This window comes from Mesoplodon densirostris, chromosome 12, assembly GCF_025265405.1.
Source record: "Mesoplodon densirostris isolate mMesDen1 chromosome 12, mMesDen1 primary haplotype, whole genome shotgun sequence".
NCBI classification, from domain to species: domain Eukaryota; kingdom Metazoa; phylum Chordata; class Mammalia; order Artiodactyla; family Ziphiidae; genus Mesoplodon; species Mesoplodon densirostris.
Genome location: NC_082672.1, coordinates 88,504,581 through 88,576,669, shown reverse-complemented (window position 1 = coordinate 88,576,669; position 72,089 = coordinate 88,504,581). Strand labels below are relative to the sequence as shown.

Below are 72,089 nucleotides of genomic sequence, written 5' to 3'. Positions count from 1 at the left end.
TTTCTTCATCTTGGTCTAGATACCTATGTCTGTGGTATGTCAGATCACAGGTCACCACATGAAGACATAAAGAAGCATTTAGTTGATGACTTGCCCAAACTTTGTGAAAAGTTTGAATTATGAGTTCAACTTTAGCTTCTTTGGATTCTAAGGTTGGTCAAGTTCAAAAAGTGTGTGAACAAGTTACCACCTCACACTGGTCAGAATGGCCATCATTAAAAAGTCTACAACTAACAAATGCTGGAGAGGGTGTGGAGAAAAGGGAACCCTCCTACACTGTTGATGCGAATGTAAGTTGGTGCAGTCACTATGGAACACAGTATGGAGGTTCCTCAGAAAGCTAAAAATAGAACTACCATATGGTCCAGCAATCCCACTCCTGGGCATATATCCAGAGAAAACCTTAATTTGAAAAGATACATGCACCCCAATGTTCATAGCAGCACTATTCATCAATACAATAGTTGAGACTTGGAAGCAACGTAAATGTCCATCGACAGAGGAGTGGATAAAGAAGATGTGGTAAATATATACAATGGAACACTACTCAGCCATAAATAAGAACAAAATAATGCCATTTGAAGCACCATGGGTGGACCTAGAGATTGTCATACTAAGTGAAATCAGAAAGAGACAGATAAATACCATATGATACCACTTATATGTGGAATTTAAAATATAACACAAATGAACCTATCTATGAAACAGAAACATAACCACAGACATAGAAAACAGGGGAGGTTGGGGGAGGGATGGAGTGGGAGGCTGGGGTTAGCAGATGTAAGCTTTTATATACAGAATGGATAAACAACAAGGTCCTACTCTATAATGCAGAGAACTCTATTCAATATCCTATGATAAGCCATAATGGAAAAGAACATAAAAAAGAATGTATATATGTGTATAACTGAGTCACTTTGCTGTACAGCAGAAAGTAGCACAACATTATAAATCAACTATGCATCAATTAAATAAAAACAAAACACTGTGTGATGTAGAACCATCCAAAGCTGTCCTTTACTACAGACATAGAGGCAGAAGGACATGATCAATTCCTGCTGTCCACGTTCCCCAGGATCTTCCTTCACCTCCTGTACTGCTGGATAGACATTTCCCTTCCTGTCCTCTGCCATCTTTGGGGTCACAGTTCCTTAAATATTTGCTATTGGAAACCTTTGAGAGGAAACAAGCATGTGATGTTGTATGGGGAAAGCATTACAGAAACATTTGCTTATTTAATGAGGCCAAAGTCCCTTAGCACCTTCAAGCTGAGGCATTATCTAGTGATTTAGTTTAATCCACCAAAATGTATAGACAGTGCATATGATGAAGTAGGAGAAAAGTGGGTTCCTTGAGAAGTGAGACTCTATTTGATTTTTCTTTGTATCTTCAACCAATAGTCTTGTGCCTGGCCTATAGCTGCCACTCAATAAATGCTTGTTGAATGAAAGAGTAATTTACCCTCATGGAGCAGATAATACATTACCGAACACACTGGACTTGGTATATGCAGTAATGTAGGTGGAGATGGGAGTGTGATGGGAGCAAAGAGGAGGAGGAGATTAATGGTTGGCAGGTTGTTCTTTAACCTCCCATATTATATGCCCAAGTTCAACAGCAGCACTCATAAAAGGAAAAGCCCTGTAATATATTTATCTGCCAAAATTTTGATTGCAGGTTGCTGTTCACCGAGGGAAACTAAAATTAGAAAAAAGAAACTGCATGGGTTTTGATATGAAGGAAGAATATAGTTTTTACAACACACATGGGAAAAACCAAACCCAAAATACAGAAGCGACCTCCGTTCCCCGAAGGCACTGGGTGGAGGATGTTGAACTAAGTGAGGTTCTCATGCAGATTATAATGGAGTAGAGAAAAAAAGAACACAGCAGGGTCAAGTGAGATGACATACGAAAGGAAGAAAAATGATCAAAACGGACAACTCTTTTGTCCAGACGAAATGCCTTTATGTTTCACTTGAAGGCCTGCAAATTACCTTCTCAGAAGGCATTTAACCCATATTTTATGCAGTGAAACAGACAAGAGATTCTACTGTCTCAGACTCTTTTTTGGTTTAAAACCCATTCTTTGAACCATTCCTTCCTTCCTTCCTTCATTTAGGTCCTTTGGTGGGTGAAACCTTATCTTGGTGAGTTCACATAGGGGAGAAGCTTGGACCTTAGAACAGGTCTCTGAAAGATGTATGAATCATCCTGATCCATTTCTGAATTGAAGCAGGTTTTTCCCTAGGTCTTACTATCCAATTGCTTTTGGTATTGGAAACACTGTTTCACACTTTTATGGCCTCGACATAACCCATGATGAATCATATTGACCGAGTATTATGATTTTCACATCTCTTCACCATAGTCAACTCTTTATAGTCAGAGTGGCAACAGCAGGTGAGATTTATTTGGCTACTTATAAGAGACCTGTACAATTAACCATACAAGATAAAGCATTAACCTTAGGTTTGAGACAACATTTTTCTACATTAGTGAGAACAAAGTATAATGAGATTTTTAATGACTTGAAAGCGCCTTAAGGCGGAGAATTAAAACTTCTCCCAGGCTTAAATTAGGCTAGATGTTTTGGTTCTGGGAATGTACTGGTATCAGTTCTTCTTCCTCTAGCTTTTAGATATTGAAACCTGGATTCAGACTTGATGTGAAAAGGTTGCATCTCTGTAACATGATTCTCTAGTTCTTGGACAAAATTCTCACCTTCAAGTTCACTGTTGAATTGAATAAGCTGTCTGGAATCTAGCGGGAAGGGGAAAGTGGGTCTTCTGACTTATTACATAGTCTGGTGAATAACCAAACACAACATACGCAGGCTGTCAAGTTTCAAGTAAATAGAATGTAACTAAAATGTCTTTGATTCAGAGCTGTTGGGATTTTTCGGTGGTTACAGCTCAGGCTTATACCAGCTTTCACCAAACTGTCATCCCAGGAACAAACCCTGCACTCTCATACTTTCCTTTGTATATGCTCTTCCATTTGTCCAGAAATATCTTTTCCCTTGTTTCTGTTTAGAAGTGACCTCTTCTGTGAAGTCCTTGTTTCCCTCACCAGACTCCCTCCCAACCCAGCTAGTTGCTCTTTTATAGTACCATAACATTTTTTAAACTATTTTTATTGTGATAAAATATAGTTATAAATTTTATCATTTTAACCATTTTTCGATGCACAGTTGAGTGGCATTAAGCACACTCCAACGTGTGCCACCATCACCACCATCCATCTCCAGAATTTTTTCATCCTCCTAAATGGAAACTCTATACCCATTAATCAATAACTCCCCATCTGTCCTTCTCCCAGCCCTTAGCAGTCACCACTCTACTTTCTGTCACTATGAATTTGACCACTCTAGGGACCACAGACATGGCAGTCATACAATATTTGTGCTTTTGTGATGGGCTTATTTCACGTGGCATAATGTCCTCAAGATTCATCCATGTTGTAGCATGAGTCAACATTTTCTTCCTTTTCAAGGATGAATAACATTTCATTGTATGTTGATACATACATTCTGTTTATTCATTCATCTATTGTTAGACCCTTGCATTGCTTTTACCTTTTGGCTATTATGAATAATACTGCTATTAAGGTTGATGTGCAAATGTCTGTTCAAGTCTTTGCTTTTGATTCTTTTGGATATACACCCAGAAATGAAATTTCTGGATCATGCAATAATTCGATTTTTAATTGTTTGTGGAACTGCCATACTGTTTTCCATAGAGGCTGCATCATTTTACATTCCCACCAACAGTGCACAAGAGTTCCAATTTCTCCATATCTTTGCCAACACTGGTTATGTTTTTTTTTTTAAATAATAGAATAGCCATTCTAATTTGTGTCAAGTTGTATCTCATTGTGAGTTTGATTTACATTTCCCTAATAATTAGTAGTGTTGAGTATCTTTTCATGTACTTATTGGCTATTTGTATATTTTCTTTGGAGAAATGTCTGTTCAAGTCCTTTGCCTATATTTTAAGTGTTTTTTTTCTTCCTTTTTCTTTCTTTCTTTTAGGTGTAGGAGTTTTTATATATTCTGGATATTAATCTCTTATCAGATATATGATTTGTAAATATTCTCTCCCATTCTGTGGATTGGCTTTTCACCCGTTGATAGTATATTGTGATGCATGAAAGTTTTACATTTTGATGTAGTCAAATTTATCTATTTTTACTTTTGTTGCTTGTGCTTTTGGTGTCATATCCAAGAAGTCATTAACAAATCCGATGGCATGAAGCCTTTCCCCAATGTTTTCTTCTAAGAATTTTATCATTTTAGTTCTTATATTTAGATTTTTGATCCGTATTACATTTTTTGCTTATGGTGTAAGGTATGGGTCCAACTTCACTCTTTTGGCATGGATATTCAGTGTTCCCAGCACTGTTTGTTGAAAATGTCCATAACATTTTGCACAGATTATGTGCAAAATATGTATAATTATGAATTTTCCTATCTGGAGTAATGTACTCATAAACTGACTCTCATGCAGGAGTAGGAGTTGGGAAAGAGAGAAGCCCTGATTTGGGACAGAGGCCTAGAATTATTTTCTTTGTATTTCTAGTACCTGACATATACTCAATACTCAGTTTCACTTGTTATATTTCATTTGTGTGTCTTCTATGTGTCAGGCAGTTGTACTAGGTACTGAGTACATAATGATGGAAAAAGCATACATGGTCCCTAGCTTCATGCATCTTACAATCTAGGGAAAAGAGAAATAATATAGCAATAAACCAGAAAATAACTAATAATTACTCATCATGATAAGTAAGATGAAGGCAATATACAGGGTGCAGAGATGGAATTGCTTAAACAGTCCCTGTAAAGAAAAGGAATTAGGGGGAAAAAAGCAAGATGCTTCTATATGTGAAGAGAAGGAACTGATTATGCAAAGTGTCAGGGAAGAATGCTTTGGGCAGGGGAATAACACGCACAAAGGCCTTGAGGCACGTGACCACAGTCTCTCAGAGGAACTTTGTTGGGCTGCATCCCACAGGCCTACAAACCCTGTACTTGCCCAGCCTCAAGACTGAAGAAAAAGCCCAGAATCAGCAACAGAGACATCAACAGTTTAATGGATAGGGGAGCTTACATGTTTTAAGCAAGGTCCTGGAGTGACACCCCACTGTGTGCAGCAGATGGCAGCAGGATGTGGTGGCAGCCTTTGCTCCCGGGGGAGGGAGAAGTTTCCAATTATAGGGAGAATTGACATCAGGTTGGCTCATCAGTTACCAGGGAAACCAGCAGAGGAGCACGCCCTTCACCACCGCTTTGATAAACTATCCTTGTGGAGATGTTCTGATCTAAAGTTAGAACAATCACTGGCTGGGGCAGGGGCAAGTATGTAGGAAGGTCAGTCATGTGCGTCGGGTGAAGCAGGCGCTGGTCCGGCAGGGCATGTACGGCAAGCAAGAGAACCGTCATCTTGAGTGGCCTGACCATGAACTCCACCCCTACACACCCTGCACGACCCACTGTTACAGTCTTGGTCCCCCCTTCTTCTGCATATCCCTGGGGCCAGGTATGTAGGGGGTACTGCAACCAGATACCACAAATACAATACAGACACCAGCAGCCAAAGAGTATCATGGATAAGATGCCTAGTATGCCAAGAACTGTCATTTGCCAGGATGTGGGCAAATTTTGGAGCCAAGCACTTACCGGGTCAATGGAGAGAAGAGCGGGTGGCAGCAGTGCCCCATCCAGTTATAAGGAAGGTAAGGCCACCCCTGGCTTTCACAAACCCAGAGCCACTCCCCTGGGGAGGGGAAGGCCTGACTCTAAAAGAAACAGCCTTGTGGCCTAGCATTCAAGTTGACCTTCGCCTCTGCTGTTAGCTCAGCCTCTGTGGTCTTTCTTAATATAAAAGGCAACAGTCAGCCCACAGTTGTGACCACCAGCTTATTACTGATCTTTTTTTCCCACGGTAGTGGCGGCCAATATCTCAACAGCCTTGGGGTGTCTATATGAGTTCTCTGGACTCTCTTGGTGGCCCCCATTCATCATCCACCCTGGGGCCCCATACACACTAGTGGACGGCCACCCCCGGATCACCCCTGGAACTTCGGGGATTACCTCCCACAACTTTCAGGTCCCCCATCAGTGGATGGCCACCCCAGGATCACACCCACAACTTTCAGGCCCCATGTGCTTTCGTGGTTGGGTCCCTGCAACTTTCCATCCCCCGGCCTGGTTTCCCCGACAGCTTGGCACTCACGGGAATTTCCTGGGTCTCTTGGCTGCTCCACCAAGCGTTGGGCCATACCACAGCAGACCAGCAAGGCCTGTGCTTGCCCATCCTCAAGACCAAAGAAAGAGCCTGGAGTCAGTGACAGAGACATCAATGGTTTCATGGATGTGGGGAGCTTACCTGTCTGAAGCAAGGTCCTGGAGTGACACTCCACCGTGTGCAGCAGACAGCAAACAGGACATGGCGGCAGGCTTCGCTCCTTGGGGGAGGAGGAGGTAGCCAATTATAGGGGGAATTGACATCAGGTTGGCTTATTGGTTACCAGGGAGACCAGCAGAGGAGCCCCTTATCATCCCTTTGATAAGCTAATGGGTGGAGGTATTCTGATTTAAAGTTAGAACAATCACCAGCTGGGGCAGGGGCAAGTATGTAGGAAGGTCAGTCATGTGAGCAGGTGTAGGTGAAGCAGGTGCTGGTCAGGCAGAAAATGTACAGAGAGCAGGAGAACAGCCATCTCGGGTGATTTGACCATACACGGAGGCCACGTCGCTGAGGAGGGGAAGCAGGGAGAGTGGTCCATGATGTGAGGATGGAGACGTTGGTGGGGGCTACATCATACATGGCCTCGGAGGCCACTGTTGGGCACTGGGAATTTATTCAAAGTGTAATGAAAAGTCACTTAAGGATTCTAAGTAGAAAGCAGGCATAAATGGATTTTTAAAAGTGAATTTTTCTGGGGACTTCCCGGGTGGTGCAGTGGTTAAGAATCCACCTGCTAATGCAAGGGACATGGGTTCGATCCCTGGTCTGGGAAGATCCCACATGCCGCAAAGCAACTAAGCCCGTGTGCCACAACTACTGAAGCCCGTGCACCTAGAGCCTGTGCTCCACAACAAGAGAAGCCACCACAATGAGAAGCCCACGCACCACAATGGAGAGTAGCCCCCGCTTGCTGCAACTAGAGAAAGCCCGCACGCAGCAACGAAGACCCAATGCAGCCAAAAATAAATAAATAAATAAATAAATAAAATTTATTTTTTTTAAAAAGTGATTTTTTTCTGGCTGTGTGGATTAGATGTGGATTAGTGGGAGCAAAGAGGCTTTTGAAGGGCTGTAGGTGAGATTTGGCTGTGAGAGGAGAGGAGAGAGAGAGAGAGAGAGAGAGAGAGAGAGAAGTGGGCAGATTTGAGACTTTATTTTCAAGGTAAAACAGAGGAACTTTATGATGGATTAGATTTCAGAAAATTAGGGGGTCAAAGTGCCCTTTAGTCAGTAACTTTGGGAAAATAAAGTTGGAAAAACAAGTAGTTCATCCTTCATAGAAGCTGTGTGCCCAGCCCTGAGGTAGGCGCTATAACTTATATTGTAGAATCTAAAAACAATGATACAAATGAACTTATTTACAAAATAGACTCACAGAAATAGAAAACAAGTTTATGGTTACCAAAAGGGAAGGGGGGGAGGGATAAATTAGGAGTTTGGGATTAAAATATACATAGGACTATAAATAAAACAGATAATCAACAAGGACCTACTGTATAGCACAGGGAACTATATTCAATATCTTGTAGTAACCTATAATGGAAGAGGATATTAAAAAAAGAATTTATAGTTTTATATATATATATATAAAACTGAATCACTTTGCTGTACATATGAAACTAACACAACATTGTAAATCAACCACATTTCAATAAAAATTAAAAAGAAATAAGAAATAATGATGTAATATTTATACATAGAAGTTCACACTCTAGTGGCTCTAAGACTTGCAAATTGTAATAATCAGAGTACACCAAGTCATAAACTAATGCTCCTTTTGAGGTTGAGGGCATAAGTGTGAATTCTTATACCCTCAGAATTCTGAAAACAAAGATTTGGGTGGGTTGATTAGGGATGAAAGTTTCTTGGGGGAATAAAGTCTCTGAAAGAAGCACAAGGCTCAGATGGGCAGACAGGAGAAGCCACAGGCCCTCACAAGTATGAGCAACCAGAAAACCACAGACTCTGGAGGGTTGCATGTGAAGTGGACAGGAAGGCAACTGTAGGGTCGCTGGCTGGAGATTACTGGAGAGTCAATGGGAATTGGCATTAGTATCATCAGAGTTTTGGGTGCTTAACAATTTACAAAATCCTTTCCCTTGATTTAATTCATTCAGTCCTCATCATGAAATAGGCAAGGCAACAGTGTTATTCCCTTATTTTACAGACTGAAGATGGAGGATTTAAATGGGGAGGTGTTTCACCCAAGTTTACATGGCCAGAGGTTGAATTAGAACTAGAACCCAAATCTTTTTACTCTCTTAGCTCTTCTCTTTTCACTACAAAACTTGTTTTGCTGAGGCAAAAGCAAGATTAGTGGTTTGGGTATCTATTTTGTTTTTGGGGGGAGAGGGTCATTGATATTTTTGAAAAAGGACTATAATGATTTCATTTAATATTGAAAGCCATGTCAGGTTGGGTTACAGGGTATTGATCACATTTACTTTCAGAGCTATGAGCAATAAGTCATTTTCCCCCCAGCACTATTTGGACACCAAGAAGCCAGAGGCCAGATTTTCTAAATTAAGAAGGCTTTAACATCCTGACCCAGTTCTTTAAGTTATTTACAAATAACATCCTGACTGAGTGCTTTAAGTTATTTACAAAACCACTACTAAGGAAATAAAACAAACCTTGCAGTAGAGATTTCCTTCTGAATTAATTGCATGATTTGATAAAGCTAAAAAAAAAAAGCCCCTGGTTATGTTCAGCTTCAGTAGAATTCACCAGAATGACTGAATGGCCAAACTATGATTTTTTTATGACTTCCTAATTAGCTCAATTCTCTTCTCTCATTTTGACTACACGGTGGTTTACATACAGATTCTGAAAGCATTTTTCAGATGGGAGTCTTTTCTAGAAGGTGGTGGTTAAAACCAAATTTTGAAGACTGAAAATACACTTTACATGGTAACCATGTTCCCATTAGGTTTGAATCTCTGTACTTTCCCTATAGAGAAAGAGTCTTAGTGTATGGGTATAGAGTGTATAGAGTCTATATAGTGTATATAGTATATGGGTATAGAGTGTATATAGTGTATAGAGTCTTAGTGTATGGTTATCACCTATTTTTTAAGAATTCTGAATTTCTTAATCTATTATAAAATAGTGTTGTTTATGTGTAGCTCAAATGTGTGCATGTATGTGTGTATATGTGTGTCTATATATACAAGAATCATGCTTTGCTTGTTTTAAATTCAACAAACATATATTAAAAGATTACTAGGAACAAGCCCTATAAGCATGGACACAAAACTCTTAACCCAGCACAGGATGTGATGAATATAGTAAGCATGAGAGATAGAGAGGAATGGAAAATTGAAGACGTGAGGAAGCCCTGGTGGTTGAAAGGAAATACTTTACACATTCAAGTGGCATCTAGAAGAATGGGTAGGATTTTGTCAGGTAGAGATGGAAGTAGGGCATGCCCAGCAGGAAACAGCAAAGACTAAGGCCCAGGAGTGAGAAAGGGATAAATGTATTAAAAAACCCAGGAATAATCAAAGTTTACAGATTCTCTGGGACAGGTTGGATGGTGAAAGGAAATACTGGAAACATGTTTAAGTCACTTTTTTTAAAGTGAATTTAATTCACAGTAGGTGATATGGAACTACTGAATAATACGGAGTAGCAGGGTTGACAAAAATCATGGTGGCTTTGATATTTAAAAGGGATTGGAGGGACTTCCCTGGCCGTCCAGTGGTTAGGAATCCACACTTCCTCTGCAGGGGGCACAGGCTCTCTCCCTGGTTGGGGAACTAAGCTCCCATGTACAGTCTACATAAATAAACAAAGGGATTGGAGCAGGGAAACTCAGTTGCTATGGGATTGATTAAGAGACGACTTGAGGATACGAGGAGGGGGAAGGGTAAACTGGGATGAAGTGAGAGAGTGGCATGGACATATATACAGTACCAAACGTAAAATAGATAGCTAGTGGGAAGCAGCCACATAGCACAGGGAGATCAGCTCGGTGCTTTGTGACCACCTAGAGGGGTGGGATAGGGAGGGTGGGAGGGAGGGAGATGCAAGAGGGAAGAGATATGGGAACATATGTATATGTATAACTGATTCACTTTGTTATAAAGCAGAAACTAACACACCATTGTAAAGCAATTATACTCCAATAAAGATGTTAAAAAAAAAAAGAGAGAGAGAGAGAGAGAGAGAACTCTAAGAATCCAAGTTAGCAGTAACAAGGCCTGATGGAGGATAAAGGCAGCTAAGAGGGAAGAGGGACTGGGTGGGACAGATTAATTTTAATGACAGTGAGGTACAGTTGTTGACACAAGCTCAGCTATGGTTATTTCATCCCCAAGCATGTTTAGTCAGGCATTTCTACCTTTCATCAGTGCAACATGTTTTCTCGAGTGTACTTTTCTAACCTGGCTGCCATCCTGTATGAGATCAAAATTGTGGGAAGCAGAGGCAAAACAGCTTCAGTATTATACTCTGCTCACTGGGCTAATTCTGCTGAGCATTTGCTTCCATTTTGACTTCTGAGGTTCTTCTGAAGATGGGGAAAGGAACAATCTTAACCAGTAGACCATCCTTCAGTTAAGATTATATAAATAGAAAAGGATAAATTTGTATAGAAAGGAAAGGCCTGAGGCCAGGGCAGGAAATTCTGATGGACAACTTGAGATTAGAGAAACGCCCAGAAATCAATTCCAAGCCTCTACCTATCCCTCCTCTGCAAGTCTGCTGTCTCTAAACCTACCTCAAGGCCCAACATACCCTTTTCCTGATGGTCATGAGCCATTTAGACCAACACTCGTGGTCCAGCACGGAGTCAACAGTAACCCAGTATGGACCCCAGCTCAGCTTGGCAACCTGCTCTTACCTTGATCTTTGTTTTCAAGGTTCTATTCTAGGAAACTTTCTGGTACCTCCTTTTCCCTTGGCCCTGAACGCTGCTTTATTCTTATCTGTTCTCTTGAGTCCCTGACTGTGAATGTGAGTCCGGGCTTCTGGCACATCACCTGATGAGTAATCTACCTGGATAGCCAGTATCGCCCACCCTGCTTTTCCTGAAACTCTTCTTTTGCCACCCGCTTAAGATGCACTGCTATCACCCTCTCACGCTGCTTCTCCCGATGCTTGGACTATGAATAGAAATACCATATTCTCCAGGTCACCATGTGGGTACCTCTAACCACACATGGTCGCTCTGCCTACCATAGGGTGGGTTTTCTGAAATCTGAGCCACTCCAAGGACACCTCTGATTTTACTGGCTTTGCCTGATGATTCCTGGGTTGAAATAGGGAAAAGAAAGTTTCAAGAAGTCAGGCACAAGCAAGGAGCTATGGAGGCGATGTGGTGCTATGTGAGAGAGATGGGAAATATGCAAGCTGTGCCAGCTTTTTCACTTGGTCATTTTTCTTAACACTGGAAGCTCAACGTTCAGTCACTTCTCTAGATATGAATGGATCTCAAATAATTTTTGATGTGTTTGTTTTACTTTATTAAAAATAGAATAGGGATGTATTTTCATAGCAATATAATTTGTAGCACAGTATTCAGTCTGAAAGTCAATACATCTTCTCAACTTAGGACTGAAGAAAAGAGATTGTTTCACCAAAATGATAGGGAGAGGCATGGGGAGTGGTGGAGGGTACCGTTTGTGTGGATGTGATGTGGTTATGAGTCTATGCATACCCAACTTCATTCTTCTCGGTCAGACAGGTATGCAAGAGAGTTTCCATCACTGATACTAGTTATGCAAACTGTTTGCACTATGTAAAAAGGTAATGACTGTGAGTGATGTGTGTGTACGTGTGTGTGCACTAGTGTTATTTTTTTTATTTGTTTATTTTTGGCTGTGTTGGGTCTTCGTTGCTGTGCGTGGGCTTTGTATAGTTGTGGTGAGCGGGGCCTACTCTTTGTTGCAGTGTGTGGGCTTCTCATTGCAGTGGCTTCTCTTGTTATGGAGCATGGGCTCTAGGTGCACGGGCTTCAGTAGTTGTGGCACACGGGCTCAGTAGTTGTGGCTCGCGGGCTCAGTAGTTGTGGCGCACAGGCTTAGATGATCTGGGGCACATGGGATTTTCCCGGATCAGAGCTCAAACCCGTGTCCCCTGCATTGGCAGGTGGATTCTTAACCACTGCACCACCAGGGAAGCCTGCTGGACTACAGCTATTTTTAAAGAGAAATATTTAACTATTTGGAGCCGACTGATCAAACACTACTTGCCACCCTCTTCCTTTTAAAAGGAGGAAGAAACCATTCATTTCTAAGTGTGGTACTGAACTAGAACATCCCTCACTCTTCTAGTTATTTTTATTTTTCTCAAAAGCTCTCCAGGTAAATATGTGTACAAATATCTTTTCTCATTGATTTTTTCTTTGAGGAATGCAGAAACCCAACCGCGTTTCTATTATGGGAGCCAGGAAGCACTTTTATGTAGTTGCAAAGTAACCTATTGCAAGGAGACTAGCTGTTACTGAAATTCAAAGATGCAAATCTGAAAACACTATGCAACAGACTAGGAATTATTTATTCAGGACAATACCTAAGAGGGAAAAGGTTCTTGATCTGCAATAGGCAAAGTTATAAAAAATGACAGTAGCAATGATTGCTATAGAAAGAATAGTAATTTCCCCCTGGGTTATTATGATGTTAACAGATCTGAAAACGTTTAGCATTCTTGTTAGAGATATTAATATTAACATCACATTAACCACTATGTCAAGGACTTTAATTACATTTTAAATGTTACTCAATATTCCAAATTTTTTTTATTCAATAAATATTTATTGAGCATCTACTGTGTGTCCGGTATGATATTAGTGCTGGGGATACAATGGTGGACAGGACAAGTTCTCTTCTCTCATGAATTTCCCTGCAATGACAGTAACCACTTAGGTACATGTGGTCTTTAATCATTATAGAATAAAGTTCTATACATTAGAATAAAAATAAACAAATGGGACCTAATTAAAAGCTTTTTCAAATAATAAACAAATAAAAATAAACAAATGGGACCTAATTAAAAGCTTTTTCACAGCAAGGGAAACCATAAGCAAAACAAAAAGACAACCTACAGAATGGGAGAAAATATTTGCAAATAATGTGACTGACAGGGGATTAATCTCCAAAACATACAAACAGTTCACATAGCTCAATATAAAAAACAAACAAAACCAAACAACCCAATCAAAAAATGGGCAGAAGATCTAAATAGACATTTCTCCAAAGAAGACACATAGATGGCCAAAAGACACATGAAAAGATGCTCAATGTCGCTAATTATTAGAAAAATGCACATCAAAACAGCAATGAGGTCCCACCTCACACAAGTCAGAATAGCCAACATCAAAAAGTCTACAAACAATAAATGCTGGAGAGGATGTGGAGGAAAAGGAATCCTCCTACACTGTTGGTGGGAATATAAATTGGTGCAACCACTGTGGAGAACAGTATGGTGGTTCCTTAAAAAACTAAAAATAGAATTACAATATGATCTTACAATCCCACTCCTGGGCATATATCCAGAGGAAAACATAGTTCCAAAAGATACATGCATCTCAATATTCACAGCAGCACTATTACAGTAGTGAAGACATGGAAGTAACCTAAATGTCCATTGACAGAAGAATAGATAAAGAAGATGTAGTACATGTATACAGTGGAATATTACTCAGCTGTAAAAAAGAATGAAATAATGCCATTTGCAGCAATACGGATGGACCTAGAGATTATCATATTAAGTGAAGTTAGCCAGACAGAGAAAGACAAATGTCATTTGTTATTGCTTATATGTGGAATCTAAAAAAATGATACAAATGAACTGATTTACAAAACAGAAATAGACTCACAGACACAGAAAACAAATTTATGATTACCAAATGGGAAAGGTAGGGGGGATAAATTAGAAGTTTGGGATTAAAAGATACACACTACTATATATAAAATAGATAACCAACAAGGGCCTACTGTATAGCACAGGGAACTATACTCAATACCCTGTAATAACATATAATGACAGAGAATCTAAAAAAAGAATATATATATTTTATATATATTTTTATTTATGTTTAGCTGAATCACTTTGCTGTAAACCTGAAACTAACACATTGTAAATCAACTATATTGCAATAAAATTTAAAAAAAATTTTTTAATTAAAAATTTAAAAATAAATTTAAAAAAGAATAAAGTTATAATAGCTTAATGTATTCATTAATTAGGCAAATGATTATTAACAGGCAGGCAGTATACTGAGGACACAGCATGAATGGAATGAACAGAGTCCCTGCCCTCAGCAAGCGGACTGCCCGTTAGTAGAGATAGACAGGGGAATGGACTCTTAGAAGACATTGTTGTGTCACTTGAGGAAGCAGCTGGGGTGTAGGGGAAACATGAGAGGCCCCCAACCATGCCTTTAGGACTCAGCAAATGTTTCCCAGGAAAAGAGAGGTCCAAGCTGAGACCCCACCCCCCAATATACAGGGATTAGTCAGAGCTTTGGGTACAGAGCAGCTTGTGTAAAGGTTCTGGAAGGCTTCCTCCAGAAGAAAATTGGGAAGTCACAAAATGAGGAGAAAACAAGATCATTGAAAGAAATGCAACATGACCAGCACAGAGAATGTTCGGGAAGGGTGCTAGGAGTGGCTGGCGAGGCAGGAGAAGCTGAGCCATCAGCACTTTGCATGCGATTCTGAAGCACTGGACTCGATTATATGGTATAATGGGAAACAACTGCTGCAATTTTAAACACGGAAGAGACATGTTTAGGAACAGGTCTGTGTAAGGAATATACTTACATTCCCACTCTATCTCTGAAAGCTTTGTAACCCCAAAGTATGGTTTTTATGTATGTTTTAATTTGGCATGGGCCTCGGGCTCAGACGTTTCAACTTATCTGAAGTCAAATGTCAATTTAAAGTTACTGTCTACAGAGTAAACTGCCTTTTTAGTTGGGATGTTTTTCCTTGCTGCCGTGCCCTAGGAAGCACCATAATCTTGGGTCTCTATTTAGACGTTCCGTAGTGGATGCCCTCCTAGTTTAGAATGTGAGCACAGAGGTTCAAGTGATCCCACAAAAGGCAAATGCTTGGAATGTTTGTTCCTGTCACAAAATGTATTCCAGAGATGTGCAATTTCTGTCCACAAATGTTCCTTATTTTCTTCTGTTAACATCTGCATGAGATCCTCACCTAAATGCTGTGGACTAAAGTATTGCTTGCCATATCACTAAACAAAGGATGTTGCAGCCATCAAGCCATCACATTACAGCCGCCCTGTGGTGAACCCTAAGGGAACTCAGGGTGGAGGCAAGATGCCCCCCATCTAGCAGTCAGCTGCTGCAGGCACCCCAACAGTGCACCCTGAGGAGATTCAGGACGAGAAAGCACAGGATACTGGCCCCAGAGAGCTGAGGTGCGTATCAAAGGAATGATTTCAGAAAGCCCAGACTCTTGCATCTTCTCATATATAGAAAAGCACTAAATTCCTTAACTTGAGATATACGGTTTTCCTTTATTAACAGTAATCTTTTGATATTCTGACTACCTGGTCTTTTGTTGCAAAAATTCCTATATATCCAGGCTCCCCCCTTGTCTCTTCTGAGCAGTCTCTCAGAATTATCTGAGATGCTGCGTCCTGAGCTTAAGTCCTCAGATTTGTCCACTGAATAAAACATAACTTTCAACTTTTAGGTTGTACTTTTTTTTCAGTTGACAATACTAACATGCCTGTAACAGGGCTGGTCCCCATTTTAACAGAGAAGGTGGGCCCTAGATTCAGTCTGTCTGCAGGCGACCACTGAGGGAGGAGGGCAGCACGGAAAGACTTCCAGAACCTGAAACACGAACTGGAAAAATTGAGAAGTCACAAAATGAAGAAATCTGGTCATTAAAGTTTCGTTTATCACAAGGGAGTTAGAAGCCTTTGTCTGTTCCACTGTGTCCTAGGGATTAAGCTCTCCTTTGGGTCTCTTGCTTAAGGGGATTTATAGCAGTGCCTCTGTGGTAAGAGAAAGTTTCTGGTTTTCCTGAGATTTGAGATATATTTCTAGGCTCATCTACAATAAAGTTGTGTCTTGAGTGTATCTGATGGATCACTGGACTTCCAGTATGTGATTCTGGTGTGGAATGATGTTTTTATCTTCAGTGGTGTTTATATTTGCCTTCATAAGAAATCTTTTCTTGGCATAAAAATGTACCACATGTAAACCAAGATTGTACTAATGTGCCCTCCCCTGGTTCCTTTTTCCTTTTCACAATGACCTAAAGAATGCTTCTCCTGGGTGCCATGCAGGGAGGCTCGGAGCTGACTCCAGGATCTGAATTGGAGGTGCTTTAAAACAACAACAGTCCGGCTCATGGTTTTAAAGAACAAACATAAGTTTCTCAAGGATTATATTGCTGACCTAATACAAACAATGGAAACTTTTAAAAACTGAAGCTTGAATTACACAACAAATGACAAAAAGAGACACATAAAGAAAAAGCTGCTGTAATCTCTAGCTACATCTCCAAGGCTGAGAATATACCTGTGCACTGATAAGTGTTTAGTTTCCAGAACATACTCTTTTTCTTTTAAATTCTGTCTCATCTTCAGAAATGTTAGATTTTAAAATTAATTAATAAATGGATATATATATATATATATATATATATATTTTTTTTTTTCCCCTGTGTGAATACTGTGAGGCTAGCACAGTCATTAGTATAGCCCTTGATTGACACCTGTCTTTAATCTAGTGAATTCCTCTAAGGAGCTTATGGTTTGGAAGGATTACAAGTTATACATACACACTATCCCTGAAAAATAACTACTGAGCCATAGCTGAACTATACAAAGACATGGACTCCCTGTTAAATATCAGGATGATTTGCAAAGGAAATTAATGTTTAAATGCTAACTATAGATTATCTGCACTAATAGTATGACTAGGTTATTTCTATGTGCACAGAATGCCCTCTCATTTTGGCAAAGAAGCATAGATTATCTGAGTTTATGCAATAATTAAAGATGTATTTAAATCTATATACACCTTGTGGATGGCTGTAAATCTATCTTTGTGGATTCTAACCAGTGATGTGCTGGTAAATGTAAAACAACTTGGTCTCCAAGAAAGGAAGAAAGAGAGAGAAAGAGAGGGGGGGGGTGGGAGGAGGGGGAGGGAGGCAGGGAAGGAAGGAAGAAACAAAGGGAGGAAGAGAGGAAGGAAGGGAGGAAAGAAAAGAATAAAAGAAATGAAGAAAGAAAGAGAGTGAAAGAGAAGAACTAAGGAGATGAGAATGAGAAAGCCCTGATTTTCAGTTTGCCAATTCCCATGGTATAAACGCTCCCATTACGGCCTGTTTCAAACTGCTGATGAGACTTCATTGCATGCAGAGTTGGGAAAGAGATGTACATCATCGGCTCTTGCAATAGTCCAGTCTAGCTCAGGATACCACTGGCTACAATTTCTCATACCTCCAATTCCAGCTGTGTAGCTCAGTGCTACAGGCCTGGATTTGTAGACATGAATATATTTGAAATAATTTTAGAAAGTCTCTCTCTCTCCCTCTCTCTCACAGCTACAGAATTAAATTTTTTAAAAAAATTTTGATCATGGTAAAATACAAATAATATACAACTTACCATCTTATTCTTTTTTTTTTGCTTTTGAATTTAATCTTATTTTTTTATACAGCAGGTTCCTATTAGTCATACATTTTAACCCCAACAGTGTATACATGTCAATCCCAATTGCCCAATTAATCACACCACCCCCACCCCCCACCCCCACCACTTTCTCCCCTTGGTGTCCATACGTTTGTTCTCTACATCTGTGTCTCACTTTCTGCCCTGAAAACCAGTTCATCTGTACCATTTTTCTATGTTCCACATATATGCATTAATATATTTGTTCTTCTCTTTCTGACTTACTTCACTCTGTATGACAGTCTCTAGATTCATCCACATCTCAACAAATGACCCAATTTCGTTCCTTTTTATGGCTGAGTAATGTTCCACTATATATATGTACCACATCTTTTTTATCCATTTGTTGGTCGATGGGCATTTAGGTTGCTTCCATGACCTGGCTATTGTAAATAGTTCTGCAATGAACACTGGGGTGCATGTATCTTTTTGAATTATGGTTTTCTCTGGGTATATGCCCAGTAGTGGGATTGCTGGGTCATATGGTAATTCTAGTTTTAGTTTTTTAAGGAACCTCCATACTATTCTCCATAGTGGCTGTATCAATTCACATTCCCACCAACAATGCAAGAGGGTTCCCTTTTCTCCACACCCTCTCCAGCATTTGTTGTTTGTAGATTTTCTGATGATGCCCATTCTAGCTGGTGTGGGGTGATACCTCATGGTAGTTTTGATTTGCATTTCTCTAATGATTAGTGATGTTGAGCAGCTTTTCATGTGCTTCTTCACCAGCTGTATGTCTTCTTTGGAGAAATGTCTATTTATGTCTTCTGCTCATTTTTGGATTGGTTGTTTGTTTTTTTAATATTGAGCTGCATGAGCTGTTTATATATTTTAGAGATTAATCCTTTGTCTATTGATTCGTTTGCAAATATTTTTTCTCATTCTGAGGGTTGTCTTTTCGTCTTGTTTGTAGTTTCCTTTGCTTTGCAAAACATTTTAAGTTTCATTAGGTCCCATTTGTTTATTTTTGTTTTTATTTCCATTACTCTAGGAGGTGGATCAGAAAAGATCTTGCTGTGATTTATGTCAAAGAGTGTTCTTCCTATGTTTTCCTCTAAGAGTTCTATAGTGTCTGGTCTTACATTTAGGTCTCTAATTCATTTTGAGTTTATTTTTGTGTATGGTGTTAGGGACTGTTTTAATTTCATTCTTTTACATGTAGCTGTCCAGTTTCCCCAGCACCACTTACTAAAGAGGCTGTCTTTTCTCCTTTGTATATGCTTTCCTCCTTTGTCATAGATAAGTTGACCATATGTGTGTGGGTTTATCTCTGGGCTTTCTATCCTTTTCCATTGACCTATATCTCTCTTTTTGTGCCAGTACCATATTGTCTTGATGACTGTAGCTTTGTAGTATAGTCTGAAGTCAGGGAGTCAAATTCCTCCAGATCCATTTTTTTTCCCTCAAGACTGCTTTGGCTATTCGGGGTCTTTTGTGTCTCCATACAAATTTTAAGAATTTTTGTTCTAGTTCTGTAAAAAATGCCATTGACAATTTGATAGGGATTGCATCGAATCTGTAGATGTCTTAGGTAGTATAGTCATTTTCAAAGTATTGATTCTCCCAGTCCAAAAACATGGTATATCTCTCCATCTGTTTGTATTATCTTTAATTTCTTTCATCAGTGTCTTATAGTTTCTGCATACATGTGTTTTCTCTCTCTAGGTAGGTTTATTCCTAGGTATTTTATTCTTTTTGTTGAAATGGTAGATGGGAGTGTTTCCTTAATTTCTCTTTCAGATTTTTCATCATTAGTATATAGGAATGCAAGAGAGTTCTGTGCATTAATTTTGTATCCTGCAACTTTACCAAATGCATTGATTAGCTTTAGTAGTTTTCTGGTGGCATCTTTAGGATTCTCTATGTATAGTATCATGTCATCTGCAAACAGTGACAGTTTTAATTCTTCTTTCCCAACTTGTATTCCTTTTATTTCTTTTTCTTCTCTGATTACCATGGCTAGGACTTCCAAAACTATGTTGAATAATAGTGGTGAGAGTGGACATCCTTGTCTTGTTCCTGATCTTAGAGGAAATGCTTTCAGTTTTTAACCATTGAGAATGATGTTTGCTGTGGGTTTGTTGTATATGGCCTTTACTATGTTGAGGTAGGTTCCCTCTCCACTTTCTGGAGAGTTTTTATCATAAATGGGTGTTGAATTTTGTCAAAAGCTTTTTCTGCATCTATTGAGATGATCATATGGTTTTTATTCTTCAATTTGTTAACATAGTGCATCACATTGATTGATTGGTGTACACTGAAGAATCCTTGCATCCCTGGGATAAATCTCACTTGATCATGGTGTATGATCCTTTTAATATGTTGTTGGATTCTGTTTGCTAGTATTTTGTTGAAGATTTTTGCATCTATATTCATCAGTGATATTGGTCTGTAATTTCCTTTTTTTGTAGTAGCCTTGTCTGGTTTTGGTATCAGGGTGATGGTGGCCTCATAGAATGAGTTTGGGAGTATTCCTTCCTCTGCAATTTTTTGTAAGAATTTGAGAAGGATGGGTGTTAGCTCTTCTCTAAATGTTTGATAGAATTCACCTGTGAAGCCATCTGGTCCTGGACTTTTGTTTATTGGGAGATTTTTAATCACAGTTTCAAGTTTATTATTTGTGATTGGTCTGTTTATATTTTCTATTTCTTCCTGGTTCAGCCTTGGAAGGTTATACATTTCTAAGAATGTGTCCATTTCTTCCAGGTAGTACAATTTATTGGCATAGAGTTGCTTGTAGTATTCTCTTAGGATGCTTTGTATTTCTGCAGTGTCCATTGTCACTTCTCCATTTTCATTTCTAATTTTATTGATTTGAGTATTCTCCCTCTTTTTCTTGATGAGTCTGGCTAATGGTTTATCAATTTTGTTTATCTTCTCAAAGAACCAGCTTTTAGTTTTATTGATCTTTGCTACTGTTTTCTTTGTTTCTATTTCATTTGTTTCTGCTCTGATCTTTATGATTTCTTTCCTTCTACTAACTGTGGGTTTTGTTTTTTCTTCTTTCTTTAGTTCCTTTAGGTGTAAGGTTAGATTGTTTATTTGAGATTTTTCTTGTTTCTTTAGGTAGGCTTGTATAGGTATAAAGTTCCCTCGTAGAACTGGTTTTGCTGCATCCCATAGGTTTTGGATCATCGTGTTTTCATTGTCCTTTGTCTCTAGGTATTTTTTGATTTCCTCTTTGATTTCTGCAGCGATCTCTTGGTTATTTAGTAACATATTGTTTAGCCTCCATGTGTTAGTGTTTTTTATGTTTTTTCCCCTGTAATTGATTTCTAATCTCATAGCATTGTGGTCAGAAAAGATGTTTGATATGATTTCAATTTTCTTAAATTGATTGAGGCTTGATTTGTGACCCAAGATGTGATTTATCCTGGAGAACGTTCCACGGGCACTTGAGAAGAAAGTGTAATCTGCTGTTTTTGGATGGAATGTCCTATAAATATCCATTAAATCTATCTGGTCTATTGTGTTATGTAAAGCTTGTGTTTCCTTAGTAATTTTCTCTTTGGATGATCTGTTCATTGGTGTAAGTGAGGTGTTAAAGTCCCCCACTATTATTGTGTTACTGTTGATTTCCTCTTTTATAGCTGTTAGTGGTTGCCTTATGTATTGAGGTGCTCCTATGTTGGGAGTATGTATACTTATAATTGTTATATCTTCTTCTTAGATTGATCTCTTGATCATTATGTAGTGTCCTTCCTTGTCTCTTGGAACATTTTATTTTAAAGTCTATTTTATCTGATATGAGTATTGCTACTCCAGCTTTCTTTTGATTTCCACTTGCATGGAATATCTTCTTCCATCCCCCCACATTCAGGCTGTATGTGTCCCTAGGTCTGAAGTAGGTCTCTTGTAGACAGCATATATATGGGTCTTGTTTTTGCATCCATTCTGTGAGCCTGTGTCTTTTGGTTGGAGCATTTAATCCATTAATGTTTAAGGTAATTATTGATATGTATGTTCCTATTACAATTTTCTTAATTGTTTTGGGTTTGTTTTTGTAGGTTCTTTTCTTCTCTTGTGTTTACCACCTAGAGAAGTTCCTGTAGCATTTGTTGTAGAGCTGGTTTGGTGGTGCTGAATTCTCTTAGCTTTTGCTTGTCTGTAAAGCCTTTGATTTCTCCATTGAATCTGAATGAGATCCTTGTTGGGTAGAGTAATCTTGGCTGTAGGTTATTCCCTTTCATCACTTTAAATATGTCATGCCACTCCCTTCTGGCTTGTAGAGTTTCTGCTGAGACATCAGCTGAACCTTATGGGAGTTCCCTTGTATATTATTTGTCATTTTTCCCTTGCTGCTTTCAATAACTTTTCTTTGTCTTTAAATTTTGCCAATTTGATTACTATGTGTCTTGGTGTGTTTCTCCTTGGGTTTATCCTGTATGGGACTCTCTGCACTTCCTGTAATTGGGTTGTTATTTCCTTTCCCATGTTAGGGAAGTTTTCGACTATAACCTCTTCAAATATTTTTTTGGTCCCTTTCTCTCTCTCTTCTCCTTCTGGGACCCCTATAATGCAAATGTTGGTACATTTATTGTTGTCCCAGAGGTCTCTTAGGCTGTCTTCATTTCTTTCATTCTTTTTTCTTTATTCTGTTCCGCAGCAGTGAATTACACCATTCTGCCTTCCAGGTCACTTATCTGTTCTTCTGCCTCAGTTATTCTACTGATTCCTTCTAGTGTATTTTTCATTTCTATTATTGTATTGTTTATCTCTGTTTGTTTGTTCTTTAATTCCTCTAGGTCTTTGTTAAACACTTCTTGCATCTTCTCGATCTTTGCCTCCATTCTTTTTCCAAGGTCCTGTATCATCTTCACTATCATTATTCTGAATTCTTTTTCTGGAAGGTTGCCTATCTCCATTTCATTTAGTTGTTTTTCTGGGGTTTTATCTTGTTCCTTCATCTGTTACATAGCTCTCTGCCTTTTCATCTTGTGTATCTTTCTGTGAATGTGTTTTTTCTTCAACAGGCTGCAGGATTGTAGTTCTTCTTGCTTCTGCTGTCTGCCCTCTGGTGGATGAGGCTATCTAAGAGGCTTGTGCAAGTTTCCTGATGGGAGGGACTGGTGGTGGGTAGAGCTGGCTGTTGCTCTGGTGGGCAGAGCTCAGTAAAACGTTGATCCACTTGTCTGCTGATGGGTGAGGCTGGGTTCCCTCCCTGTTGGTTGTTTGGCCTGAGATGACCCAACACTGGAGCCCACTTGGGCTCTTTGGTGGGGCTAATGGCTGACTCTGGGAGGGCTCATGCTAAGGAATACTTCCCAGAATTTCTTCTGCCAGTGTCCTTGTCCTCATGGTGAGACAGAGCCACCCCCTGCCTCTGCAGGAGACCCTCCAACACTAGCAGGTAGTTCTGGTTCAATCTCCTGTGGGGTCATTGCTCCTTCCTCTAGGTCCCGATGTGCACACTACTTTGTGTGTGCCCTCCAAGAGTGGAGTCTCTGTTTCCCCCAGTGCTGTCAAAGTCCTGCAATCAAATTCCACTAGCCTTCAAAGTCTGATTCTCTAGGAATTCCTCTTCCCGTTGCCGGACCCCCAGGTTGGGAAGCCTGACATGTGTCTCAGAACCTTCACTCCAGTGGATGGACTTCTGTGGTATAAGTGTCCTCCAGTTTGTGAGTCACCCACCCAGCTGTTATGGGATTTGATTTTATTGTGATTGCGCCCCTTCTACCATCTCATTGTGGCTTGTTCTTTGTCTTTGGATGTGGGGTATCTTTTTTGGCGAGTTCCAGTGTCTTCCTGTCGATGATTGTTCACCAGTTAGTTGTGATTCCAGTGCTCTCACAAGAGGGAGTTAGACGATGTCCTTGTGCTCTGTCATCTTGAACCAATCTCCCAGACTTCAAGTTAAATTAACACTATATAGTGCATTCAAGGACAGGACATTCTATTAGGTATTATGGAAATAATAAAAGCTAAAGATTATGCTTGCCATTAAAGAATTTACAGACTGGTTTGTGATACTGAACATAAATCCTTGACATCATAAACCACAAAAAGTGAAATAACAGTGTAACTAATAGTTTACAGAAATACAGATAGATAGCAGATAGTCATAAAGAATTAACTATCAAATGATATATGTAGTCAATAATTATATGATGAGAAAAGAGTGAGAAAATTCTTACAGAAGGTTTTATGAGGAGGTATATCAGAGAGCCTTCATGTATGAGTGACACTTGGAAGAGCGGCATCCTTCGAGAAGGATGGAGATGAGGCAGAAGACTCCTTAGCATACAATGAGTTAACAGCTAGGCAGGAGCAGACATTTGTATAGATATATTTTCATAACAACAGCTGACAGTTGCCTGGCAGTTACTCTGTGCCAGACATTGCACAGCTCACTGACATAGATCAGCTCATTTGATCTTCACAGAAACACTATGAGTCAGGTTTTTTGGAGTATTAAGTGAACCATACACATTTCATAAAAAAGAAAATGAAGGTTTACAGGCATTATATAAGTGACCGAGGTCTCTCTGTCTATAGATGGTGGAGCTGGGCCTGGAATTCAGGTCTGTCTGGTCCCAAAGCCCATGACCTTAAGCACACTGCTAAATTGGGAATCAAATCTAGACATGTAATTCTAGGATAAAGTTATAAAAAATGAATATAGAGAATAAGGAGTTTGAATGTTGTCCTGCAAGGTAATATTACATAGAAAACCAATAACCAAACCCTTGAAAACTTGACCAAAAGTGAAATGTCTAAATATCTTTTCCTTTCCTCCTTTGATTTCTTTTTCTTTTGATTTTGGAGTCCATTTATGACTAACTGGGATGTAATGTGTGCAGAGGCTGTAAATTACAAAAGTTTGAGATCATGCCTTATGAGTTACGTGAGTCTGTAGTCAACTTTCAAAACTTGGTGTTACTTCAACAGATGAATGGATAAATAAGATTTGGTATATATACACAATGGAATATTACCCAGCCATAAAAAAGAATGAAATAATGCCATTTGTGGTAACATGGATGGAGTTAGAGATTACCATAAAAAGTGAAGTCAGAAAGAGAAAGAAAATTATGTAAGGCTACTTATATGTGGAATCTAAAATATGATACAAATGAACTTATTTACAAAACAGAAACAGACTCACAGACATAGAAAACAAACTTATGGTTACCAAAGGGGAAAGGGGGAGAGAGATAAATTAGGAGCTTGGGATTAACATACACACACTACTATATATAAAAGAGATAACCAACAAGGACCTACAGTATAGCACAGAGAACTATACTCAATATTTTGCAATAACCTGTAAGGGAAAAGACTCTGAAAAAGAATATATATGTGTGTATATATATATGTATATGTATAATTTGAAAAAGAATATATGTATATATGTATATATACATATATGTATATATACATATATATATATAACTGAATCACTCTGCTGTACACCAGAAACTAACACAACATTGTAAATCAACTATATTTCAATTAAAAAAAAACTTGATGATACTTAACCAGAATACACATAAAGACAAGGCTTCATAAAGATGAGGAAGTCTATGGCTTCTTCAAAATTTCTCTTGAATTGTGTTTACATAATGTTAGTAAAATAAGTTGACACAAATTGTCAAAGAACCATGTGTTCCTTTCATCTGCATCATACATATTGACAACAATTTAGCATTAATTCCTAATTGTGTTAACAAGTTATTTTCCATTGCACAGAGAACTTTAGACTGTCCATCAGCTTTGTGAAAACTTTTTTTTTTGTCCCCCCTAGTTATGAAGCTTTTGATACACAGAAGTCTGGAGGAGAAGAAAAATACATTTTTTTGGATAAAAAAATATTCTGGCCTTTGCTCATTTCTCCTGGACAGTAAAGAAGAGAAGCTATTCAATTTTTTGTGAGATTGTTCTGAAAATGAAAGACTGCTTATTTGTTTAAGTAAAGAAAGTACATGTTGTTTACGTTGTTTAAAGGTTACTATTTAGTATTCAAACCATTAAACATATTGCCAAATAATCTTACATAAGGTAATTATAGTGCCTATGAATACCTTTAAAATACAGAGCAAGTTTTTTTTCTCTCTCTGAAAGATAATTTAAAAAGTAAAACTGCTTTGTAATTTATGGATAATGAAATTGGGCTGTATATATGTGTTTTTGTTTTTAATTTTTTTATTGAAGTATAGTTGATTTACAATGTTTCAGGTGTATAGCAAAGTGATTCAGTTATAGCTCACCTCCTCTCATGAGCACACCAAGAGCACCACTATCTGTAGAACAACCATTGATGAAAAAGACTGGAACTTACCAGAAAAGATCTTCTACAATAAAGACATAAAAAAGGAACTACAATGAGACAGGCGGGAGGGGCGAACTCGTGATATAATCTAATCAAGTCCTATAGCTCCCAGGTGGGCAACCCAGAAACTGGAGAATAATTATATTGCAGAGGTTCTCCCACAGGAGTGAGAGTTCTGAGACCCACGTCAGGCTCCCCAGCCCAGGGGTCTGGGATGGGGAGGATGAGCCCCCAGAGCCTTTGGCTTTGAAGGCCAGCAGGGCTTAACTGCAGGAGCCCCACAGGACTGAGGGAAACAGAGATTTCAATCTTAAAGGCCCACACAAAATCTCATGCAAAAGCAGTAACATGATAGGAGCCCAGGCTAGACCTACCTGCTGGTCTTGGAGAGTCTACTGGAGAGGCAGGGGGTGTCCTGCAGCTCATCCTGGGGTCATAGACACTGGTGTCAGACATAGTGGGGAACATTCAACCTCATGAACACTCCTGAAGGCTGCCATCTTGGTTATTAGCACCAATACCTGCAGGCGCCAGTGCTGGGATGCCTCAGGCCAAACAACTAAGTGGGTGGAGACACAGCCCTAGCAGACAGGCTGCCTAAAGACTAAAGAGCCCATATCCACCTCTAGACACACCCTTAGACATGACCCAGGCCACCAGAGGGCTAAGACCCAGCTACACCCACCAGTGGGCAGGCTCTAGGCCCTCCCGCCAGGAAGCCTGCACAAGTCTTTAGATCAGCCTCCTTCACCAGGGGGCAGACACCAGAAGCAAGAAAACCACAATCTGGTGACGCAGTCCAGACCCTACCCTGGGACCAGCTGGGTCCTGGCCCTGCTCACTAGCAGGCCAATGTAACCTTTGGGACACCCAGACCCCATACCCAATTGTGTCAGGAACTCCTCCCCACCACCCCCACAAGATCTGAAGTGAACTCTGGGATCCCTGGGCCCTGCAGCCAGACTCCAGGAACCAGCTCTTTCTGCCAGTAGTCCGGCACTAACCCCAGGATCTGGCCTAACCTGCCAGTGGGTGCGCAACAGGCCCAGAATCTTCAGAACCCTAACTCCACCCACCAGTGAGCCAGCACTAGCCCTGAGGCCCCCTAGGGTTCCTCCAGCCACCTGTGACCAGGCCTCACTCAACAGCTGCCAGCAGCCTCCACACAAGGCAAGGCCTGGCAACCAAGCAGACTGGGGGCCAACCAAGCCTACCAGACCACCAACATAGACATCACAACGGAAGGACCCATGCAGCCCTCTTAGGAGGAACCCCTAGAACATACTGCTTGGGTGATGAGAGCAGAATGCACTGCTGGGACACACAGGACACCTCCTACAGAAGGCCACTTCTCCAAGTTCGAGAAGCATAATTAACCTACCACAGACATAAATATACAGATGTTTTGGTATTTAAATAAATCCTCTAAGGTTCTAAAACCACTCTTGTTAGTTTATGATCATCTTTATTAGGTTCTTCTTTCCTTTTCTCTCTACAGCATGGATGATGAAAAGGAATTCGCATTTTGCAATGAGTGCACAGACCAAATATTACAAAAGTTTGAGATAATGTCTTACCAGTTGTAAGTACAACAACTTTGGGTTGGAAGAACCATTAAAAAAAAAAACAATGCAGGGGACTTCCCTGGCAGTCCAGTGGTTAAGATTCCACACTCCCAATGCAGGGGGAACGGGTTCGTGCCCTGGTCAGGGAACTAAGATCTTGCATGCTTCTTGGCCAAAAAACCAAAACATAAAATGGAAGCAATACTGTAACAAATTCAATAAAGACAAAAAAAACTGGTCCACATCAAAAATATATATATATTACAGAAAAAAAGAAAAGCATTACTGGTTACTAAAAAAGACTTGAATTGCATAAAATATATCCTTTGGGTCAGTGGTTTTAAAGCTTTATTATATATGTCATGGGCCCATTTGAAATTTGGATGGAAGATATCTTCATATAGGTACACAAGTTTTCATACAATTTTGCAGGATATGCTAACTCTGAAATCCATCTATGGATCCTGTAGGGTCCAATCAGAATATGTTTACATGACACACCATTTTATAGCTAGTTGATCTCTATTATTTTAATATCTAAAAACTATCTATATTTAATTTCTAATTTATACCAAAATAATTCAACCAGACTTCATATCAGTATTTCAAATAAGTTTTTCTCTTTGTTTCAATCTAGGTGCTTGAAACATTTCATTAAGAATATTTTTTAAATGTTTTCTACAGGATGAAATTGTTTATAAAAACATGATTTCTTCATTGATATTATCCCATAATTCATATTGACTGATTCTAGGATTATTTGAAACTTAATTTTAATTTTGAGCTATCTAAAATTTTATAATAGTTTCTCATTCATGGGAAAGAAATAACTTTTATTTTAATGTGTTTGGTCATCACAAGTCATGATGTTTCTGGTCAACTTTCCACTGGTTCCTGGAAGAATGATGTGGAGCTGATGTTTTAGAGTGTAGGACAGAAGGGAGACAAGAAAACCTTCAGAGTGGTATCCAGGCATTAAGGTTTAAAAAGCTGAACAATTAAAGGATTTTCTCAAAATGGATGTCTTAATCATAAAAGCCAACAGCTACAAGCTCTAGGGCTTAAATCAAGCAAACAAAATCTCTTGATTATACTTGGCAGCCAGATTAGCTTTAGTAAAACAGTGTTACAATTGCAGCTCCTTTTGACTTACTTTTATTTGCATACTTTCTAGTGACTAGAACAAGTGTGGCTTTGATAGGTGCTACTCAATGTCCACTGTATGCACCAAGGGTCCTGTCATGTGAATTCATCCTGTGTTCTGCCACCTAGTGTATGCACTTCTCCATTCAATCATCTGTAGGGACACCAGAAACTAATATCACATTGTCAATCAACTATACTTTATAGTTAAAAAAAAAAAAGATTTGAAAAGACACTTAAAAACAAAGATAAACAAATGACAACTAAGTACATCAAAAATACATAACTACATTAGTCCACAGGAAAATGCAAATTTAAACCACATTAAGAGACCACTACAAATCCATTAGAACAGCTAAAAGTAAATAAACTAGAGCAAGTGGAAATCTCAGACAATGCTGGTGGGCCAGTAAAATGGTGAAACTACTTTGTAAAGCAGTTTGGCAGATTCCTTTTTTTTTTTTTTTCCTTTTTGCGTTATGTGGGCCTCTCACTGTTGTGGCCTCTCCCGTTGCGGAGCACAGGCTCCGGACGCGCAGGCCCAGCGGCCATGGCTCACGGGCCCAGCCGCCCCGCGGCATATGGGATCCTCCCAGACCGGGGCACGAACCCGTATCCCCTGCATCGGCAGGCGGACTCTCAACCACTGCGCCACCAGGGAGGCCCTGGCAGATTCTTATAAAGTTAAACATATATCTGTTATAAGACCCAACAATCCCAAGAGTGAGTAAATTATATGTCTATATGTCTATCCTACAAGAATAGCCACAGCAGATTTATCCATAATAACCAAAAAAAAAAAAAAAAAAAAGCAGCTAACAACTCAACTATCCATCAATAAGTGAATGGATAAGCAAATTGTGATACAACTAGTCAGTGGACTACTACTGAACCTTAAAAAGAAAGAGATTATTTTATTCTTATTATATGCAATGTCATGGATAAATTTCAAAAACATTTTACTGAGAAAAGGAGACACTCCACTTATAGAGAATTCTAAAACAAACAAAACGAATCTACGATGACAGAAAACTGATCAGTGTTTGCCCAGGGTGGTGGCTGGTAGGGGTGATCACAAAGTGGCATAAGGGAACTTCTTTTGGGTGATGGAAATATTCTATATCTTAATTGTGGTTGTGGTTATATAGATGTATATATTTGTCAGGACTCATTGAACTTTATACTTAGAATGGGTGCATTTTATTATATGTAAATCATATCTCAATAAAGATGTGAAAAACAGAAAAAAAAAATCTGTAGAGATAAGTAACTCATGGTTGTGTGTGTGTGTGTGTGTTTGACTCACAGGCATGTGGACCAGGACCAGGAGATGACCTATTTGGGTGTAGTCATCCCTTGCCCACCCTATTCAAACTCTTCTACCAAATCTCTCTCTTTTCCTTCTCCCCCTGCCCCACACACCTGGGGTACCCACAGTTATAAGTGAGTCATTTGAAGGAAAGATGAAGGCAGCGTCTAGCACGGCCTTTATCGCATGAGTCTCCCCAGGCTTTTTCTCCGAGTGTCACAATGCATCACTGCTCTCAGTGGTAAGAGATAATAGATTACAGTCCTACTGGTTTGCCACTTCCTTCCTGCTCAAGACAATGAGAACTGTCAAAGAAAAGACGGTTACTTGGGCAATTAAGTGGTTAGGCATTGCTAACAATCTTTATTTTTTAGGCTAATGACTGTACTGGTAAGTTTGTGAAAGGGAATGACTAACTTTGGGTCTCCCCAGCATTTTACACCAATGCAAGAATATTTGAAGCTGTTGATAATTGTTCAGTTTCAAAGCTATGTATCTTCAGTTGTACATAATTAGTTATGTGCTTTTTTTGAATTGGCTCTCACTCTACGTATTTCTTACATGTGGCTTTCTCAGATATGTGTGCTCCATATCCATGTTTTAACAGGACAACAAGAACAATTTACCTTGAGACTGACTTCGCTGATAGGTTACAGGGTAATTTAGTTGGTAGAGAAATGCACACACATAAAAAGCTTTCTTCAAGGAGATACAGTATGCCAATCTTACTTCTGTTATTAATCTGTTGGACGGCCTTGGGCAAAACTCTTAAACATTCTGCTTCTGTTTTATTCTTTGTGAAGAAAATATTAGGAAGACGACCTGCAGGTGAAAAGAATGTTACAGAATGGTCCTAAAGCACTCTGTAGACTACAGAAAAAGAGCATCACTGACTGTCAATGATGCTGCTGGTTCCAGGGAATCCTTATGGTCAATTATCAGACAACCCCAGTAGTTCACTGGATCATTCAAAGAATAAGCGTATAAGCGTATGCAGGTTAAATCAATCTCAAACACACACAAACAAATCTTCCAAATCCTCTTAAAAACTTGGTATAAATAAAAGGCAGATTTAAAAAATGTATTTACAGGGTACTACACCTAATTTATTCAAATCTTATTGGTCATGGGAATATGTGCTTGCTGGTGAGAAGACCATGGTTCAAATATATAATCTAATACAATTAAATATCTGGTATGGAGTCATAAACAGGTATCTTATTAAAATATACACTGGGATTTGTTGTTACGCTTTTTAAAAATTGGATTTTAAATGTGTTAACACTCAGCACTACTAAGGTGTGAAGGGCAAAGTTTTCCAAGTGGTACCTCCTGCACACTAGTATTTGTGCTCAGTGAGGCAAGCCAGGGGCAAGTGTCTGTATTTACAAAGTAGGATTCTGTCAGATGAAGGCAGCCATTAGTTCTCGCCATCTTGGCTCTCCCAGCGAGGGTGTTGCTTCTGGGTGTCTGAGGTGTAAATTTGGGAACTCTTTAACCATAACCTCAGAGCTGATTGCTAAAGTAACTAGAATCCAAAACACAGCCAGTTTTATAAATCAGAATCAACACCCTTGAATTGTTCCTGGAATCCACATGGAAGGCCTCTGGCCCTTCTGGAGCCCAGTGCCCAGTTTCCTGCACAGCTGCAGCTCCAGCATAATTACCACATTCTCGCCAGTTCAAGTTTCCCTCTGATAGCCTTGCATTGTTATTGAGAGTGGCCGCATGGAAGGCACTGAGCTGTAATCCAGCTGAGAGATTTGATGACAAGACATCACAATGGTCCTTAGAAGCCAGTTGATTTCTCTGCAACCAGACCAGGCCACCACTGAGGGCTCCATTCTCATGATTCTGGTCTCTTTCTGGAGAGGAGGAATATTCACATAGCCAATGGCACGCTCAAGTTCTCATTAGGTCAACCCTAACCCAAGTCAGCTTGACTGGCTGATAAGGTCACTGACTGGGCTTTAGGGTAAAGGTCGGAAGAAGCAGGGCAAGGTCCCAGAGAGAAGGAGGAGTTATTTTTAAATTACTGGGGTTGTCATCCTGACAAAATTGTGTTTTTTGTTCTTTGTTTTTTGGGGTTTTTTTTGTGGCCATACCGCTCCACTTGGCATGTGGGATCTTAGTGCCTGGACCGAGGATCGAACCCATGCTCCTCCAGTGGAAGCACAGAGTCTTAGCCACTGGACCACCAGGGAAGTCCCCTTACACATTTTTAGGGAAGGGCCACTCACAGAGTGACGGGCAGATAAATTAAAGAGCCTTGGGGGGGAAAAAAAGAGCTTTGGGCAAAAATAGTTTGAATATTTAGTGGTCTTTTTCCTGGATAATTAGGTACATCCTCTGTGTGTGTGCGTGCGTGTGTGTGTGTGTGTGTAAATGTGTGAACATAATAATCCAAGTAGCAAAATGGGTTAAGGGCACTGCACATTTATCTTCATCTCTTACATGAGAAAATAGGAGAGGAACGCAAATGAAAGAGGTTTCAAGGAAGCCAGTTTGGCAGGGCCATATTCATGTTTAAGAACTGATTAACACAACATCCTGCTTTCAGTTTAGTCTGCAGTTACTTGGAAAACTTTCAAAATGAACAAGTGATATAAAATAAATACTTCGCTGCATGCTCTTCGTCACAGATTTCAAATTCACGTGATAGGACAATCTAAAAAGCATACTCATCCTTGATGGATTTCCCAATTTTATCTTGAATTCCAAATTTAAAGAAAGCATAATTAGTGCCTAAGTTTTGTGGGGCTGTTGGCATGGACGTCACTTGCCAAGTGTAATCAGTGAATTCATTAGCTGAATCACAAATACGTGGTATTAACCATGTTCTTAAGATTCAAAAAGTGAAAGGAGATAAGGGACTTACTGTAAAGACTTTGTCATTCTCTTATGAAGTGAGAGCCAAAAAGGCACTTTTCTAGGAGAAAAAAACCCTCAGTACTTTGGAACTTAAACTTTTTGGCAGTATTTAGTCTTTTCCTGAATTCCTTCAATAGAGAAACTCTGTCACATGGCACTTTCTGTATATTGTTATGTTGTTTCTCAGGCATTTGCACTCACCCTTAGCTCTCAACGAGCTTTACTCAATAATTAGGTCTTTAGGGATAGCCAGATAGGAAAAGCGGTAAACATGAAGAAAATTGTGTTCACAAAATTACTGAAATAGTTTCACTTCTGACATGGCCAAACCCACATAAGATGAAGTCATTTGCATGCTGCCTAGGACATGTATTTTCCATGACCCTTACCACTGACTCATTGTGTTTAGTCATAAACATTATTTGAACCTCAATGTCCCTACTTTAAAAATAGGGATGAAAGTAAAATAGGGATGAAAGTACTGTTCACATGGACAATGTTATGAGATGAAACTGGTTTGAAAGGACTTTGCTCTTGTAAGTAAAATCCACATACTTATGTTCTTTATTTTACTAGTACAGTGTTTCATTATAAAGGAATTTGGACAAGCTATCTCTAGAATGTTTTCAGAGCTTCTCTGGTGTGACATGCATAGTATATATTTTATTTAAGTTTGAGGAAAATTGTGAGTCTTTTAATATATGTCATAAAAGTCTTCTCTTTGTGTCATGTTACAAAATGGATTCTTTTTACTTTTGTGATTCTGCCATTTTCTGGTGAATAATTGCTATTTTAGTAATCCTCATGTTTAAACTACATCATTTAAATGGAAACTTCCACTTTGGCACACTGGCATTTAGACTTCTCTTTACTCTGATTTTTTCCTTCCTCTATAGCCCTTCTTTCTCTCCTTTGATATACTTTATAACTGATTTATGGTTACATTAATTGTTTTTTGTATCTTTCCCCACCAGAATAAAATCTCTGAGTTCACAGATTTCTATTTTATTCAGTGATACATCCTCAGTGTCTAAAACATCTCCAACACAGAGCATTTGTGAAATGATTCCACTGGATAAGTGAAGTTTCTGTTTGGACTCCAGCTTCCACTCCATTTCCACAGCTTAGAGTTGAAATTTGACTCAGGCTTTTGAACTAATCTGACCCTAAATCCAATCACCAACCCATAGTTCCTTCCTTCCTACCTTCTTTCCATCCATCAGCTATCAGCTTCTGGTCTGTCTAGGCTTTGCTCTTCCCATAGCCACCTGAAACTCAGTTTTGACACTTTCTTCCAGCTATTAGTTGTTATTCTCTGACTTAATGCTGCCATAGTGTGGTGAATCATTAATCTGAAGAAAGATGGAGGTACACCAGTAAGTACAAGGTGGCTGCCAACGTTTGACACGAGGAATACACGTGTGAACGTTAAAATTGATGGTTCCTGGGACAGTGTGTTACAAAAGGCCCTTCTGGCGTCTGGCCATGTTTTAGCAAGAATAGCACGCACCCTGATTGATGTTATGTGGCCTTTTCAACTTTCAATTCATTTCAGATGTGGCTTAAAGTAACATGTCATCCAGATTTCATTTGCCTGTTGGGTGATTCATTCATTGATCTCCCGAACAAACAGATGGTGGGTAGGGGAGAAGACAGGAGAAAAAGGGGGAAGGAGGAAATGAGAGAGGAAATAATTTTGACACTAGGATGTCTATATTGTGATTAACTCTTAAAAACTAGAAATAAGCATTTTGGCTCCCCATGTGAAAATTCAAACTAGTAAAACCATGAACTTGGGGTAATTTCTGTGGTTTAACTAAAGTATCTGGAGTTCTGTTGGTTGGTTCATTGGTTGGTTGTTGCTTTCATTTAAGTGAAGATGATATTTCTAAATGAGAGAGAGATTAGAACATGAATAATACAATGAAGCTGATGATTCCTCAGTTGAAAATATTGAAAATTGGGGGTGAAAAAAGAATCACATCATAAATGATTCTTTTCTTTATACCTATGTGAGTCAGGCTGTAAAATTTATTACATGTTGTATAGAGAGCCAAAAGTAGTGTGTGTTTTTTTCAGACACCCCTTTGTGACTCATTCAACAAACATGACTCTCTTCCAAGTGCAAGGCCCTGTATCTAGTGCGACAGCAGAAACAGCTGGAGATGGTGGCAGAACAATGAGAGCTACCATTTCTATGAGCATGTGACGTGCCTGTTTCTTTCAGAAGTTATGTTTAAGTCTCACGAAACTCTTCAACATAGATAACTATAATGTTCACTTTCCTTCCAAGTATAAAAACTGAAGATTAGAAAGGTTCAGTAATATTCCAAAGTCAAACAGCCTATACGTGGCAGAACCGGTATTTAAACCAATGTTTTGATGGTGCCACACCTATGCTATTTTGACTAAGCCACCTTCAAGGTATTCACAACCTAGAAGAGATTTTCTCTCTCATTTGTTCAACTTCTTTCTCTCTCTCTCTCTCTCTCTCTGTCACACACACACACTCGTCTAATATAAGAGAGAGAATGTGATATATATAAATATCTAAAAGAGAGACAAATACTCACATTTGAGTACCTAGATTCTGAGGGCTCTCTTGGATGCCTGGACATTTGTCAGCACTTCACACTGTAGTCTACACATTCAGTGACATGCATGTACTGACAACTGTCCATGTACTCTGAGTGCACATGCTAAGTACTAGAGATGCACACATACCTCAGATTTAGTCCTGACTTCAAGGAGCTCCTAGTTTTGTGTAAGAGTTGACATGTCAAAAAAGTGTTATAATATTGGCCCGTTTTCCAGTTCTTTTGAAAATGTACCAGGTAGAAAAACAAAATGCTACATGCAACAGAATATAGAAGGCACAGTTATTGATTAAAATGCTATAAACTTGGGCTGAAAGAAAAATGGGGCTAGGGCCTCCCTGGTGGCGCAAGTGGTTGAGAGTCCGCCTGCCGATGCAGGGGATACGGGTTCGTGCCCCGGTCTGGGAGGATCCCATATGCCGCGGAGCGGCTGGGCCCGTGAGCCATGGCCGCTGAGCCTGCGCGTCCGGAGCCTGTGCTCCGCAATGGGAGAGGCCACAACAGTGAGAGGCCCGCATACCGCAAAAAAAAAAAAAAAAAAAAAAAAGAAAAATGGGGCTTAAGTAATGCAATGAGGCTCATTTGAGGAGAACTATTGACCATTTTCTTTTCCTCTTCCCCTCTTTCAAAACATTCCTTTTAGGCTCTATCTCCCTCATAAGGTTCATATTTTGCATCCCCTAAAAAAATATATATATATATATAATATATATAATATATATATAATATATATTTCTCAGAGCTTACAGATGGCATCTGAATGAAGGGTTATAGAGAAATAATTAGTTAAAGCTGCACAGAGTTCCTGGATCTTTGGAGAGAGGTCACTGCACGGTGACCCAAATCATGGACAGTGATTATACTACAATCAGGTGACTCAACACAGCAAACTATTGACCTTCATGTTCTAAATTTAGATCTAGCTGGGGCAATGTTCAATACTCTGTTAAATACTAAGAACAATCATATTTCATTTAAAACAAAATTACCTTAAGATATCTTATGATTTCAGGGATGTTAAAATGTGAAAATATGTACATCTTAGAACTGATAAAATAGGCTGTGTATTAGTCAAGGTTCTCCAGAGAAACAGAAAATACAACAGGATATGTATACGTCATATATCTATATCTATCAATATCTATCTATCTATTGAGAGATTTTAAGGAATTGGCTCATACAATTGTAGAGGCTTAGAAAGTCCAAAATCTGAGTAGGATGGCAGACTGCAGAACCAGGGAAGAGTTACAAGAGTTACAGTTCAGGTTCAAAGGTGGTCTTCTAGCAGAATCCCCTCTCCTTCCAGGGAGGTCAGTCTTTTTCCTTACCGGAAAAAGGTCAGCCTTCAATTGATTGAATGAGGCCCACCACCACCCACATTATGAAGAGCAAACTGCTTTACTCAAAGTCTACTGAATTCAATGTTAATTTCATCTAAAAATTACCTTCACAGAAACATCTAGGCTAATATTTGACCAGATTATATGGGCCCTGTAGCCTAGCCAAGATGGCACATAAAACTGACCACGGCAGAAGGACATTAGGAAGTGTGGGAAGATTCTGTTCATTGTGGGAAACCTTAGCACTAGAACTCACCCTGTCACAGTGTGCAGACACAGGCAGAGCAGTGCTTGGCTCTACCTCTCTAGGCTTTTTTGTGGGTTGGGGTTTACCCTTTCTGATCTCTTCTGGCCCTTCCCCCTGAGGGAAACATCTGCAATATAATCAAACCCACCCCCAGAGCACACCTCTGGTGAGCTGTGAATGGAAGAGGCTCTGTCCTTTTCTCCACATTATTAATGTTTACATTTCTGTTTTCCTGACTTGATAGAGGCCAGACCCCCGGGGGTGGGGTGGGAGATGGAGAGAAAATCAAATGTGTTCCCAATATATGAAATACAGTATTTTTTCTAAGTTTACTTTTAGTTCTTCTCATTGGGACTTGTGTCAGTGGACAGATGGGGATGGAGGAGGTGGGGGAGAGGGAGAAAGTGTGGTCTCAACACTGCCTCCACCTGCCCCATCAGACCACACTCCACCCCTACCCACCTGCCCTCTCCCACCACCAAGCTCCTGTCCAAGCTCCCCTGAACCTGCTGCTCTTATCCTCTCTAGAATAAGAGATAAGATAAGAATAAGAATAAAAATAATAAGAATAAGGCCCTCTCCCAGGGTCTGTCTCTGCCAGCAGTGATCCCCTATCAAATATTACCTATGGTCAGTTTCTTCCCTCCACCCTCTTGCACAGTCTTGGAACCACTGACTCACTCTTGCTTTATCTGAAGTATTTGCATTTGGGTTACAATCATGGACTTTGGAGCCATGGAATGCCCCCCTTCGCCACTTGTGTGACTCTAGCCTCCATTCCTTCACCTGTAAAATTGAGAAAATGCTAGTACTTATGTCACAGGTGAGTTGGGAAGAGCAAATGAAAGCAGCAGACAGAAAACTCTCAGGATAGTGCCTAGCAAGGCATGAGCCCCAGTGATCATTAAATATTAACATTCCCATTTGTCTGATGTGATTTCCCCATGAGATCACGATGCTTAGTATTTGCAAAAGGACTTGATACACAAAATACAAAGATAAAGCAGTATGGTCCTTGCTTTTGCCCTGCTCCTGGGGTAATTGGAGGGATACTATAATATGCTTCTCTTGGTTTCCATCCATGTTAACCATCTTCAGATGGTTTATCCCAGCTCTGTGGGGGCAAGATAACTGTCCACGTGGTGAGGATTAGAAGAATGGGTAAAGTGATAATCCTGGTGACCTCTTGGCTTAATATGGCCCAAAGATATGTTTTGTCTGGCCCAGCAGGGGATTTAGTTTTGTTTTTGTTTTTGGTGAACTAGTGTGCCTTTAGACGGGGACCACACCTTCTCCATCCACTCCGTATTGTTTTATAGCCATCACGTCATACGTTCACACATGTTTACTTTTTGATCACCTCATTGTCCTTGAAGTTGTGAGCCCTGCTATCCATTATAAGAAGACAGAAAACAGAGATTGGTGAAATGTTCCTCACTCTTAAAAACATCAAAGACACAGAAACAAACAGCATAGTGAAAAAAAAATCCTGTTTGGAAATGAGGTAAGAAGTGAAACTCTGATTCTCTGATTATCCTAAAGAAACATTCTCTAATTTGCATATATGTACCTAGTTGAAGGCACTGTGAAAAGTCCAATGAAGTCCACGGTAAAAGTAATGGGAGCCCTCTGATAGCCTGAGTCAGAGTTTCATCTCACCCACATTGAGGGTGTCCATCTGGGTGCCGCTGGGAGTCCTCAGGAGTGAATCCCACGTGCTCAGGCACAGAACCTACCAGACGCACCACAGCTTTTGCCATTTCCTACTCTCCTGCTCCAGTACACTTAAGCAAAAGCCCGTGGCTAGCAAAGCTGCATGGAATTGCCTCCCCAGGGTCTCCCCACAGCCTTTTCTAAACATGATGACGCCAACTGGTGCCAGCATCTCTGTGGGCACCAACACCTGTGCAGGCATCAAGGTCACTCCAATCACCCCAGTGCTGCTCTCTCATGCCAGGCACACGGCCTCCACCAGCAGGCTCCCTCGACTGCAGCCCGAGCTGGGCCATCACGGCACTCCCATCATGCAGGCACCCAAGCTCCATCGTGTTCCCTGCAGAACTGGAGCCATCACTCCCCACCAACCACTCTGTTGTGTCATATGCTGTCACTAGGGCGTCACTAGCTTCAGTGTCTTACAGAGTCCTGAGTGAAGACAGCCCTTCCAGTTTTTATCAGAATACCTCTGCTCTCTAGCACTCAGTGGTTTGTGTGTGGGGTTGGACTGGAGAGATAGGTGCCATATGGGATTCAGAACTGCCATGACCCTCGGACACCTGAAGCTTCGTTATTGGGTCAAGCTCATTTGCCTGATTCTCTTTCCCTCCAGGATGAGTTCTTCTTTCAGAGGGCTACTCCTTGATTTAATAGGAGTTCTGTGGGCCCATCCCAGCAGAAGTCCAAAGATGAGTGCACATGAGTATAAATAGAGTGTCCAGAAAAAATCAGATTTAAATTCTTTTGTGGGTTGGAAAATCATTTAAAATAAGTTCTCCTTCCCCATGTCTTGAATAAGAGCGTCTATTCTCGTTTGGGTGGACTCCTTGGTCTGGGAAGAACCACTTGAATGACAACTTTTTGTTACATGGAGGTGTGAAGCATGTACTCACCCCTATTCTGGAAGAGAATATAATGGGACTTCTTGATTAGCGGGGCCTGGCTCTGGTTCTGTAGGTGGATGGAGTCCTCAAGCCCCTCCACGAAACCTAGGGCTCTATAGATCTTGGAGGTTATGGGGTACACATTCTAAGAAAGTGCTTGCTACACAGAAGCTCATGAGATGGAAACAGTTATTTTTTTTCTGCTTTTAAAATAATTTATTTCTTAGGTCTGTTTTAATTTCATGTCTCAGATCATACGTTATTTAACCCAGAGTTGCTGGACAGAGATGGTAAAAAGGGAGGAAACATTTAGGATAAGAAACTGCCTCAATTCCATTAGAATTCGACCCTACCTTGTAAAGTCTTGCTAGGATAAGTTTCTATCATACTTCTTTAGTGCTTACAAAAGAACATTTCCTTCTGAATTTCCGACATTGTAAATAAAAATTTTTATAATTAAGTATGCATTCAAGTTGACACACAAGATCTCAGTTCTTTCACTCTGTGATTCAAAGTTTTAAAAACACCTCCAAGGGAGGTAGTAACCTTCACAGAGGTGAGATGGAAAGAAAAGACTAATGAGCTGCTCTGAAATTAAAGTCATCGAGAGGTAGTCGAGAGACGTTGGAAGAAAGAGATCCAAACTGGCTCCTTAGATGGCACCCCAGGGCATGGATTGTTGGCAGTGAGAACTGGTTCTGGAATGTTCGACTGGTACTAGGATCACCTCTAACCCACCTAGGACTGCTATCAGGTGCTTTGGGGGAAGTGGGTGCCTCTGAACGATGGGATACAGCTGACAGTACTGTACATGTGACAGCCAGGTCAATTTTGAGTGTAAGCTTATCATTGGGGGAGGATGTGTTCTCCTTCCCCCTAGGAATTCTGTGTATTGGTGAAAAGTATCAGCAGCAATGGTGGTTAGAATCTTCAGTGGAGTGCCTTGGTTTTGGCAGTGATGCTGCACCTCAGCAATGATACAGTGGGATGGGGTACATTTCCCCCCAGTGACTCCAATACACATGTCCCGACGGCTTCCATGAAAGGTGCCTGCATTGTCCAGCTTAACAGCGAGGCAAGGGTAGCTTTCAATAGCTTTCCACTCAGTAACATAAAATAGTAAGCTGCTAGAGCAGCATTATTCACAATAGCCAAAAGGTGGAAACAGCCTAAATGTCCACTAACAGATAAGTGGATAAACAAAATGTGTTATATACAGACAACAGAGTATTATTCAGCCCTTAAAAATGAATGAAATTCTGAAACATGCTACGACATGGATGAACCTTGAAGGTATTATACTAAGTGAAATGATCCAGTCATGAAAGGATAAATATTGTATGATTCCATTTATATGAGGTATTTAGTCAAATTCATAGCGACAGAAAGTAGAATGATGGTTACCAGGGGCTGGAGGAAGGGGCAGGAGCAAATTATTATTTAATGGATATAGAGGTTCTGTCTGAAGTGATGAAAATTCTGGAAATGGATAGTGGTCATGGTTTCACAACAGTGTGAATGTATTAATACTTAATGCCACTGTATCATATACTTAAAAATGGCTAAAATGGTAAATTTAATGTTGACTATATTTTACAACAATAAAAATAAAATTTAAAGAGTAAGGTGTTAGAGGTTGGGTTGGTGAATAACTGCATTTTTTTGTTCCTCTGATCACCAGGGAGCCAGAAATCTATGCAATTTGAGTATTTAAGCAAATCTGACCTTATTTTCACTTACTAAGCTAGTGATGTCAGAAGAATTCTGAATTACATTAAAAAATCTGATACATAAAATTATAAGCAGGACTGGGGCATCTTTTAACTTGAGAGATTTTAAAAGCCTTTAAAGTACTTGTTTTAAATGGATCTGCATCCATTTACCTTGTTCAACTATCCTCAGACCCAGGTAAGTTCAAAATCTAAAGATAACACTGGAAAGTGACAGAGAAGCAGCTCTTTTGAAACTGTTTTGCCAATTCTACTGTGTGGAACTGTTTTTTTAGCACACTCAATCCACCTTCAACACCAGCCCCATTGCTCCATCCTCATACGGTACTGAGAATTCTAATCAGCTGGGAATTTTGTTAAAATGCAGCTTCTGCTTCAACAGGACTGGGGAGGGCCTCAGACTCTGCATTTCTAAACAACTCCCAGATGGGAATTCCTGTCTGAGAACCCTCTGAGCAGTGAGGCCCTCAGTCATGCTCCTTCTGGGTTTGATTTATGTGTTCTTTTCTCCCATCAGAATGCACGCTACCTGGATGGCAGAAACTAGGACTCATAACTATGTATCTCTCCCAGCATCTAGCATAACGCCTGTGCAAATGTAGAAGCCCAAGTATACTGGTAAAAATGATTAAACTGAAATTACAAAAAGTAAACTGCAAATACAGAAGGAAAAGGGGAAGAAAATATTTATTAGAAAATAAAAATGGAAAACCTGTGAATAGTCTATGATATCCCAAGTGAATCAATTTTGCCAAGTAAAAGAAAAGATTTTACAATGTTTGAATGCACGGATGATCTTAAGGAAATAATACAACACCCAGGAAAATATTTAGGGAAAAGCAGGGATGATGATTTTCTTATGAGACTGACAAGTGACACCTTTTAAAGGAATTTCATCTTTCATATTTCAAAGAGGCGTATTTCACTGCACACATGAAAATGGCTAAATTCATTTCTAAGGACTGTGTACGTGTAGGCATCATGTAATAATTTCACAATTTATTTAGCATACTGCTTTGTCCTTAAGCAACTACGAACAATCCCCCGGCATTGCTGTCCTTCTTTAGCATAAATCTATAAAGTAGCCCTCAAGAAATGAATCACATCTTCGAGTGTAAGAAAATAAGATAATACAGTAAAAAAACAGTCATGCATAGAGCTGATCCTTGTTGATGTATGAAATAAATATTTTGCCAAATAGTAACAAGGTTGCCAGTGAAAAATAATATGTTGAAATGGTTGTGAATTTTAAGTTTGTACAAATTCTGGTTTTTAAGTATAAAAGCATACGTTCTATCCTGTGGTCTTCCCGTGGTGCTAATTCTTCTGCGGTCACCACTTTTTCTTTTATTATTCAGTGGGCAGAGTTATTTCTCAACATGCGCTAGCCTACATTTGAATTGCTTAAAATTTCCCTGACACTGCTTTCTTCCATTTTCTGTAGTGCAGAAAATGAAGTATAATATTCATTTTTACTACAGCAGACGTCCTTCTGATAGACCTCTCTCCCTAGGCACCACTGACAAAAGGAAGCAAAGTCAAGGTCTTTATTTTTCTCTTGGCTCCCATATGGAGGCCGTTCAGTGTAAACCATCTACCCAAAGCCCATCTGATGAGCAGTCAGCCTCCTTTCTTGACAGGTTATTATTTGTCTGTAAATTGGAGGCTATAAATCTGACAGCAGCATTACAGCCTCTGAATCGAATGTATAATTTAATTTATAAACTCATGTTCTCCATTTCCAGAACTGTAATAAACCGAGTGTGTGCTGATTTTCTAACATGGATTTGTTTTTCGGTAAGTTGAGAGTTGATGTGGCTTGCGCCTTTAACTCATATGAATTCTTAAACACTGGTTTCTTTAATCTACTAGTTCTTATCTCTTTCCTCTACTCTTTTTATTGAGAAAGGCTCTGAAGTTTCTTATTCCAAATTACATGAAACATTGATTAACCCCATAGATTTAGCTAAGTGTTTTTGTTATTACATATTTTTAAGAGTCAGAAAGGCAGAAGGGCAGAAATTCTGTAATTCATCAGCATTGCCTGGCTCTGCTGCTACAGTGGCAGTGAATTGGTTCCCAGTAGGAGAGTTAATAGAAAAACATCCAATTTCAAAATGGCCTGGATGCATCAAAGGGATTAAGCTGTAATGTTTTTAATCCCTGTAACTCAAACAAACAGAAAATTTCCTGAGCAATGAATTGCATAATGTATTTGTGGGCCAGCAAATGATCAGAACAGAACATCAGTCAAACAGCCAACTCTGTAGCCCAGGATTTCACTGGACACAGCGAGAGAGACAGCCCAGGGGATTTAGACACTTGTTTTTAAACTTGGGGGTTTGAGTGAAAGTAAAATGGGTACTGTTTTGGAAAGTTTCAGTCTCTGGAGCTCCCAAGCTGTCAGAGACCCTACTGATAAGCCTTGAGTCAGGAATGGCAATTATGTGGCACATTGGCTGTACCTCCCCCAGTCCCAAGGCCCATGATGACAGACCATGCTTTTTCACTATCACACGTCCTGTCAAGAATGCCTCCGAGTTCCATTCTATTTGCCATCCCTATTCCAGGTCTTTTCATTTCCATGATCAAATTTCTCACAGTTTCCAAATATCTGCTAGAAGATGTCAAGTAGCATACAACTCAAAAAATATATATCTTTCTATACACTAACAAATGTAAAATAGATAACTAGTGGGAAGCAGCCGCATTACACAGGGAGATCAGCTCGGTGCTTTGTGACCACCTAGAGGGGTGGGATAGGGAGGGCAGGAGGGAGGGAGACGCAGGAGGGAGGGGATATGGGGATATATGTATACAAATAGCTGATTCACTTTGTTATACAGCAGCAACTAACACACCATTGTAAAGCAATTATACTCCAATAAAGATGTTAAAAAAATATATGTATTTTTTTCAAATAACCTGTGATTATTTTATTTGGAGCCTTCTGGGTATTATTTTTTTAATGAAGCTTTTTATTTTGAGAAAACTTTAGATTCACATGCAACTGTGAGAAATAATACCTAGATATCCATGTACCCATTTCCCGGTTTCTCCCAAGGGCAACATCTTGCAGAACTAGAGTACAGTATCACAACCAGGGTGTTGACAGTGATACAGTCAAATACGGAACATGCCCATCACCGCAAAGATCTCTCCTGTCGCCCTTGATAGCCACACCCACTTCTCACCTGTCCCCATCCTTCCTTTAACCCCTGGGAACTACAAATCTGTTCTCCATTTCTATAATTTTGTTGTTTCAAGAACATTATAAAAATGGAATCATGCAGGATGCAAGTGCTTCTGACTGGCTTTTTCCGCATAGCATAGTTCTCTGGAGAGTCACCCAAGCTGTTCTGTAGAGCAACAGTTTGTTTTATTGCTTCATGGTATGGATGTACCTCAGTTTGTTTAATCATTCACCTGTTGAAGGACTTCTGGGTTGTTTCGTGTTTGGAGCTTTCACAAACAAAGCTGCTATAAAAATATGTGTATAGGTCTTTATGTGAACATGCCTTTTTTCCCTGGGGAAAGAAAGATGTACCCAGAGTACAATTGCTGGGCCACATGGTAGCTGCGTGTTTAATTTCTTAAAGAAAACTCCAAAGTTTTGCAGAATGGTTGTAGGATTTTACATTCTCAGCAGCAATGAGAGAGATCCAGTTTCTCTGAATCCTCGCCAGCATTTGATATTGTCACTATATTTAATTTTAGCTGTTCTCAGAGCTGTGAAGTGATATCTTATTGCGGTTTTAGTTTGTATTTCTCTAATGGCTGATGATGTTGACCACTTTTTCATGTACCTATTTGCCATCTCTATATTCTTCTTCTTCTTTTTTTTTTTTTTTTTTGCGGTACATGGGCCTCTCACTTCTGTGGCCTCTCCCTTTGCAGAGCACAGTCTCTGGAGGCGCAGTCTCAGCGGCCATGGCTCACAGGCCCAGCCGCTCCGCGGCATGTGGGATCTTCCCGGACCGGGGCACGAACCCGTGTCCCCTGCATCAGCAGGCGGACTCTCAACCACTGCCCCACCAGGGAAGCCCCATCTCTATATTCTTGATAAAATATCTCTTCACGTCCTGTGCCTACTTTCTAATAGGACTGTTTGAGTTTTTGTGGCTGTGTTTTGGGGCTTTGTTACCCCTGGAAAGACCCAACTCTCCATGATGTGTCCTCTGACACCACCCCAATGGGGAGGGAGCCCTTCATTCTGGTAGGTGAGGGTGGCAGTCCACACTTCCCACATGGTCTCCATGGACACTGTATGGGCCAAATGGCTTATTACCACCAGGTGGGGAGGAAAACTCCATTCCATATTTAGCCTTCTCTGACAGCATCCTGGTGAGGCTGCTGAGGTGCCCTGTTACAGCTTCATGAGGGTGGAAGTCTAGGCTCCCACCAAGCCTTTGCTGGCATGCGTAGGTGGTGCTACAGGTTTTCTCTGATGTTTGGCTTGGATAGAGCACGTGTATAAATGTGTTCCCTCCCACCCTCCTTCTTTTTCTTCCTTCCTTCTTTCCTTCCTTCCTTCCTTCTTTTCTTTCTTTCTTCCCTTTTATGACCCTTTGGCTAGGGAGAGAGCAAACTTTTGGGGGGCTTTTTAATCTGAACCCATTGGCATTTTGTTGTTTTTGACTTTTCCAGCTTTCGGTTTCGGATATAGGAAGTAAAAAGAAAATCCAGAGAACTCACTGCCGTGTTGTTCCTTGGGTCCTGATTTCTATAGCCAATCTGCCATCTTCTCTCTGCCTTTCAGAGTCTTCTTCTGTTTGTTTTATATATAACGTCCATGGTTTTTAGTTGTACTTAGTAGGAGGAATGGAGAAAAACATGTCTACTCCATCTTCCCAGAAATGGATGTCCAGGTCTATCTTTTTATTCAGTAGGAAAGTTTAGAAAATATCCCAGTGTGTTTTATTGTAAGTAAATTAATTTTTAGGCATAGACTGTGAGAATGTTGAAAATGCCTAGAGGCCACAGATAACATCTGGAAATAATCCAGATATCAAAATTGCATTAAGAAAGTTACTGCTATGTTAGAAAACAGAAACATCTAGCTCCCCCTTAAAACAGAAGATGTACCATCACCCCTTGTATGCTGGTCAGTCTGCAAACTTGTTCACTGGTTTTGAGATGAATCCTAGATACCTATTGGATTTTTTTGATCTGGGTTTTGCTGAGACCCACTGTGTATTCAAACACTGCAAATGCTTTCTCTGGCTCATAGGCACTGAGGGTTTTAATAAAACTATTCATACGAAGTTGTTCATGACTTCATATGTTACTCTTCAGTAATGTTTGCATTTTAGAAGAGGGATACCACAGAAAGGGCAGCCTTCAGCAAAAGAGTGGACTGTATACAATATGCTTTCCAACATCAGTATGTCATATTTTCTGAGAAGGGAGAAAAGACTTAACAGAATTCTTCAAATTGCAAGAAATTGGTAATCATGTTATCACTTTACGTTGAGACGAGCCCTATAGTGATGTACATTTTTCCCACAGATGTGATGGTTAGTAAATATCCTTACTTTCTGTATACATCCATGAGGACTTCCTATGTGAAAAGTATACGTGTAGGGGTGTGAGTACATTATATTCTGCTTGATCAAAAAAATCTGGCTTATGGCACAAGAAGAGAGAGATTGGTCTTGTAGGGGATCATAGTGGTCAGGCTGTCCTGACTCTAAAGTGTTTCTTCTGCCCGTGGAAGCCCAGCACAGCCATTAAGAGTGTGGCCCTGGGTTCAGTGAGGCTTGGTCACTGCCTTTTACTGGGGGTATTGTTTCAATGACTTTCTAAGCCCAAGTTTTCTGACCTCATAAGGTAGATATAATAATATTATCTAGTATAAGACAATTCATGTAAAGTGCATTGCATATGTAGTTCCACATGGTACAGACTCAGTGAGGGTTAGGTATTAGGAGTTAAAATCTTTGAACTAATAAGGTAGCCTCCCCTTAACAGGCACAGATGTGTCACCCTAAGGACTGGGCATCAGTGTTGTACTGTCTTCCTGAAAATTCTCTGCAAGAATGAGAGGCTAGGAAACTTAGGTGATGTCAAAGAAGGCTGTGGTCACATGAGGGCCAAGTCCACCTGCCTGTGTACCAGTTACCTCTTAACTTCTCTACAGGTTGGACTAGAATATACACACCCTTGATACCTTTGAAAACTCTGGAACTTCCATAGATAATATGTCTTTTGTCTCTTTTCTGATCACACCGTCATCGTTTTAAGCCATTTCAAAACAAGAGATGTGTACTGAGCATTAATCAAAACACATTGGGAGGATCAGAGGAAAAGATGGCTGGATGGCAAGAATTTTCCTTGAGCTGGTAATTTTGTAAGCATGAGCCAATTTTCCACAATGCTAGTTGTGTCTGGAAATAAAGTAGGTTTATTGCTTTAGCTATGCCCTACGGTCACAGGAAAAGATGTGCCTACCTTTTAATGCCTCCATTGCCAAATCCTTGATATCAGATAAACGTCATCATGGCCTCAGCAAACTGAGTTAATCTGGGCTTCAAAGGCAGCAATGTGGCTGTTTCATTCAAATCTAGAATTGTGATAAAACCAAAAAAGAATTGAGCATGTGCAGAACTCTATAAGGCCTATGTGTGAAGGCTGACTTACAGCATTCCCCCTGGACCTTGGGTTAAAAGCGAGGAGTGAAGTGAGACCCATCTACGAGAAGCCCTCCAACCACACTTAGCCTGGCCTGAGTCTCTCAGAATTTATTAGGTGTCCAGGAACGCCATGGTTGTGCACTTTGTAACTTTAGGTAGCTGATCCCAGTGTAGCATATACTATTTAAAAGACACTAAAGAGGTGCTGAGTTGAATTTAATGTAGTTGAGTGAAATGGAAGAGAAACCAAGGCTTGAAAGCTCATTTTCTCTGCAAGAAGGAGGAACAGAGGGAATCAGCTCTTTAGGGGGTATTATCCTTTGCCAAGAGGAAGGGAGCAGTACATAGTTGTCTGGATAACATGTTACGGTAAAGGAGAGAGGCAGACGAGGAATTTATTCTTGTCATCATCCCAAGCCTGGACCACTTAGTTAGAGAATTAGCATGACTCCAGCAATGTGATTCTTTTACGCTTTTGAGGGGAGCAGCAAGACACAGGAGGCAGAGCTGTGGAAGGTGGAAACCAGCCTTCACCTCCTATATGGGCAACACCATGCTCATTGGTTTAGGTTTACGCAGATTCTCACTTCATTTCCTCAACCCCTCTCAAGTCAAGCTTTGAAGTGCTGTGATACCCCATAGTACCCCAGCCCTAGAGACTGTCAATGTCTACTAGAATAATATGTTATTTTCCCAAAGAATATGTATTTGAATGGTGACCAAAGAAGTGGAGTAAAGGTGTGAGGCCACAAACTCTTACTGAGTAATGTCTCACCTATCTATCTATTTATATATCTATCTATCATCTATTTATCTAGAGAGAAGGAGAGAGAGAGAGAGAGAGAGAGAGAGAGAGAGAGAGAGAGAGAGACAGAGAACTCAGGGTGCTGGAGTGTCCTCACTCAGTGGGCCTTAATGCCATCTACCCACATTGGTGACCTTCCCCTGTGGGTACTGCCAGAAAATGGTAGGTAATGAAAAACAATTGTGATATACTGTACTGACTTGAAGTAGATGTTGGTTATATGTACAGTACTGAACTTTATCTTCCTTTATCATTCTGCCCACTTTTTTTCCTTTTCCTCTTCCCATGCCCACAGTTAGTTTTATGAGGCTGATGCTGGCAAAGCCTACCCTCCTTATGCTAGTCAAAGGTCAAAAAAAATTAGGGCTTTGTTTTCCCTTTTGTCCTCATACAGATGCTCTTATTGGGATGGCAACCAGGCACTTTGGTGAGTGTAAACTGTATGAGCATCTAGTAGAGATTATATTTATGGCAGTGTATATTATTTTCAACTTTTCACAAGGCCATCAGCCTTGACATGACTAAGTTGGTTATTTATATGTTGATAATCCTGAGGGCTCAGAGGGAGATCTCGATTAAGGTTCCAGGCCTACAAGCTCACCCTCCTGGACCTGGGGAGCCCTCCCTCCAGAGGGCCTTGTCCCCTCAGTCTTCACCTGTGTGGTTGCTAATACATTGCAGAGGGAGGTTCTGAGGTCTGGTGCATCTTTTCCAACACCTCTTCTCCTAGAATTACCTAAGTCAAGTCCTGCCAGTCTGGGTGGGTTCCCCTTCTGTTGGTTTCCTTCCTATCTCCCTTTTTGTATAATATTAGTATCCTCCAGAGGATGAGAACTCCTTGTTTGCCAGACCATGTTTTATTCTTCTTGGTCTCCCCAGCACCTAGCATAGGGCTGGCTCACACTAGATGCTTAATAAAATGAATGCATGATGAATGAATGAGAGCAGGGATGTCATAAGTTCCTTTTATGAATTATAAGATAATCTTTTATTTTAGACACAGCCATTAGCTCCATAAGGCAACCCTTTCATCTTAGAATTATTATACCATTCCTAATTTGGAGGCATATTTGGCCACCTTATAATCTGGACCATTTCCCACCTTGTTTTACTCTTTTGAAACAATAGAGACACCTTTTTGCAGGCTAACCATTTACCTTTCCTCATAGAATGTGGTGTTCAGACCCTTTCTCAGCCCCAGTTCTCTTTTTCTAGAAGTTCTCTGATTTTTCACCTTCTCTACTTAAAATGTGGCACTTAACCTTGAATACATTCCTTAGACCTAGCCTGATCAATGACTTTGGTATTCTCATTTTCTGCATCTATCTGCTGTCCTGATGCCTACTGAGCTCAAGATACCCAGAAAATGCAGCTGGAGGTCATCTCGGCCACATGCACTTTCTTCCTTCTGTGATCACGCTTCTGTCCTGAATCCCTTCTTAACTTTCCCACTATGATAAGCTGGTTAGGAGGAAACTTGAGCATGCCCTTTTCTTGCCACTCTTACAAACAGGTCTAGGGCTTCCCTGGTTTCACAGTGGTTAAGAATCCACCTGACAATGCAGGGGACACGGGTTCAAGCCCTGGTCCGGGAAGATCCCCCATGCGGCGGAGCAACTAAGCCCGTGTGCCACAACTACTGAGCCCGTGTGCCACAACTACTGAGCCTGCGCGCCTAGAGCCCGTGCTCTGCAACAAGAGAAGCCACTGCAATGAAAAGCCCGTGCACCGCAACGAAGAGCAGCCCCCGCTCGCCACAACTAGAGAAAGCCCACGCGCAGCAATGAAGACCCAACGCAGCCAAAAAAAACAAAAAAACAAAAAAACAAAAAAACAGGTCTAAGAGGTTTCACACGTAACCATCTCCTCCTTGCACTCTCTCCTGGGTCTCTACCCTGCTGGTCTTCTCTGCCTAAACTACTATATATAAAATAGATAACTAATAATAACCTGCTGTATAGCACAAGGAACTCTACTCAATACTCTGTAATGGCCTACATGGGAAAAGAATCTTAAAAAAAAAAAGAGTGGATGTATGTATATGTATAACTGATTCACTTTGCTGCACAAGTGAAACTAACACAACATTGTAAATCAACGATACTTCAATAAAAATTAAAAGAAAAATAAGTGAAATACTTAAAGTTAAAAAAAAAAAAGCTTCCTAATGAAAAGGAATCCTCCAGCCCCAAATGCACATTTTTGCAAAATCACCATACCTGGGAGAAATGAAAGTAAGAGATGACAAAAGCATTGCTCTCTTTTGACAAGATAGCCATCATCTTTGCTTCATCCCCCCATAGTTTATACCGTCTTGACCCTGGAAGTGGGGCAGAAAAAGGAAAATGAGAGATTGCTTTACTTTTTCCAATATTTTTAGTATTTCCTCTTTATTTCTCCTTCCACTGAGCTATATGATGTTTTCTACACCTGAGGTGGGATATGGGAGAGAAGTGGAGGCTGACACCATACATAGTAGAATAGGGATCATCTCTGGCATTTATCCAGTCATTTAATGCCTATTAACATAGTCCAAGATTACATTGGTTTCTTCATCCTCCATGAGACAGTGCAGGTACTTACTGAGCTTGTGCTCATGAAATATCCCCCTTTCTACGCTTGTGCAATTACCATTTGAAGCACACATTCAGGATTCAAATTTATCTTTTTACTCAATATAGCTTGCTAGTAATTAAAGCATTTAAAGTCTTGTATTTGACTCTGTCAACAATTTGGATCTAATTAGTAAACAAAGTTTAAATTTATTACTTGACACAAGTTGTTGAGAAGTGTTTATGTAAAAAAATCCTCTAGCTCATTTTATTCTATTTGTTTATTCTTTGTTAGTAATATCTAGTGTCATTGCTTTGTGATCAGACTGTACACAGTATAACTACTTTATTGAAGTTATGTTGCCTTTGTGAGTACAATGCAATTTTCATAAGTTTTAAGTGGGTGCTTAAAAAAAAGAGGTACAGATCTTCCTTGACTTACATGGGATTATGTCCTGATAAGTCCATCATAAATTGAAAATATCGTAAGTTGAAAATGTATCTGATACACTTACAGTATAGAACATCATAGCTTAGCCCAGCCTACCTTAAACATGCTCAGAACAATTATGTTAGCCTACAGTTGATCAGAATCATCTAACAGAAAGTTTATTTTATAATAAAGTGTTAAATATATCCTTTAATTTATAGAACACTGTACTAACATGAAAAACGGAATGACTATATGGTTACAGAATGGTTGTGAGTTTATCAGTTGCTTACTCTCATGATCTCCTGGCTGGCTATACAGCATATCACCAGCCTGAGAAAAGATCAAAATTCAAATTACAGTTTCTACTGAATGCATATCACTTTCACACCATCATAAAGTTGAAAAATTGTTAAATTGAAACACCATAAGTTGGGGACCATATGGGCTTTATTTTGGCCACAGAGTTTGATATATGTCTACTTGCTAATTTTTATTAATAAGATCAACCAGATCATTTTTATCTTTTTTTAAAAATTGCTATTGTCATTCACCTACTTGAACTGTCAAAGACTGAGTGGTAAGTTCTGTTATTACAATAAAATTATGTTTCTGTTGATTTGAATTTCTAATAGTGTTTGATTTATATATTTTGATTCTTAACTATTCAACTCATAGAGTTTTGTTACTACCATGTATTTCTAATAGATTGTTCCCTTATTGGTAGAAAATGTGCTTCTCTGTCCTCTTAATGGTCCTTTCTTTTTTTTTTTTTTTGCCTTGAATTCTAATTTTTCTTACAACAACATTGCAAGCATTATTTGTTTGTTTTCAGCCCTTAACTGATGCATTTTTTACTATCCTTTTACCTTAAACAGATAGCACTTTTGATGACTGCCTCCTATAAATTTGGATTTAGATTTTTTGAATCACTTTGAGATTATTTTTTAATAAGAAATTTAAACAATTTACATTTTTTGTCATAACCAAAGAACATTTATTTCTGCCACATTTTTAGGTTATCTGTTTTATATGGGTCTTGTTCTCTCTTTTCTTTTGAGTATTTGTAGATTTGACTAATGAAAAATGTCTCAACATAGATGTCAAAAATCAAAACACCTTAAGCAAAAATAAAACACAAATGATTAACTAAGAAAAATATTTACAATAGATGGTAGCTCCCAAAGATTTATACCCTTAGTCTTTCAAGAGCTCTTCCAAATCATTTGAAATTATGATAAAGACCAATTGAATTATGGGAAAAGTTTATGAATAAACAATTCTTTAAAAAGGAAAAACAGATATTCAATAAATATACGGAAAGTGCTCAAAAGCCCAAGTTTGAGAAAGAAAGTATAAATTAAAGTAATAATTTAGTAGCATTTTATATCCTAATACCCAGAGTTTGTGGATTTGAGTAAAATGGGTAGTTTAATAAGCAAAATTGAAACTGTGAGGGACATTACTGAGACAAATATCAAAAGCTACAAAAATGTGCATTTTGTTTACCTCAGCAAATTTACAAATGTGTCATAGAAAATAAAGTTATTTTATAAATAATAAATATACACAAAGGCTGTCTACAATTATATTCATCACTGATATTTAAAATGATAAAATATTAAAAACAAGATTAAAATTCCAGTTAAGAATTGGTTAAATAAAATATAATAAATTCATAAGATGCAACATGAGGCAGCCACTAGAAGCCATTTTAGAAAAATGTTTAATAGTCATAAAATATTTTGTGTGTACAGCAAGTTACAAAAATTTGTGTATAATGCATAACCAATTTGTGGTTGTACATATATATGCAAACTTGCATTTGGAGACCGAAATTATAAAGAGACTGGAAGGATCTAAAATCAATGATAATATTGGGGTTTGGGTGATTTTCATTTCTTCTTCATAATGTTTAAGATTTTCAAATTCTTAGAATGAACATGTATTATTTACAATCATTAAAAAAATACATTTCTAAAAGTGGAGCAAAGCACTAGAAATTTACCATAAGACTGATATATAATAATCTTTAGTATGGTATTTGAACAGCCATGAGTCCACCTAACTGTACAAGCTCTATTGCCTTCGTGCCCACAGGACAATTTTACAGACTCTGCAAAATTCCTCACAGGATCCAACTACATTTTGATCACCCAGAAGATAATTGAGGGTAGTTTATTATGAATTCCTCTTAGTCAGTCTTAGGCTGGTTGTCAGTATTCAAGACTTTCTTTTAAAATAACAACAACCTCTTTTTAATATATAGGGGTCTCTATTATAATAAGAACCATAATTCATTGAACCTCTACTATATGTTTTATATACATTATCTCATCTAATATTCACAAGTATCTTAAAAACTAGGTGTCATCATCACAATCTTATTGCTGAGAAAACAGGTTCAGAAGGATTAGGGGTTGACACAAGATTTCAGAGTTGGCATTTTAGAGACAAGACTTAGGTTTTTCTTCTGTCTTTCAGGCTTCCATTCTTTCCACTATCCATTTAATCAGCCACACTACTGTTTTGAATTTTTATTTTTATGTTGTGATGTTTGGATAGAATTGAAATATCTTGAGGGCGTATGAAATGAACTTCTTATTAAATGGAATCTTTACTGAGATTTTGCTGTAGAAACCCCCCAGGTCCTCATTGGGGAGGGTGTCTTGGGGATACCTGGTTGGTGCAGATTCCCAGATAGTCTTGTGATCACCATGGGCAAGAGCTTCTATGGCAAGGGGAGGGGTGCTCTTGGTGGGGTATCAGGTGGGGTCCTTGCCAAGGCGTTGGCAGTTGTGCCCCAAATTTTGTTTCTCCTCTACCCCAAGATTTCTCTCTCTGGTCGTATGAATAGAGGGCTGACTGCTCTAGTCCTCATACTATGCTTCCTTGCATTAGACTAACTCTTCGGTCCTCTGGCTGCTGCTTGGATAATAACTTTGAGGAGCAGGGGATTCAGGCATAGTAAAAAAAAAAAAAGAAAAAGAACAAGAAAAAAAAGAGAGGAAGAGAGCTACCACCAGGCCAGATCTGAATCCTATCTCTACCAGTTATTCCATCTCTAGTCTTGGCAAAATTGATAACTTCTCTAGCCCTGATTTTTTCTTAGATAAAATTGGAATAGTACTGGTCTCAAAGAATGTTATGAGGATTCAATGAAATAATATGTACGGCAAGTGTGTAGTATGAGCATTCACTCCACTTTCTGCCTGCTGTTCTTGTTAACCAGACCACACTAGGCACTAGTGCACTGGCCTTGCCCACAGACATTGTGACTGTTCCAAATTCCATTTCACAGAGGTACTGCCCTCTCTAAGAACCTGTGCCAAAATGCCCATGTTTAAAGCAGCCAGTGGATATACTACAAGGACCAGGTATTTAGTCTTCAAACACACACACACACACACACACACACACACACACACACAATACTGATAGAAAGGATCTGAGAGGGTCAAGCAGTAAGTCATTCCTTAATAAGTTAAAAGCACATATTATTAATTGTTTGTTAACCTAACAAACAAAAATCGTAGGGGGGAAATACCAGCCTAGAATATTTTGATTAGTGTTGGGAGGGAAGTCCATTTCCTAATTCATATTTTTTTCTACAAATATTCACTGAGCACCCACTCTGGGGTAAGTACCCTAGAGAATAGGGAAATGAGATGCTCTGTGTCTTTCAGGAGTTGACCGTTTTGTGGAGAGTGGGGTGAGGCAGGCGCTCAGGTGGTTGTAACTCCAGACCATCTGTGGTCTGTAGGGGAAGGCAAGGCTGGAGGGGCCACACATCTTCAAGGCATGAGGGTATCTCAGAGGAAAGTAGGGTGGAGGTGGTAAAGATCATGGCTGCCAACTTCACAGTTTTGCCTCTGACCGGCTTTATTACTCACATATGCAACGCTGAGACTCATAATCTGGATGCAAACTCAACTGAGCTCTCCTGCTGCAGGCCAGGCCTGCTAACAGAGCCATCAGCATCTCCAGGGGGGGCTCAGAAATAAAGTGGGATCTTAAAACACAGAGACCTGTCATGGTGAGCCTGTCCAGTGCAGTTCAAGCGCACATACCTGAAGGCCCCTCTGATCATGCACTCACAGACTCTGGGCAAATTACTTACGTCTTTGAGCTTTGATTTCCTCCCATTTTGCATGGGAATAATAATCCATGTTTAAAGTTTGTTGTGAAGATTAAGTGAGATACTTTTCAAGAGTGTTCCTAATTCATATTAAGCCTTCCACGATTGTTCATTTCCTTCTTGCTTTTTCAGCCACCATCACGTGGCTTGCCTGAACCTGGATGAAAGTTCCGCAGGCTTCACTGTGGTGAATGGCAATTATTGTCTCCTTCATTCCTTACTGTTTATTATTTGAAACCACAAGGTTGTCTAGAGTAGACCAGGATGTTGCTATGAACCACATGTGGCTGTTAATAAGCCTGAATTAATAATTGGGTGTCATGATTTTTTAGAATTTCAAAAATTCAGCAGGAATATCTTTAATAAAAATATGGAAGCCTACATTTTTTAAAAACTGTTCTCCCTTTTGTTGAAAAGTATACCGCTTAGATACAATTTATTTTTTCTGAAATTTTTCAAAAAACAATTTTACATGTACTTTATTCCATGTACCAATGATAACAAAAAGTGTTTTAATAATGAAAATTATAATCTTTTAATCTTCAAGAAAATAAACAAAGAATTTTTAGGAATGAGAGCTGGTGTTTTCCAGGTTATGCAAATCAGAGAACTCATTTTTTTAAAAATAGAAAGTGGAATTTCCATATTCTTTCTCAGAGTGAATAGTTTAGATACCAAAAAAGAATAGTCAGTATATCTGTTTTCTAAAAAGAATTTTTTTTTTAGTTATATTGTTCAGGGTATGTTATGTCTACTTGTAAGAAAGTCTAATGATTTAGGGGATGTTTTATCTGTGGATTAGAGTATTTCATTACTCTTCAAGGTTTTTTCCTTTTCAAATTATAGTGCCTCAAAGGAGATAAAATTTGGTTTCAAGTTATTGTACTCAAGATTACTTTTTGCCTTGTAATTTTAGCTCTTGGGATTTAGGGATTCCTGAATATGCTAAGGTACAAAGTGTTCATTACATTTCTAGATTTAAAAGGTTTATCTAATGTTGAATAGGGGGGTATGATGTGATTGGGTGAAGTTATTGAAACCAAGCAGGACCCTGTGGGGGTTTCCCAGGACCAGACTCCCCCATGTTCCCTGCTTCTTGTTTGTAGAAAAACTTAAGCCTCCTAGGTCTTCCCCGAGTTCCAAAGAGTAAATTTAATCAGAGAAGTGAGAAAATGCAGAAACAAAGGAAAGCAGTCAAGCAAGAAAAAACAATAATAGTTTAGCCATAGAACAAAGTCAAGGACCTTTAGTTTTTCCTCAAGGGCTACAGATAATATTCTAAGCCATATCCTTGAGTAATTTTGCAGATACTAAAACCCCCACCAGGTGGAAGAAGTAAACTGACAGCTGACCAACAGCATGTAGACCCCAGACTTGTTGGAACATCACCTTGTTACTTCACCATTAACCAATCAGAGAATTGTGCACAAGTTGGTCACACAACCCATGACCCTCTCCCTCACACTGTCTTTAAAAACCCTTCCCTGGGGGGTGCGGGCGGAGTCAAGATGGCGTACTAGGAGGACGCAGAATTCACATCTCACAATGAGGGCACCTACCAGGCACTGGTAAGGGGCCACAGAGAGCTAAGGGGATGAGAGGAACCCCCAGTGACGTGGTAGAACATGGAGCATGGGGGGAGGAGAAGTGGAGGCAGGACGGGAGTGGCACCCCTGAGGGGGGGCTGGGGGAGGGGAAGGGATCCCATGCCAGAAGGGGGAAATTGGGGAACCACTGGGAGGGCAGAGGATCAAAAGGGAGCATGGCCAGCGTTCCCCTGCCCACTCGGACCCCCAGGAACATGTTGAGATCCTGGGCCTGATCTTCTGCCCACTGAAGCCCCCTCCAGGCACGCAGATACTGAGGAAGTGGGAGGGACGGAAGGGGGAGCAAAAGTAAAGGCCAGACCTCCAGGATGGGCACCCCTGAGGGGCAGCTGGGGGAGGGGAGGAGTTCCTACACCCAGCGGAACCCACCCATGGTTAGGGGTCCAGTGGTGACAGGGGAGACAGTGGGGGGAGGGGCACGAAGGAATGGAAGAGAATGCGGCCAGCACTTTCCCTGTCTACTTAGGCAGCGGGAAGCCTATTGGGCTCTGGGGTCAAATCCTCTGCCCTCGGATCCTCCCTCCTGCTGCGCAGAGCCCAAGCCCCACCCCTGCACTCCCACCCAGGGCCCCACCTGTACACTCGAGACCCCCTCCAACGGGCTGGGTCTAAACCCCATCCACACACCCTCACTCAGGGCCTTACCTCCAAACTCCAGAAATCCACACTCCAGAGGCCCTCCTATAAACATGTTGCCTCTCCCCTTCCACGCAGGTCCTAAGCAGAGGCTCCGCCCCATGCTTGAACATCACCCCGCCTACACTCTGCCCCACACTCAAACATCAGCCACCCACATGACAAGGTCCCATCCCACCCTAAACTCTGACCCTATCTAAGTTCCACTCCGCCAAACTCTCCACCAGAGCCAAGGCTTTTTTTTTTCCTTTCTTTTCTTTTTTCCTCTTTTAGATTGGGGTTCTATTTAACCTTCTTGATTCATTGTTGTTGATTCTTTTATATTTTTATTTTTCTTAATAAATCTTTTATTTTTCTAATTTAATTTTATTCTTTATACTTTGTTAGTGATCTCCACTTTTGGCTTGATCCCCCCCCCCTTTTTTCTCGTGTGGTTTTAATTTACATTGTTGCAGTTGTTTCAATGATAGTTTTATGTTTCCTAATATATGTTTTATCTTTCTAATTTTATTTTGCTTTTTATTCTTTGATATTGTACTGCTCCTTTTCTTCTTTCTTTCTTCCTTTTTTTTTTTTTTTTTTTAATGTGCCATGCAGCTTGCGGGATCTTGGTTCCCAGGCCAGAGATCGGCCCGAGTTTCTGTGGTGGGAGCTCTGAGTCCAAACCACTGGAATAACAAAGAACCTCAGACCCCAGTGAATATCAATTGGAGTGAGGCCTCCCAGAGGTCCTCATCTCAGCACCAAGACCCAGCTCTAGACAACTGCCTGTAAACTCCAGTGCTGAAAGTCTCAGGCCAAACCACCAGTAAGACAGGAATACAGTGCCACCCATCAAAAAAAAAAAAAATGAAATGACAAAACAATTTGTTACAGTCGAAGAAGTAAGGTAAAAACCTACAAGACCAAATAAAGGAGGACAAAATAGGCAACCTACCTTAAAAAGAATTCAGAGTAATGACAGTAAACATGATCCAAAATCTCGGAAACAGAATGGAGAAAATACAAGAAACATTTAACAAGGATCTAGAAGAACTAAAGAGCAAACAAACAGTGATGAATAACACAATTACTGAAATTAAAAATACTCTAGAAGGAATCAAAAACAGAATAACTGATGCAGAAGAACGGATAAGTGAGATGGAAGATAAAATGGTGGAAACAACGGCCAGGGAGCAGAATAAAGAAAAAAGAATGAAAAGAATTGAAGACAGTCTCAGAGACCTCTGGGACAACATTAAATGCACCAACATTTGAATTATAGGGGTCCCAAAAGAAGAAGAGAAAAAGAAAGGGTCTGAGAGAATATTTGAAGAGATTATAGTTGAAAACTTCCCTAACATGGGAAAGGAAATAGTCAACTCCAGGAAGCACAGAGAGCACCATAAAGGATAAACCCAAAGAGAAACACACTGAGACACATATTAATCAAACTATCAAAAATTAAATACAAAGAAAACATATTAAAAGCAGCAAGGGAAAAGCAACAGATAACATATAAGGGAATCCCCATAAGACTGACAGCTGATTTTTCAGCAGAAACTCTTCAAGCCAGAAGTGGGTGGCAGGACACATTTAAAGTGATGAAAGGGAAAAACCTACAGCCAGTATTCTCTACCCAGCAAGGATCTCATTCAGATTTGATGGAGAAATTAAAATCTTTACAGATAAGCAAAAGTTAAGAGAATTCAGCACTACCAAATCAGCTTTACAACAAATATTAAAGGAACTTCTCTAGGCAGGAAACACAAGAGGAGGAAAAGACCTACAAATACAAATCCAAAACAATTAAGAAAATGGTAACAGGAACATAAATATCGATAATTACCTTAAATGTAAAAGGATTAAATGCTCCAACCAAAAGATACACACTCGTTGAATGGATACAAAAACAGAGCCATACATATGCTGTCTACAAGAGACCCACTTCAGACCTAGGGACACTTAGAGACTGAATGTGAGGGGAAGGAAAAAAGATATGCCATGCAAATGCAAATCAAAAGAAAGTTGCAGTAGCAATTCTCATATCAGACAAAATAGACTTTACAATAAAGACTATTACAAGAGACAAAGAAGGACACCACATAATGATTAAGGGATCAATCCAAGAAGAAGATAAAACAATTGTAAGTATTTAAGCACCCAACAGAGGAGCACCTAATTACATAAGGCAAATGGTAACAGCCATAAAAGGGGAAATCAACAGTAACACAATCACAGTAGGGGACTTTAACACCCCACTTTCACCAATGGACAGATCATCCAAAATGAAAATAAATAAGGAGACACAAGGTTTAAATGACACATTAAACAAGATGGACTTAACTGATATTTATTGGACATTCCATCCAAAAACAACAGAATACACTTTCTTCTCAAGTGCTCATAGAACATTTTCCAGGATAGACCATATCTTGGGTCACAAATCAAGCCTTGGTAAATTTAAGAAAACTGAAATCATATGAAGTATCTTTTCTGACCACAATGCTATGAGACTAGATATCAATTACAGGAAAATATCTGTAAAAAATACAAACGCATGGAGGCTAAACAATACACTACTAAATAACCAAGAGGTCACTGAAGAAATCAAAGAGGAAATCAAAAAATACCTAGAAACAAATGACAATGAAAACAGGACAACCCAAAACCTATGGGATCTCCAAAATATATAAACAGCTCATGCAGCTTAATACTAAAAAAACAAATGATCCAATCAAAAAATGGGCAGAAGACCTAAATAGACATTTCTCCAAAGAAGACATACAGATGGCCAAGAAGCACATGAAGAGCTACTCAACATCATTAATTATTAGAGAAATGCAAATCAAAACTACAGAGAGGTATCACCTCACACCAGCTAGAATGGGCATCATCAGAAAATCTACAAACAACAAATGCTGGAGACGGTGTGGAGAAAAGGGAACCCTCGTGCACTGTTGGTGGGAATGTAAATTGATACAGCCACTATGGAGAACAGTATGGAGGTTCCTTAAAAACTAAAAACAGAATTGCCATATGACCCAGCAATCCCACTACTGGACATATACCAAGAGAAAAACATAATTCAAAAAGACACATGCACCCCAATGTTCATTACAGCACTATTTACAATAGCCAGGTCATGGAAGCAATGAAAATGCCCATCGGCAGATGAATGGATAAAGAAGATGTGGTACCCATGGAATATTACTCAGCCATGTAAAGGAACAAAATTGGGTAATTGGTAGAGATGTGGATGGATCTAGAGATGGACACACAGAGTGTAGTAAGTCAGAAAGAGAAAAACAAATATTGTATATTAACACATATATGTGGAACCTAGAAAAAGGTATGGATCAACTGGTTTGCAGGGCAGAAATAGAGACACAGATGTAGAGAAGAAACGTATGGACACCAAGGGGGGAAACTAGCGGGGGGGGGGGGAGTTGGTGGTGGGATGAATTGGGAGATTGGGATTGACATATATACAGTAATATGTATAAAATAGATAACTAATAAGAACCTGCTGTAAAAAAAAATAAACTTAAAAAAAGAGGAAACCTATGGGATGCAGCAAAAGCAGTTCTAAGAGGGAAGTTTATAGCAATACAATCCTACCTCAAGACACAAGAAAAATCTCAAATAAAAAACCTAACTTTACACCGAAGGCAATTAGAGAAAGAAGAACAAAAAACCCCACAAAGTTAGCAGAAGGAAAGAAATCATAAAGATCAGATCAGAAATAAATGAAAAAGAAATGAAGGAAACAATAGAAAGATCCATAAAATTAAAAGCTTGTTCTTTGAGAAGATAAACAAAGTTGATAAACCATTAGCCAGACTCATCAAGAAAAAAAGGGAGAAGACTCAAATCAATAGAATTATAAATGAAAAAGGAGAAGGAACAACTGACACTGCAGAAATACAAAGGATCATGAGAGATTACTACAAGCAACTCTATGCCAATAAAATGGACAGCCTTGAAGAAATGGACACATTCTTAGAAAAGCACAACCTTCTGAGAGTGAACCAGGAAGAAATAGAAAATATAAACAGACTGATCACAAGCACTGAAATTGAAACAGTGATCAAAATTTTTCCAACAAACAAAAGCCCAGGACCAGATGGCTTCAGAGGCAAATTCTATCAAACATTTAAAGAAGAGCTAACACCTATCCTTCTCAAACTCTTCCAAAATATAGCAGAGGGAGGAACACTCCCAAACGCATTCTATGAGGCCACCATCACGCTGATACCAAAACCAGACAAAGATGTCACGAAGAAAGAAAACTACAGGCCTATATCACTGATGAATTTAGATTCAAAAATCCTCAACAAAATACTAGCAAACAGAATCCAACAGAACATTTAAAGGATCATACACTGTGATCAAGTGGGGTTTATCCCAGGAATGCAAGGATTCTTTAATATACACAAATCAATCAATGTGATACACCATATTAACAAATGGAAAGAGAAAAACAATATGATCATCTCAATAGATGCAGAGAAAGCTTTCGACAAAATTCGACACCCATTTATGATAAAACCTCTCCAGAGAGTAGGCATAGAGGGAACTTTCCTCAACATAATAAAGGCCATATATGAAAAACCCACAGCCAACGTCATCCTCAGAGGTGAAAAAGTGAAACCATTTCCATGAAGATCAGGAACAAGACAACGTTGCCCACTTTCACCACTGTTATTCAACATAGTTTTGGAAGTTTTAGCCACAGCAATCAGATAAGAAAAAGAGATAAAAGGAATCCAAATTAGAAAAGAAGAAGTAAAGCTGTCACTGTTTGCAGATAACATGATACTATACATAGAGAATCCTAAAGATGCTACCTGAAAACTACTACAGCAAATCAATGAATCTGGTAGACTAGCAGGATAAAAAATGAATGCACAGAAACCTCTTGCATTCCTATATGCTAATGACGAAAAGCCTGAAAGAGAAATTAAGGAAATACTCCTATTTACCACTGCAATAAAGAGAATAAAATACCTAGGAGTATACTTACCTAAGGAGACAAAATACTTGTATGAAGAAAACTATAAGACACTGATGAAAGAAATTAAAGATGATACAAATAGATGGAGAGATATACTATGTTCTTGGATTGGAAGAATCAATATTGTGTAAATGACTATACTACCCAAAGCAATCTACAGATTCAGTGCAATCCCTATTAAACTACCAATGGCATTTTTCGCAGAACTAGAGCAAAAAATTTCACAATTTGTATGGAAACAGAAAGACTCCAAATAGCCAAAACAATCTTGAGAAAGAAAACAGAGCTGGAGGAATCAGGCTCCTGGACTTCAGACTATACTACAAAGCTACAGTAATCAAGACAGTATGGTACTGGCGCAAAAACAGAAATATTGATCAATGGAACAGGATAGAAAACCCAGAGATAATCCCACACACATATGGTCACCTTATCTTTGACAAAGGAGACAAGAATATACAATGGAGAAAAGACAGCTTCCTCACTAAGTGCTGCTGGGAAAACTGTACAGATACATGTAAAAGAATGAAATTAGAACACTCCCTAACACCAAACACAAAAATAAACTCAAAATGGATTAAAGACCTAAACGTAAGGCAAGACACTATGAAACTCTCAGAGGAAAACATAGACAGAACACTCTATGACATAAATCACAGCAAGATCCTTTTTGACTCACCTCCTAGAGGAATGGAAATAAAACCAAAAATAGACAAATAACACCTAATGAAACTACAAAGCTTTTGCACAGCAAAGGAAACCATAAAGAAGAGAAAAGACAACCCTCAGAATGGGAGAAAATATTTGCAAAGGAAGTAACTGACAAAGGACTAATCTCCAAAATATACAAGCAGCTCATGCAGCTCAATATCAAAGAAACAAAAAACCCAATCCAAAAATGGGCAGGAAACCTAAATAGACATTTCTCCAATGAGGATATACAGATTGCCAACAAACACATGAAAAGATGCTCAACATCACTAATCTTTAGAGAAATGCAAATCAAAACTACAGTGAGATATCACCTCACTCTGGTCAGAATGGCCATCATCAAAAAATCTACAAACAATAAATGCTGCAGAGGGTGTGGAGAAAAGGGAACACTCTTGCACTGTTGGTGGGAATGTAAACTGATACACCCACTATGGAGAACAGTATGGAGGTTCTTTAGAAAACTGAAAATAGAACTACCATGTGACCCAGCAATCCCACTACTGAGCATATACCCTGAGAAAACCATAAATCAAAAAGAGTCATGTACCACAATGTTCATTGCAGCTTTATTTACAGTAGCCAGGACATGGAAGCAACCTATGTGTCCATCAACAGATGAATGGATAAAGAAGATGTGGCACATATATACAATGGAATATTACTCAGCCATAAAAAGAAATGAAATTGAGTTATTTGTAGTGAGGTGGATGGATCTAGAGTCTGTCATACAGAATGAAGTAAGTCTGTAAGTCAGAAAGAGAAAAACAAATACCGTGTGCTAACACATATATATGGAATCTAAAAAGAAAAAAAGTTTGTGAAGAACCTAATGGCAGGAGAGGAATAAAGACACAGATGTAAAGAATGGACTTGAGGACTCGGGGAGGGGGAAGGGTAAGCTGGGACGAAGTTACAGAGTAGCATTGACATCTATACACTACCAAATGTAAAATAGTTAGCTAGTGGGAAGCAGCTGCATGGCACAGGGAGATCAGCTCAGTGCTTTACGACCACCTAGAGGGGTGGGATAAGGAGGGTGGGAGGCAGATGCAAGAGGGAGTGGATATGGGGATATATGTATGCATATAGCTGATTTACTTTGTTATACAGCAGAAACTAACACAACACTGTAAAGCAATTATACTTCAATAAAGATGTCTTAAAAAAACCCTTCCCTGAAAGTGTTCGGGAGTTTGGGTCTTTTGAGCATGAGCTGCCTGTTCTCCCTGCTTGGCCCTGCAATAAACACTGTACTTCCCTTCACCACAACCTGGTGTCAGTAGGTTGGCTTTGCTTGGGTTAGCAGACCCAAGTTTGGTTTGGTAATATTATCACAACATCATTCTGTTGGGCTCTATTTCCTTGGGAAATATTAGCTTCCCTTCCTGAGGGACAGGGTCTGATGGGCATTTCTGGGTTAACACAGGGACTGAGAAAGGCACCACAGGACCACCAGTGTTAATATGAAGTAGTCAAAGTATATGTCACAAAATCAAATTGTGACATTAAGCTAAAATATTCTGTCATCCCACTGGTAAATGGAGTGACTTGGTTTCACCTGGTTGGACTATAAGACATTACATATCTTTGTATTTCCTAAGTCATTTCCTTCTATCTAGATTAAAATTGTAGGGATAGCGCATATCTGCAAAGACCCTCTTGGGTAAAAGTAGTTTGTGTTTTAGTTTTCAAAGAACAGCAAGGTTGTAGAATTCTGGTTTTCCTAAATATGATTTGGAAGGTAGGATGCTGACTGTCCTAATGATATTTTATTCTAAATTTCCATTTGCCTTGGCAAAAATTGCCTTAAATTTAAAATAGCAGTCTGAGTTTATAGAATGTGATTTTAGTCTCTAAATTCAAAACACGCCATGGAATAAACAAGTTGCATAATGACTTGGAGGGCTTCGCTGGTCACAGTAGTACTTAGTAAGTAGTTGTTAACTGGCCTGTGCTGGTTACCAGTCAATGGAATTTGGAGGCTAGGTCAGGACATTCAGTCCTGGAAGAGTAAAATAAAAAAACATCTCCCCTGATTTATTAGACCAGAAGTGCTGAACATTGCCTGCTTCCTTCTATTATTACATTTTGGACCTACCCTCTTTCAACAAGTCTGCTGAGCTGTAACCCAGCACCTCTCTGATAAAACACTCATGTTTCTCAGAGTTTCCTACAGACTTCATATTATAGTTACCTCACAGTGTTTTTTTTTGTTTTGTTTCTTTTTAATGGCCTGAGATTCTTAGCTGCTAGGGAAAATGTTAGAAGACAACAATGTCAACAGGAGTTTCCAAAATCCTCATGAAAGTCTGGTCCTAAATGAACAAATGAGTTTGGGACATCCAAGCTATTTCCTGGTTCTATTTCTGTTTCTATTCTCTTGCTTGTACTGAAATAGAACCACTGATTGAGAGGCTGGCTGGAAATACTCAGAGACTGGATACTCCATAATCAGTGTCTCAGTCTGTTCAGGCTGTTATAATGAAGTCCCATAGACTGGCTGGCTTATAAACAACAGAAATTTATTTATCTCGGTTCTAGAGGCTGAAGTCTGAGATCAGAGTGCCCCATTGACTGGTTTTGGCAAGGGCCGTCTTCCAGGATGCAGACTGCTAACTTCTCATAGCCTCCTGTGGTACAAAGAGAGCCAGCTAGTTCTCTGACCTCTTCTTATAAGGACACCAATCCCATGCATGAGGGCTCCACTCTCATGACGCCACCACCTCCCCAAAGCTCCACTTCTAAAACCACCACGTTGGAGATTAAATTTCAACATATGAATTTGGGGGGGACACATTCAATCCAAAACAAGCAGCTTTCTGCTCCTGTGCTTTAGAATGTTTGGGGAATGGGGATGGGATACAGTACCTTGACAACGTTCAGGTGTAATTTTATCAGAAAAATCAAGAGAAATGTGTTTTAATTACTAAAAAAAATTAAACACTACATGTTTATATTTATTAAGTGCCTACTCTGTACAAGACAGACACTATGTTTGCCCTCATGGAACTTATATTTTAGCAGCATCTTCACTGTAAATAAAGGGACGGTTGCCTCTTCAACCATTCCTTCCGTGAAGCTTGGTAGTGGGTGTCATTAGCAGGACTGAAACATCAGGCTGTATCAGGACATCAGTATCAAAATGGAGAAACACTGAGACAATAAGAATAATATAGGACTTCCCTGGTGGTGCAGTGGTTAAGAATCTGCCTGCCAATGCAGGGGACACGGGTTCGAGTCCTGGTCTGGGAATATCCCACATGCCGCGGAGCAACTAAGCCTGCGAGTCACAACTACTGAGCCTGAGTGCCACAACTACTGCAGCTCGTGTGCCTAGAGCCTATGCTCTGCAACAATGAGAAGCCACTGCAATGAGAAGCCCGCACACCGCGACAAAGAGTAGCCCCTGCTCGCCGCAACTAGAGAGCCCGCATGCAGCAACGAAGACCCAATGCAGCCAATAAATAAATAAATAAATATATTTATATATATATATATAAAGAAGAAGAATATAGGAAGAGGGTGGGAGTGGAGGGGGAAAAAGAATAAAAAGAAATGTGTGCTGTAGTGAATAGAGGTAGGGGTAGGGAGGGAGGCATCAGGGATTGTGTTGGGAATCACTCAATGGTCCCGACCACCCAGCCCTGAAGTACATGCTGCCCATTCTTATAACATTTTATGCCGCTTGAAAGGTAAGATCCTGTTCTCATGTAAAAAGTCAGGGAGCTGATATTATCAGTTTGGGCCAGTCATCCAGATCAGATTCAGTAGAGTTGCTGAGAGAAAGCAGCGGGATTTCTGACTGCCAGTCTAGACTACACTTTCCCCCTTTTATGGCTCATTATAAAAATATTTGTGCTGATCTGTAAGCTGATAAGTGCCAACTGGAGTCAACCCACTTGAGAGGAAAATTATTTATGATTACAATTTGGCTGCAAGGCTTCGTGAGTATTTCTGCTACCCTGAATCAAGAGCTGAAATTAGCAAGACCCCCAAACTGCATTTTCTCACTTCTGTGGAAAAGATATTTAGTAGCTTCGTTGGAACACAATCGTTACTTGTCCTCAGGATACATCAAAATGGCTGTTGCTTAGCTTTTCCCTAATCATACAGTGTCTTTGCAGTCTCACTCATCCTCCCATTAAAGCCACTACTTGACAGATTTTCCCTTTTCTTTTAAAAGCCTTTCCTGGTCTGTTGGGTTATGTATTGAACTATTTATTTTGTGTGTGGGTTGTTTCTGTGACTCTCCCTGGCTCAAAAATGTGATGACTGAATCTACATTTTCAGCTCTGAGCATCATGGAAATCCTTACCCCAATGCACATGCACCTGTTTCACTTCCAAAGCCCTCTGAAAGTTGCTTATCTGTGGCTGTTGAGCTCAGTAGCTCAGATACTGCTGATGAGGCCAAGGTTATGGTTTTGATGCGTAGGGGACAGTTAGCACCCGTTCCACAGATCAGCCTGTACTCGGGACCCAGAGAGGTGCCCTGCACATGTATGGCCATGGTCCTGTAGGACCAGAGCAGAGACTGAAGGCAAACCTGAATAAATCGGTCATCATAAAAACAACTCCTTTGTGAGCCTTCTTGAGGAGGTGTCTCAGCTCAGTAGCAACTCCTTTGCATATGACTTTGAGGGTATAAATATGTGGTAAATGCACCTGCGAGTTTTTAAAGTGAGAACTTGACAGGTTTGGGCTAGTCCCAGGAGGCAGACTAAGCAAAATTACGATGGTGCCAGTACATGGGGTGGAGTTTCCATAAGAGTTAGGACACTGCTGCTCAATTTCCTGCCTCTTCAGCCATGGAAAAAAACAGCTGCAGTTTTCTTCATAAACAATTGTATAAATGACTCTATGTGCTCAAGGGTGACTGGGTGCAAAGAACTTTGCAGAAAGGTCTTCTCTGGCTAATGAGAAACCAGTTGTTTAACCAACATCATGGACTGAGTACATACCTTGTGGCCAGTTACCCCATCGAAAGAAAGGAACCAGGGGCTTCCCTGGTGGCGCAGTGGTTGAGAGTCTGCCTGCCGATGCAGGGGCTGCGGGTTCGTGCCCCGGTCCAGGAAGATCCCACATGCCGCGGAGCAGCTGGGCCCGTGAGCCATGGCCGCTGAGCCTGCGCGTCCAGAGCCTGTGCTCTGCAACAGGAGAGGCCACAACAGTGAGAGGCCCGCGTACCGCAAAAAAAAAAAAAAAAAGAAAAAAAAAAAAAAAGAAAGGAACCAAAAGTGAAAGTTCTGTGTTTTACAGGGTTTGGGGAAAGGACTTCAAAACATGTGAAAAAGATACAAAGAAGTCAACAATAGAAACATAAGAAAATATACTTACCTAAATGAAGTTGAACACCAGTAACCAAGTTTATCAATGTTATGTAAGTATCAAGCTTATCAATGGACAGGTTCTTGAATGAAGTGATTCTTGAGCAGAGTTTTGAAGATGTGCCCAATACAGCATCATAGGAAGGATATTCCTGCAGAGATATTAGACATGAATGGGGTTTACTGGGTGGGTTGCACACGAGAGCACAGAGTGTGAGCTGTGGACACACATTTCACCAGTGCCATTGTCTGTCCCATCTTAACCAGACAAAAATCTCTCCTCTAACTTAACAGCCCTTTGTAGCTACTGGTGCCCATATCCCCTCATGAAGACTCTGCACAGATATCCTAGTTCTCTCTCTGGATGTGCAGTAGCATTGTACTTCTCTACCTTGTGTGGCCATGTTGATTTGCCTTGGCCTGTAAAATAAGAATGAAGTGTCAGGTATTGCTTCCAGGAGAAAGCACTTAGTTGCCATTATGGGACACAGCTGTTCTCTTTTTCTTGGGGCAACAATGATAAATGCCTGTGTTGGGAGAGCCTCCTGTGTTGAACAGAGGCCCCTGGTGACCTGCACTGGACACATAGCACAATAAATAAATAAACCTCTGTTGTGTTAAGCCACTGAGATTTGAGAATTGCTTGCTGATGCAGCATAACATAGTCCTTGCTAGATGATTCAGTTGTACTTACATTTTCACTATGTCTGGCCTTTCTTTCACTCCTCAGCTCTCTACACTCTGATTTCTCTAACATTTGAATGAAACTATTGTGGAAAGTTCACAGAGTTGCCATATATGATAGTTTTGGGCTTTATCTTATAGGACACCTTTGCTGTATTTAATACTGTGGACCACTTCTTTCTTAAAATTCTTTTTTCCTTTGGCTTCCATGATATAACTCTTTCAACTCAACTTTTAGATCATTGATATGTGTTTTAGGAATAAAACCTAAATGAATCTCATCTACTTGCCCAGTTTTTAACTAATATGTATGTAACTAATATGCTGATAACAAATATGTACATCCTGCTCTAGTATGTACCCTACAGCATAGACTTGTACATACAAAGGTCATTCAAAAACAACATGTCTACAGCTGAGTCTGTCTCTGCTCCCAGATCTGGTCATTCTTCAAAGTCACAAACTGGTTAACTGGGGATCTTCCTGGATTTCTCTCTCTCCTTTAAAGGTAGCTTCCCAATATCATTTGTGACCAGATATTATCAGTTCTGTTGCTAAGTTTTATCTCCCCATATTTTCTTTCTATACTCTCTATCATCAAGGCTATAATCCAAGTCCTTACTATTTATCTACTAGCTTCTTTAATAGCTTCTCGATTGGTCTTCCTACATCAATCCATTCTCCATGGACCTTTTGGAGATATCTTTCTAAAATACAAAAATTATCATGTTTATGTCCTCTTACTTGAAATGTTTGATGTCACCTCATTACACTGGAGTTGAAATCCAAATTCTTTTCAGGGCTCTTAGTGGGCCCTACCTAGCAGACTGGCTTCATCACCAGCTGCATATGTTTTCCCTTCCTGCCATGCTGTTCCTCTTTCAGTCCTCTGGACCATGTTTTTCCTACCTCTGTGCCCTTGTACATGCTGTCCCCTGGACGTGGACTTTATTCACCTGGATAATGTCTATTTTTTATTTTAAAAGCCACCTACTCATCGTCTTTCCTGGAAAGCCTCCCATACTTTACAGGTTTGGGTTTTAGAGGTCTTGTCTCCATGTTCCATCACACTCATACACTGACTGGTGGAAGGCTGTGGACGTACCAGTTTCTCCTCCAAAACTGTGTGTTTCTCAACACTATAAACCCACACTTCATCTCTCTATTCCCCACACCTCTTAAATGCCTGACGTCCATTAGGTATGCAATAAATGTTTGATGAATGAATAGCTGATGGATCTGGAAGGCCATGATTGTGAGCTTTGATTTTAACTGAAGAATTTGGGGGAGATATTACAGACATTTAAGTAGGAGATAATACCCAAATGATAGTTGCAGAGGGTTAGAGTAGAAGGGAGTAGGCATTGGAAATCTTCCAGAGATGGTGTGAAGTGTTGATGGTAAGAATGGGGAGGAAATGAGAAGTTGTAGACCTATGACTTTCGATTCCCTGGAATTTCATTTTTTACAGAATCACTGTAGCTCACGCCTGCTATGGTTAATGTTGGTATAAAGTGTTGAAGGCAGAATTATTAACTACTTTGTAAATTCAACAGAAGGGAAACCAATTCCTTTGAAAAGGTAAACATTGAAGCCTTAAATTTTAATCATCACAGTCTTCCACAGTTTTAACAATAATGTTGTCTTAATTTTGACATCCATGAAATGATCTAAGATACTTAGCCTATATCTTATATGTCTTTCTATGGTGTTCTTTCTTACACTCTTTACTAGGAAGTCTAACTTCTTCTCTTATTCTATCAACAACCCTCGGCTATTTTACTTTACTTCTGCCTCTTCCCTCCCCCACCACTGGAATGTCCAGAGGTCCTGGAGATGGAGCAATGGTGATTGAGATGGTCAGCTCCTACTAGAACCACACAAGTGGTGACAAATAAGCCTTCCAACACTTCTTGGGCTCTGGAATCCTGTGTCCTCCCAATTCTTTCAGGGCTGGCGGCTTGCTCATCTTTAGCAAAAGCTAGGCATC

General features: G+C 39.8%; 1 long non-coding RNA gene across 1 annotated transcript; it reads left to right on the top strand.

The window, feature by feature from the left end:
* The first annotated feature begins 33,523 nt into the window (after positions 1–33,523).
* On the top strand, positions 33,524–51,697 carry LOC132500295 (uncharacterized). Its single transcript, XR_009534006.1, has 3 exons — positions 33,524–33,601; positions 43,325–43,376; positions 50,530–51,697. It is a non-coding gene; the product is annotated as an uncharacterized LOC132500295 (long non-coding RNA).
* Positions 51,698–72,089: the final 20,392 nt, after the last annotated feature.